Genomic DNA, 72,089 nt, shown 5'->3' with positions numbered 1-72,089 from the left:
GTGAGACACAGGTAAGAAGACATCACTTCCTCCTACATCTCATACAATTGTTAGACCTATCATATGTCTGTCACTTTCACCCAGTGTATGGACCCTGATCTGTCACTTTGCCTTTCCATTTCACAGATGTGGGTCCCACTGTGTGACCTCTGCTATGTTACCTCATGGACTAGAGCTGTGTGACATAGGTATGTTGACAATACAATGGACATTGCTATTTTCCTCAGTTATTGCAAATACACATTTGTGAAAGCACAGACTGACTCCGGATTATTTTGTGATTCAAGGGTGTTTATCTAAGTGCAAAATAGTGGAGAGGGTTGTCAAATGGTCAGGGGTGATGGTGGAGGAATGTCCATGGCAGATTCCAGTTATTTGTCTCATAGGTGCCTTGTCCAAAAGGGCATAGGAAGTGGAGCTAGGGAAGTTTAAGGATGGACAGGGTGACAAAGTTGGACAGACGGATGACATTCAGGGTGGTCTCATTTCTTGGCGGGGGTCTTGGCATCGTTCTCTGTCTTTGTCCTGGATCTCAGGGACCGTGTGCGAGGTGGTTCTCCATCTGCAGGGGGCGGGGTGCTGGTGTCGTGGTCCTGTGGTGGTGCCTCCTGTCCACTAGCGCTGGCGGAGGTGGTGGGCAGTTCATCGTCCAGGCTAGTGTCAGGGGCCCCTTGTTGTGCCACAGTGTCCCTCCTGGTATTCACAAGGTCCTTCAGCACCCCTACAATGTGACCAGGGTGGTGTTGATGGACTTGAATTCCTCCCTGATCCCCAAATACTGTTCCACCTGCAGCCGCTGGGTCTCCTGAAACTTGGCCAGTACCGTTGCCATCGTCTCCTGGGAATGATGGTACGCTCCCATGATGTTGGAGAGGGCCTTGTGGAGAGTGGGTTCCCTGGGCCTGTCCTCCCCCTGTCGCACAGCAGTCCTCGCAGTTCCCCGGTTTTCCAGTTCCTCTGTCCCCTGAATCGTGTGCCCACTGCCACGGCCCCCAGGTCCCTGCTGTTCTTGGGTTGGTGGGTTTGCCTGGGTTCCCTGTAGTGGTGGACACACTGCTGCTTGACGTGTCGTGAGGACAGAGGGATGGGCCCACTGGGTGGGTGCTGTGCTGGTGTTTCCTGAGGGGGGAGGCTCTGTGGTGGCATGTGCCAGTGTGTGGGGAACCGTCCTGAGGTCCCAGATGGGTCGGGCTGGTCATCTTGATCCAGCTGGACAGAGCTGCTGTCATCACTGTGGGCCTCTTCTGTGGGGGGGTGGACATGCCTGGAACCTCCTGTCTGGTGACATTGGGTAGGGATCCTGCAAGGGTGTAAAGGCATGATTATTGCATTTTTGTGTGCCATTGTGTGCAATGGGTGGGTGACCCTGTACCCCAGTGCTGACATTCTTGTGTAGGACCTTGTGTGATAATTGGATTGGGGTCTGTGTGGGTATCTGTAGTGGACATGCTTTGGTGATGGGTGTCCATGCTTTGTTGTTGCATGCAGGAATTGGTGTAGGGATGGGTGGTTTGTGATAGTGGGACATATGTGAGGTGTTGGAGTGATGGGGGTGAGGGGGTGAGGGTAAGGGTGGGGGTATGTGATAGCATGCAGGTAGGGTGGGGGATGTGGTAGTAAAGATTTGACTTACCAGAGTCCACTCCTGCTACTCCAGCGAGGCCCTCAGGATGCAGTATAGCCAATACCTGTTCCTCCCATGTTGTTAGTTGGGGGGAGGAGGTGGGGGTCCGCTGCCAGTCCTTTGAACTGCAATCTGGTGTCTTGAGACCACGGAACGCACCTTCCCCCGTAGGTCGTTCCACCTCTTCCTGATGTCATCCCGTATTCTGGGGTGCTGTCCCACTGCGTTGACCCTGTCCATGTTTCTGTGCCATAGCTCCATCTTCCTAGCTATGGAGGTGTGCTGCACCTGTGATTCGAATAGCTGTGGCTCTACCCGGATGATTTCCTCCACCATGACCCTGAGCTCCTCCTCAGAAAACCTGGGGTGTCTTTGACGTGCCATGGGGTGGTGTGGTTGATGTGTGAGGTGGTGTGTGTTGTGAGGTGTGAGGGGATGTGTTTGTGTGTGTTGTGTGAGGTGCGTGGTTTGTTTTTGCTAGTTTGTTGATGGTGGTGTCTCTCTCTGGCCTTCTTTAGCAATTCTGGTCATAAGGGTTTGTGGGTGATGTGGATGTGTGCTTTGTATTGGATTAGGTGTGTGGGGTGTGCATGTGTATCAGGTGTGTATATTTTGAATTGTCCAATGTGATTGTGTTTTGTAAATGTGTGTGTATTTTGAGCGCGGCGGTATGTACCGCCAATGGAATAACGCGGTTGAAAGACCGTCGCGTGGATTCGTGGGTCGTGATAGTGTGGGTGTATTCCTGTTTGGCGTGACGGTGGAGTTTTTGTTATCGCCAGTTTATCACTGACCTTTGGTGTGGCGGACTTGTGTGGGTGTCTAGATTTTGGCGGATTCCGAGCTGTGGGTCGTAATAGCTGTAGCGGAATTCCGCCACCGCAGCGATGTGTTGGCGGTCTTCTGCGCGGCGGTAAGCAGGATTTACCGTCAATGTTGTAATGAGGGCCTATGTGCTTTCTGCTTGGTATGGTTCATCCAGTCGAAGATTGTCGAAGATTGTGCCGCTTGGGATGTAGTTTCTGTTGCTGTATATGCTAAAGCACATGGAACACTCTCAACTGCTATTTTGCCTGAAGTACTAAAGCAAATGCAAAATGAATACGGGGTGGCCTCAACTCTGAATTTGGGGATGAAATTGATTGGCAATTATGCCACAGGTTCCTCAATGATTTTAAGTAATATTAAAGGGAAGACAGCATTGTTGGAAATACATCAACGTTTCGAGGCAGTTCTTCCTGTTGATCAGCAATGTGAGCTACACACAGGTGGCAGGGGCTCGCTCTGGCTGGATCTGGGTGCCTCTCAGGTCTTGGCCTTTGTTGTGGTCTCAGAGAGGCTTTACTGAAGTTTTTGGGCTCTTCATGAACAAGCCTCTTGGCATTGAAACTTTGTCACTCACACAACCAGCCAATGCGAAGTTCTATCAGCCCAACCCTTTGAGCGGCAGCATGGATTGCTTGTGGGGAGCGTCATTGCAAAGCACCGGCCCAACTGTTCATGATGAGAACAAGATCTTCACACTACGGTGACGCCCATCATTGTGGTTAGGCGCCATGATACACATTGTACAGGCAGTTTAGGTCTTTTGACATTATGTAGAGCCCAGTAACCATATAATTGCTCTTTAACTGACTCTATATTTAATGAATCATAAAGTAAACTGAGGTGTGATCCTGTAAAGCCTAGATGGAGAAGGGATCAGGCAGACCATAACAAGGAACATATGAAGCCTCAATCAGCTATCAATCAATCTTTGTTCAAACAAATACACAAGAAGCACATTAATCCAGTGTGTAACAATAAACTGTATATTATTCACAGCTCATTAAGACCAATTAAGTCCTAATGTCCAGAGAGAGTATTGCAGCACATCATGACCTCCTTGAAAGAAGCATCTGATACAGGCCCTGAAGGAAGGGATTCTGCTGCATAAAAGGAGTGTCAGGGACAGATGTGCCCCTCATCTTTAGTTCTTCTGGTTAGGCACTGAGAAAAGGAGGCAATCCAGGGGGTGCAGTCAGGGACCCTGATTGAATGGAGGCCTCAGATGTTAAGGAAGGGCTGTGTTCAGATGGTCTTGGGGTTGGCTTTTGGGCACCCCATTTGTTCTTACTCAAGGCCAGGAGAAAACCAACAACATCATCCCCCCGGCTGGTGGTGCCCACATCCCCTGCCTCCCCCCAAGTGACTCTTCAGCTTCTTTGAGGAGTCTCTTGGAAGGAGATCTAATAAAACCCTTAAAAGGTGTATTACCTATGGTGGTTTCTTCCTCCTTCTTGCTAGTTATATCTAGAAGAGGTTCCCACATCTGAGCTGAGGATGTCTTTTCTTTGCCGCTGGTCCTGCTCTGTTCTTTCCCACCCAGACCCATCCACTGAAAAGGAAAGTACAAGAGGAGAGACTTTGTTAAAACATTTGTTCAATAATGCATGTCTAAATAAACTTAATGGAGAATGTGGACACTTTACCTAACTTCTAACTATTATGTTGTGAGAATTTGGGCTGTTGGATGAATGTTGCGTGACCCATTTTTGAGCCATAACCATAATCACAATGCAATAAAAGTGGAGTTTAAGGCTTGAGGATTAAAGGGGGGCTATATTGTCAATACGAAATAGCAGTTTAAAACTACTTGCAGGTTGCAATGGCAGGCTTAGGACATGTTTAAGGGGCTAATTTAGTGGGTGGCACAATGAGTGCTGTGGGCCACCAGTGGCATTTAATTTACAGGCTCTGGGTATATGGTATACTACTTTACTAGGAGCTTATAAGTAAATTTAATATGCCAGTCAGGTGTACGCCAATTTTACCATGTTTTAGGGCATGAGCACAAGCACTTTAGCACTGGTTAGCAGTGGTAAGGTGCACAGAGTCCTGGGCAAGCAAAAACTAATTTGTGCAAAAAGTGAAGGGCAAAGGAAAATGTTCAAGGAAGTCTACCCTGAGGCTGACAGCCATTACACCTGTGCTTTCAAACTGAAATGTTGTGAATTTGCCCACCCTAAAAAAATGTGAATTCACAATAAAGTTGTGGTATCAGCCATTTAAAGGAGATGAAAGTTGTGGGAATTTGGGTTACAGGTTGAGGGGGTGAGCCCTACTCAAGCAGCAACCACAATCCTTGCCAGGGTGAAGCAAACCCCAAACTAACCTGTGCTCAGCCCTATAGTAGCTTTAGTAGCTTGCCACAGAGCAGTCAGGACCTAGAGGCAAAGTGTGAAGTAATAAACAATAATAAAATGAAAACACTATACAAAAAGGATCGCACAACATGGTAGAAAAATAGAGTAGATTGTAATAAATAAAAATAAAATAAAATAAAACAAGTAAAACTGGGGATATGCAATTTTAAGGTTTTATGTGAAAATAGCACCAACATACCTCTCCTAGCTATTTGATTGTCCTAGACTGGGAGCAAGTTACAAGTTTAGGCTGACTGCGATATTGCACGAGTTGGACACAGGAACCAGATTAGTCTCAGTGAAAAGTTATCCTTTCAGTCCAGCACAAAGAGTTCCATTGGTTGTGTATGGGGCCATCAGGAGCAGTCAAGCTTCACAGACAGTTGGCGATGTAGTGCAAAGAGCAGGTCTGGAGAGGCAGATGGGTGTCAAATAAAATGAGAAAGTCAGTCTAAACATCAAAGTTAAGACTATCCGGGATTTTGAGGACATCCTTAGTACCCTGAAGATAAGCAGGCATGTCACAGACCACAGGTCTCAAGAAAAAATCTACAGAGAGTGGTTCAAGTAATGACCCAAAACCTGAAAAGATCTGTCTGCCTGGAGGGGGCCGTTAATTTTTGTGGATCTTTGGCAGCACATAAACATACAGGATAACATGGTCAGTTGCTATCAGAAAGTCTACTTCTTAAGCCGTTATCGCATTAGAGTCTTTGGCTTTGTCAACCATCTGTTTTATGGTAGAGAGTAGTTGTTTGAGCAGTTTATAAGATGTCCTCACATCAAGCTGCTTAGAACACTCAGCCCTGTAGGTTGTAGTTTCAAGGATCACAATAGAGCCACCTTTATCAGTGGGTTTAACCGTGATAGAAATATCTTTGCTGGGGTGGTTAATGGCTGACTGTTCCTCTTTGGAAAGATTGTAGAAAGGTTACTTAACAGTTCCATTACAACTCTTAAAATCTTTCAAAACACCCTGCTCGGAAGACAATAACTCTGGTGGCTTATGTAAGAAGGTGGATAAAAAGTTGATTTATTTCTCAAAATGGTGTTTGATTGTGCATCCCCACTGTCAAAGTTAGTGTTGTCTGAAAAGAAATAGTGTCATCTCACTTTGCAGAAAAATTGAGAGGGCTCTTTGTGGATTTCAAATTCATCACCCTTATTGGTAGGAAGCCCTTTATTTAGCGCACAGGCTTCAACAGGTATTAACATCCAACTGCTCCAGTTTATAACTAGATCGTCCCACTACTTTACCTGGTCATGGGTCCCCTTTTGTCATACTTTGCGTTTGACTGGGTGATGGTGGGGGCACCAATACACATGTGTGTGTTGGTGTTGTCCATGCCCCTTGATTTGCTGCTGTATTGCAGAGACTGATAGGAAAGGGAGATACAGATAGTAAGACTCTGTAAATAAAGCAAGGAGTAAGTCATCCTTTTTGCCCTGATCACCCCCAAACATTTTGACTGATACTGGTGGTTACTGACTCTGACGGTGCCCTGGGCACTGCTCACCAGTCCAAGGGCCAATGCTCTATGTAAAATGGTATATGCAAATTAGACATAATTATAATTTGCTCTAACAACCTACCTATACGCCCCTAGTTTATGGTAGGGCATGTAGGTTTAAGGACCCCAGGGTAGAGAGGGCACCCCAGGGTGCACTGCTGTGTTCCCTGGTGTCATTGTAAAAGCAGGCCTGCCTTGCTGGCTGCTTTTAAGTTAAAATTAACCTCAGATTTGACTTTGGAACGTCAAATTACCTTGTTTTTTTGTATATAAGTCACCCCTTAAGTCTGCCCTAGTTACCCCAAGGGTCAGGTGCAGAGGAAATATAAGCAGGGACTTTATAAAAGATGTTTTATAAGCCCTGGTGAGGGAAAAACTGCCACTTTTGTTTTCCCCCTCGTAGTCAATTGCATCCATGAGCTAACATTGGGAAACTTTATTTTAAGCTAATAAAGGCTCTCATTACAACCCCGGTGGTAGGTGATAAAGCGGCAGTAATGCCACCAACAGGCTAGCGGTAAATAACGCCAAATTATGACCATTGCGGAAAGAGCTCAGACAGACACTTTACCACACCGACCGCCAGGACGGAATCAACAGCCACCACAGTGGTAGCCGCCAACAGCCTGGCAGAAGCCAATGTTCCACCCACTGTAATATGACAGGCCATTTCGCAACCTATCCAGGACGGTACCAACAACATCAAAAGCCTGACGGGAACACCGCACAGAAGGGAAACAACTCACCATTGAAGACTCAAGGAAGAACCACGCCTCCATGAAGCTCGAACTGCAGATCTTCTCCATTATTTTCTGCGTCCTGCTTCACCACGAACACCAACGATGGCGGAGACGACCACAGTGAGTACACACACACGCAACACGCAACACCCCCATCCCCAACACCATACACACATGCAGATACAGTAACATAACATATTTACCCCGTACCCCTCAGGAATAATGCAAGGACAAAACCAATAGATGAAAGTGAGTGTAATAATATAAATATAGTAGAAATACAAAAATTCTATCTAAAAGTATATACATATGTACAAACAAGGCACACTGCCCAGTCCTCAATCTGCGTGGGCCACAGGGCCACATTACAAAGACCAAGGCCCCACTTGACTCCTGCAACAACACGGAGAAAACACTACAGGGGCATCAGTTAGAAAATAGGCAGGAACCTCAGGGGTAAGGGGAATGGGGGGCACCTCAGCCAGAAGATGGAACAAATCAACTGGTCCTGGAGGGGGCAGCATGCCCTGTGATTGGTCCTGGGGAGTGCAAGGCCACAGTCTCTCAAGTTGTTGGTGGTGGGGGGATGCTCCTGCCCCCCTGCAGCCTTGGACGGCTGCACCACCGTGGTTGGTAGTGGGGGCTCCGACTCAGTCCCAGCACCAGGCCCCTTGTCCTTTCTGCCTGCTGGTGTAGGCCCCTTGCCCTTCCTGGCAGCAGCTGGGGATTCCTTCATCCCCTTCCTGGCAGCCTCTGGGGGTGGCACGCTGACCTTCCTGGCAGCAGTTGGGGATTCCTCCTTCCCCTGCCTGGCAGCAGCTGGGGGTGGCACCTTCACCTTCCTGGCAGCAGCTGGGATTCCTCCTTCCCCTTCCTGGCAGCAGCTGGGAGTGGCACCTTGGCCTTTCTGGCAGCAGCTTGGGAGGGCTCCTTGTCCTTCCTGCCAGCATTTGGAGAAGGCACCCTTTCCGTGTGGCTGGCTGGTGACCTGGCTCCTTTACCACCATGGGTTGCTGTGGACAATACTGGGCCCGTGGACTGGGTGGCTGAGGTGCTTGCCTGGGTTTTACACACCCTGGCCAGACGTGAAGGACGGGAGGGAGGGGTAGGGAAGAGGTCAATGGTGGAGAGGAAAAGCTGCTTAGGGACATTGGGGTGGGAAGAGGGAGAAGGTTTGGGAGTGGAAGAACAGGGTGTGGTTGTAGGAGGTGTATGTCTGCTGTGTTTGGGTGCGGATGCATATGCTGGATGCTGTTGTGAGGTGTATGGCTTTTGGGTGAGTGCTTGTGTTTGTGTACTTTGGGAGATGGGGGTGACAGACACAGTGGGAGAGGACACAGGGGACGTGTGCATTGATGTTGGGGTGGTGACTGCCAGTGAGGGGTGTGTTCTGATAGGTGCTAGTGATGGAGGTAGTGGATGAGGATGTAGTGCATGCAGGTGTGACTGTAGATGCAACTGGGAGGGAGGTGGAGGACAAGGAGTAGGGAGCCACAGTGGAGGCAGTGGATGTTGGTATGTCTGCATCTGGATGGTATTTGTGTGGGAGCCTGTGGGATGATGTGTGGTGCTTGTGTTTGCCATGTCCACTCTTGTGTGTTGTCCTGTGTGCATGCTCGTCTGCCTGTGTGCTTAGGATATGTTGGGGTTGAGGGGAATGGGATTGGTCAGAGGAAGTTGGAGGGGGGAGAGTGGAAACAGGGACGATGGCTGCCATCAGGGAGGAGGCCAGAGCCTGGATTGATCTCTGTCGGGCCGCCAAGCCAGTGTGAATGCCCTCCAGAAATGCATTTGTCTGTTGCATTTGGGCATCCAGCCCCTGGATGGCATTCACAATGGTTGACTGCCCAACAGAAATAGATCGCAGGAGGTCAATAGCCTCCTCACTCAGGGCAGCAAGGCTCCCTGGGGCAGGGCCTGTGGTGCCTGGGGCGAAGGAGATGCCCACCCTCCTGGGTGAGTGGGCATGGGCAACTCGCTGAGGGGCTGCTGGGAGGGCGATACTCGTACGGGGGTTGGCGACTGTACCTGTAGATGAGTTGGGCACAGAGGTGTCCGTCACCTCCAGGGAGCTTCAATCGGAGGAGGTATCCATGTCCGAACTGTCCCCTCCAGTCTCTGCCATGGTGCTTCCCTCGCCCTCAGTCCCACTGGTGCCCTCAGCGTTGGTGGACTCTGCCTCCTGGGTCCTGTGGGATTCAGCTCCTTCTGTCACAGGTGCCTCTGCTCCTCCGCCAGATGATGCTAATACACATAATGACAGGGTGACAAAACAAAAAGGGGGGGAGAGACAAAGGGTACACTGGGTCAATGGCTGCACCAACACCACCGTTGGTGTACACACCACCCTCACACAGAAGGAACAGCCCTACGTACTATGCAATGCACTATCATTAACAAAGCTAGTCACCAGGGCATGGGGAGGGACACATAACGCCAACTGCAGCATACCTGGGACCCACACAGCCCTGCCCAGTACTGGATGCCTACTAGTGAGGTAGGAGGAATATCAAATCAGAACCCTGCCCAACATGGGACCTACTCTGCAATGTCAGGCCTGGTCTAGGGGCATCCACAAACACACATCCCCCACCCAGATACCACCCCATCAGGCGTAAGTTGTAATGATGGGCACTGTACACACCCCATTGTGGCTGCTGTGATGCCCTCAAGCACCCATCCAGCCCCGGATAGGCCACCGCCTGAATGCGGGCCATGGGGGGGGGTCACGGTTCGACGTGCACCCTTCCTCATTGGGAGGCCATCCCCATCTGGGCCTGTGCTATCTTCCGTGCTCAGCATCTCAGGTCCTCCCACCGTTTCCGACAGGGGGTGCTCCGCCTGCCGTAGACCCCCAGGGTCCGCACGTCCTTGGCAATGACACGCCATATACCGTTTTTTGATGGGCGCTGACCTGCAGAGGAAATATACACAGGGAAAGGTATTAGTTAGACCGTCCTGACTGTTACACTCATGGCCCACCATTGCCCTTCCCATCCCCTTTTGCACAGACATGGCCCAACATACATGCTGCATGCTGCCCAGGGCTCATCCACCAACCCTCCCCCACACGAGGCCTTCACACACAGCACTCCATGCACTCATGACACAGCGTACTTACCTGTTGATCTGGAGGCCCATACAGCAGTCCGTACTGAGGTAGGGCCCTATCCACAAGTCTCTCCAACTCCGGCGAGGTGAAGGCAGGGGCCCTTTCCCCACTCACATGGGCCATGGTAGGTTCCAGACACTGGTCACAGCAGCACATGCAGTGTAGGTCCTCTCCATTTGAAGGTCAGGTAGCAAATGATTGAACAGATAGAGAATGGCAATGACGTCCACGGCGCACATCACCATTGGCCACTGTACCCCATGAGGCCCAATTTTATCCAATGAGGCATTGCACAGCGAATCCCGACTGCCTCCCTCAACGGTGCACAACGTCAGCAGAATTACCTCACTTCCACCTGATCCTCCATACAGGATAGGTGGACGCCATTTCAAGGGAGGGGGGGACAGTGCATGGAACATAACTGTGTCACAGATCACAATTGTACACACAGGACATTTGCCACTAATGCATTTATAACTCACATCATGCATTGAACTGTAGTGGCAACAATGTACATTTTATGACCGGCTCATCACTCTTTTGCCCCATAGATTGAAACTGGTTCAGATGAATAGGAGATGGAGACATCCCCCCATGTACGGACCCCTGGTGGACCTGGCAAAAATGGCAGACAGGCATGTCATCCTCATCTACAGACTTGAAAGGGCCACAATCACAGAGCTGTGTGCCCAATTGGAGCCTGACCTGATATCTGCTATTTGTCACCCCACTGGGATCCCCCCTCTTGTGCAAGTGCTATCTGTGCTCCATTTCTTAGCAACTGGTTCTTTCCAAGTGACAGTGGGCTTGGCAGCAGGGATGTCACAGCCAATTTCTCATTTGCGCTGACATGAGTGTTGGGTGCCCTGATTAAGCACATGTGCAGCTACATTGTTTTCCCCCAAGTGGAGGATTTGCCCACGGTGAAGACTGACTTCTATGCAATAGGACATATACCCACCATAAGCGGGGCGATTGATGGAACACATATTGCGTTTGTACAGGTCTTCAGAAATCTAAAAAGTTTTCACTCCGGAGGGTGGTGGCCTGCACCCCATTGGACAAGAGCAGCCCTTTGCTTCCAACCCCTTGAGCAAGGATAAATAAATATGGCCGAGCTGCCCCACAATTCAGATCCCTGGTGGAGAAAGATACTGGATATAAAAGACTGCCCTGTTGGACCACTGGCCTGCATTTGTAGAACTGCACTCAAAAGGACTGCAGCAGCTTCATGCTTTGGTCTTCGCCAAGAAAAGGACTTTGCCTTGCTTCTGCAACTCCAAGAGTGATTTCCCTGTAAACTACAGGTACAAAGGAGTTGGCCAGATTCCCCTGCATCAAGTCCTGCAAGAACAGCCCAGTTGACCAGTGAGAAGAGGCCATTTGAGGATTCTTACCAGGTGCATTCTGCGAACTGTAGTCTCAACTTCCAAGGAGCAACTCAGAGCTTCTGGAACCATGGATCAAGTTAGTGGACACTTCAAGGGCCCCAAAAGTGCTTACTTCTAGTAGAAGATGCAGAAGTTTGGAGAAGTTTTGAGCAACTTTGAAAAAAAAGTAAATGCTTTACACACCTGTCTCCTAAGGTAAGCCTAACTGCTTGTAGGCCAAGGTACCAAGGGTTGAGCAAGGATGAATTTACTGAGTCATTGACTTGACCTAATGGGGGTTTGTGGCCTCTTGCTTAGTCTCGGTTCTTACCTGCTCTTACCAATAATCTGCTTTCCAACACAAACAAATTGTTTGTTGTGATATTTCAAACAATGCCTAAACCTATATTGCCAAATTCTAGGGACTATTTGGATGACATAAAAATATGAAAACTTGCATGCTGATGAATAAGGCTGGCGCCAACAGGGATGTGTGAAAAAAGGCATACCAATACTTTCTGAGTCATAAATAAAGATAATAGCCTCCCTGGGAAAAGGACCAGATAACGAACTTAGCATTTTGTGCCATGCACCTGATTTGGTACCAGTCCTGACAGAAGTTGATGATGTGGCAGGTTTTGGAGGGGACAACAACATAGGGCCTTAACATTAAAAATAAAAGAAAATACTAAAAATAAAAACATTACTATATTTCAGAATACCAACATGTAGGAGAAGGTGGGAATTGAAATACATGCCAAAACACACATTGATATTTCTGATTTGAATATCATAAACAGGTCACAAAACTACTCTACTGACTATTATGAAAAGACATGGCAAAACACATATTGACATTTCCGGTTTGGATATCAAAAACAGGTAGAACAAATTTCTACTGTGTGTGAATAAACTTGTTAGCATAGGTACATCTCTGTCTGGGTAAGTGGTTTGGATTGTAAGAACTGCCCTGTGTGTTGCCCTGCTGCAATGGCACTGTTGTCCACCCTGGCTGAAGCAATCACTCGAGCTTTTGAGGAGTAGTGAAAAGATCATTACCCCAACATGTTCACATTTTTAGGACTAGTGTTATAGGGCTAAATATGTGATCTGTGACCAACAATGCAGGTAAGAGTGAAGGCTTAAGACAACTATAACTCTCATCCCCGGCATGCACAGTTTTTCTTCAATAATTTGACTTCTAATTGATAGTTTTATTCACGTTATAAAGGTTGTCACGAGTGCTGTAATATCTGGGTTAATTAGCATTCCATAGGTGGGACGTGAGTTATTGTTACCTTAGGACATGTATTATAATTACTGGAAATAACTCTAACTGCTGGATTAAATGGTTTTGTATGAGTGAAACCTGAGCCTAACTATAACGTCCCTGTAACCTGTGTGTTTTTCCAGTGAATTTCTAAGGTTTTTTAAAAATTTTGTTTTCTCAGTGAAATTCTTTGGCTTTTAATGCTTTTTCCTAGCTGTAATGTACCTACAAACTGGGTGCGTGAGGGGGGTGTGAGTAGGTGTGTGAGTGGTTGTGTGGGTGTGTAAGTGGTATGTGTGTGAGTGCTTGGTGGTTGTGTGAGTGCATGTGTGAATGGCTGTCTGTCTCTGTAAGTGGGTATGGGAGTGGCTGTGTGAGCAGGTGTGTGAGTGGCTGTATGCGTGTGTGAGTGGCGGTATGAGTGGCTGTGTGGGGGTGTAAGTGGGTGTGAAAGCTGTATGAGCCTGTACATTGGTGTGTGAGTGGTTTTAAAGGTCAGTAAGTAGCTCATGGGTGTGTAAGCGGAGGTGGTCATGGTATAAGTCAAAACAACACCATTTCACTCTAACCCTGAAAGGGTGTTGTTTTGATTTACATTGGGTGTGCCCTTGTGTCTGGACAAAACTAAACCTCTCTGAAGAGATTTAGGCCCATATTTATACTTTTTGACGCTAAACTGCGCTAACGCAGTTTAGCGTCCAAAAATTTAGCGCCGTCTAACGCCATTCTGAAGCGCCATGCGGGCGCCGTATTTATGGAATGGCGTTAGCCGGCGCAAGCAGACCGGCGCTGCCTGGTTTGCGTGGAAAAAAACCACGTAGACCAGGCAGCGCCGGCGTTGGGAAAAAATGACGTTAGGGCGTCTTAAAATGGGGCAAGTCAGGTTGAGGCAAAAAAATCGCCTCAACCCGATTTGCGCCATTTTTTTACGACGCCCAGACGCCATTTCATGACTCCTGTCTTAGTAAAGACAGGAGTCATGCCCCCTTGCCCAATGGCCATGCCCAGGGGACTTGTGTCCCCTGGGCATGGTCATTGGGCATAGTGGCATGTAGGGGGGCACAAATAAGGCCCCCCTATGCCACCCAAAAAAAAGTAACAAAATATAAAAAATAATACTTACCTGAACTTACCTGAATGTCCCTGGGGTGGGTCCCTCCATCCTTGGGTGTCCTCCTGGGGTGGGCAGGGGTGGCAGGGGGGGTCCCTGGGGGCAGGGGAGGGCACCTGTGGGCTCATTTTGAGCCCACAGGCCCCTTAACGCCTACCCTGACCCAGGCGTTAAATAGTGGCGCAAATGCGGGGTTTTTTGACCCGCCAACTCCCGGGCGTGATTTTTGCCCGGGAGTATAAATACGACGCATTTGCGTCGCCATCATTTTTTTAGACGGGAACGCCTTCCTTGCATCTCATTAACGCAAGGAAGGCGTTCACGCAAAAAAATTACGCTATTTGCCAATACTTTGGCGCTAGACGCGTCTAACGCCAAAGTATAAATATGGCGTTAGTTTTGCGCCGAATTTGCGTCGAAAAAAACGACGCAAATTCGGCGCAAACGGAGTATAAATACGGGCCTTAATGACATTGAAACATGTGTCAAGGGTTGCTTTTGCTCATTCCAGGTTGGCTTGGATGGTATTTTACCAGTTCAAAGCTGTAATACCGTGTAGGAGTTGTAAAAGGCTTTTGTCATTTTACAGCAAGGCAAGGATGGCACTGGTCCAATTTGCTGTACAAATGGCAAAAGACTTTGCCGCTTTGTAGACTTTGCTAGAAAAACAGACATTTGAGGTAAGCAAATCGAGAGTGTCACTGGTGTTGCAGGGTGCTCCTTACTGAAGCTGCTCTCCACCTAAATTTGGGAAATACCCAGAGTTCTCTCTTCTTTTTTTGCATAATCTATGAGTCACTCTAACCCTGAAAGGGTGTTGTTTTGATATATATAGGGATACAGAGGGGGTCATTACGACCCTGGCGGAGAGCGGAGAAGCGGCGGTAAGACCGCCAACAGGCTTGCAGTGTAAATTTTGCAATTATGACCATGGCGGTTACCGCCATGGTCATCCGCCACTTCTCCGTTCCGCCCGCCAGGGCGGAGACGACCGCTGGGCTGGAGACCTGGGTCTCCAGCCCGGTGGTCGTCACAATACCACCGGCGGTATTATGACCCGGCTGACCGCCATGGATTTCATGGGGTTTGGAACTGCCATGAAATCCATGGCGGTAAGCACTATCAGTTCCAGGGAATTCCTTCCCTGGCACTGATAGGGGTCTCCCCCACCCCCCACTTCCACCCCGAGTCCTTCCCCTACACCCCCCACCACCCCTGCCACCCCCCAAAGGTGGCAGGACCTCCCTCCCCACCCCTACCCCCAACATCACATCACTCATACACACCCGACACGCACGCAGGCACCACCAACACACATACATGCACACACCTCAACATACATGCCAACAGCCACACACACAGTCATACATGCACACCCACATTCAGACATACACGCACACATCCATAGAGACATACTGACAGTCATTCACGCACTCATTTCCAAACACAAAACACCCCCGCAAGCATACAAGCACTCACACACCCCCTCTACATACACACACGCACACCCCCATGCACGCCCACAACACCCAACACCCCCCCACCCCTCCCCTAATGGACAATCAACTTACCTAGTCCGTTGATCCTCCGGGAGGGGACGGGATCCATGGGGGCTGCTCCGCCGCCACCACACCGTCAGCAGAACACCGCCACGCCGAATCACAGGACGTGATTCGGTAGGCGGTGTTCTGTTGACGTGGCGGTGGAGCAACCTCCAGTTCCCCGCCGCCCGCCAGTATGGCTGCTGGCGTCTCTCTGTCCGAAAAAGGACGGAGGGCTGCCAGCAGTCATAATATGCCAAGCGGAAAACCGCCACCACTGGCGGTCTTCAGCACGGCGGTCCCTCGGCGGTCTTGGCAAAAGACCGCCGAGCTCAAAATGACCCCCAAAGTGTTTTTTGACTTGCCTATATCTTTTGCACCGTTTGACAAAACTTCTCTTTTTTTTTCCAAGTGTTGTGGTGATTCTTGGTGCACACTGAAAGCTTCGGGGTGACCCGTGAAGGGGGCAGAGGAAAAGGGGTGGGGTCACAAAAGTTGCATTTCCCATGTTAATTCCCCTAGTACATTTAGACACATCTACAGCCTAACCCACTGGATGGAATTACACCAAATTTGGCAGAAAGCTAGCTTTTGGTATGCAGATTGATCTTTTGCCTATTTGGTGTAAATCTGTTCAGTAGTGTAGGAGGCATTCAAGGGCAAATAAATTTGTATATGTCTGGCCACAAAGTTTTATGAATACGAAAAAGAAGCTTTGCAACTAACTGATCGCAACCTTACTAGAAAGTTGCAACCACCATTTTATTTCACGGTGGCATAAATGGTCAAGGTGAAGGTATCCTGACCCCAGGGGTGTGATATAGGTGTTTTTTAGGGGCAAATTATAGGTTTAATATAATTTTGCCTCACAGCGCAAATTATTTGCAAAATATTTGCGATTATGGAAAAAGTTGAAAGAAAAACTACAGACTCACTCACACACTAATGCACTCAGAGGCTCAGGTGCCCACTCACACACCCACTCAGACACTCATGAACCCTCTCAGACCCACTCAAAGACTCAAACATCCACTTTCAGACCCACTGAGACACTCATGCATTCACTGACAGAGACAGGCCCTTTGGCCAACCTGCCCTGCGCACAGCCAAAGGCCATTTGTGGCATTGGGTTGGGTGGTTATAAGGGGTTGGCTGCAAGGCCAGGTCTTGAGACCAACCCCTGCTGTGCACGGCAAAAGGCCAAAAGCCATGCACGGCAGGGGATGGAATAATGTATAGTAATTAAAATTACTTTATGTTAAAAAACAATTGAAATTAACTGAAAAAAACTAAGGTTACATTGACGTTAAAGTTAGGTTCTGAATTTACAAAACCATAGAAATTCAGCAGTTATAGTTAGAGTTCTTTCAAGTAACTATAACTCACATGCTAAGGTAACTATAACTTGTGCTTTCACCAGGCACAGCTAATTACTCCACATATTATGTCATTGATGAGATCTTGTATGATTTGTTATATCACTGCAACGTTTGCAATAACATTATTGATAAGAGAACTGTGCATGGCAAGAGTGTGAGTTATAGTTACGTATATAGTTACGTAGTTACCTCATATATATATGTATATACCTTTTTATCTATCTATCTATCTATCTATCTATCTATCTATCTATCTATCTATCTATCTATCTATCTATCTATCTATCTATCTATCTATCTATCTATCTATCTATCTAGCTAGCTATCTATCGATCTAGCTATCTATCTATCTACATTCGCCAATAGGTAGTTATAGTTAGGACCTGGTTTCCATAGAAAAAACTTTTTTTGACTTGGTTATATCTTTGGCACCGTTTGATGAACCTCCATAAAAAGTGTGCTGAAGGGTCTTGTTGTGCATCGAAAGTTTTGGCGTGATCTGTCAAGCTGGGGCTGAGAAAAAAGGGGGGGGGGGTAAAAAAAACTACTGGGCAGATTTAACGAAAGTGGTGCTACATCAAGTGCAGCACAACTTTCCTTGCACCCCTTAAAGCAGCCATACCGGAACCATGTGTGTGTCATATTTAAAATACAGGAAACCATGGCACAGGGTAGGGGGGAATAGCGTCATTTTTTTGACACTATTGATGTACTCTTAAGGAGTAGCGCCAAAATGTTAGCACTACTCCTGCAGAGTACATAGGTATGCCCCCTTTTAATGTCTGCTCTGAGCAGGTGTAAAAAGTGCCAGAAAAAAAGGCGCAGGGAAATCTCTTAGATTTCCTTGTGCCATTGTTTGGCCCTCCTAACAGGGGCATGCACCCCTTCCATCCATTATACCTGGTGCAGGCGTAATGTGGTGCAAGGTTTTACAAAGTGGCGCAATGCATGCATTGTGCCACTTTGTAGATATGGCACAGGGAATATGCCACTTTAGAACCACATTAGAAAAAAAAAATGATGCTATGGTGATGCTAAGGTGGCGCTAGAGGCTTTTAAATCTGCCCCTGTGTTTCCAATTTAATTCCTATAGATTCATTAGACACGCCTGCAGCCTAAACCACTGGACATAATTACACCAAATTCAGCAGAAAGTTAGCTTTTGGTCTGCAGATCACCCCTTTTCCTATTTGATGTAAAGATGTACAGTAGTTTTCGAGGCATTAAAAGAAATCCAAATTTGCATATTTGGACCGAGCCTAAGCACAGATCTCATGGTGAGATCTGATTGGCTGTCAGCACTTCCACCAGGAAGTGTTGGCAGTCATCTTGGGACCAATATACATAACACCCCACTGAAATGCATTCTAGTGAATAGCAGGTTTTGAGGTTCACACAAAGGAGAATGTATTAAGGGTGATAACAAATTTTAGTTAAAATATAAATCATTTGTTGATGGTGCCACACCAATTTTAGGAATTGTGGTGTGTTCTGAGGTGATTTTACCCTGATGCGATTTCATGAATCATAATTGACAGAAAACTGTTTTATCATGATTTTCTTATATAGGTTATGGAAGATGCTCCGGAAGCTAAAATTAGAACTTATTTTCTGTAAATTCTATCTTTCTCAGCCAAATGAAAAAAATGAAGTCTGACATTCTCAGTAAAACGTATTTCCAACAGGAGCTGCCTGTCAGTTGATTTCCTTGTGTTCTACTGCAGCTTCCCAGAGTGTTCTAAAGAACAACTAGACAGCTGATTGTCTTACTTATGACCAAATTGTGACACACCCAAAACCATCTTTATTGAGTCACAATGGTAAAATGTAAACATTTCATTTAGAGAGGAATAAAATGAGGGGTTCATTTTGTCATGAAAATTATGGTAACTACTATAGAAAGAAAAATTAGGACATCTTTTAATTGAGCTCTCAAATACCTTCCTCTTCTGTTGTATTAAAACATTCTGACATGCAGACTGAAACAAGCACTTCTAACACCAGCAGCATACTGCCAGCTGACTACCTGGTGATCAGTAGTTTACAGTATTCTAACAAGCAATTGGAGTGCTCTGAATTTATTACGAAAATGTGGCACATCTGACAACCATCTTGATGGAATTGAAGTAGAAAAGTGAAAGCAATTTCTACTGAGGATACTGCAGTAAAAATGTAGCTCACATATCACCCAAATGTAGCCAAAGGATAGCCCAATGATGGAAGTGTGCAAAACAGTTAATTTGACTGTTTTTTGCACTTTTATATAGCACCGACTTGACCTTAAGTTATTGGAGTGCTTTACATGAGCATCAGTTAAATTTCAAAAGGACACATTCGTTCTGGCACATAAAGATTGCAAATAATTTAAAAGTTGTTTGTCACTATTTGAGAACTCAGAAAATATGCCCTCATTTTAGTTTTAGTTTAGTGATGGGATTCTTACTTAACATTAAAAAACAATAGGAATTCATTGGAAAAACAAAGGCTAGAGGGATGTTATAGTTAGGTTCAGATTTTACATGCAAAGCCCATAGAAATTAAGCTGTTGGAGTTATTTCAAGTAACTATAACTTGTCCCCTAAGGTAACTTTAACCGCTTTAGTGCGGGTGTCGGCCAGTGGCCGACGCCCACACTACCTCCCTGGTGCGGGTCACGACCAGTGGCCGACACCAGGGAGGGGGGTTAAAAATCCTCAAGGATTTTCTTTTTATTAAAAAATACCCCAGGAGACACAGAAGATCTTCTGTGTCTCCCCCAGGCCCCCCACCCACCTCTTGGTGACGTCAGTGCACTACATCACTGTTTGTTTTCTCCATCGGAAGGAAGGTCTTCTTCCTGCTCCAAATGGGGAAAACAGCCCTAAGCGGCCTTCCTGACATTCGGGAAGGCCTTGTTTGGAAAGGGAGACTCTCCCCTTCCTGAACCGGTTTCCTGGCCCTCGGGGCAGGAAACCCCAATAGACACCAGGGATTTCCCTTGGGGGGTCGGCCCCCTCCCCCCCCGGGGCATATTGTTTTTTTAATAAAAAGGTGAGTTTACCCCTGCGATCGCGCCCCCCAGGGGCTAAATTTAAAAAAAAGAAAAAGAAAAAAAAGAAATTGACATGGGGTCGCCCCCTGTGGGGGCAATCATTTTTTTTAGTAGTTGTATGGTTTCGCTGGGGGCCACTGTGGCCCCCAAGGAAACCATACTGCTACTAAAAAAATATATATATATATATATATATAAATATATATTTATAGATCTATATATATACAGATATCTATGTAGATAGATATATCTATTTATATAGATAGATATACCTATATAGATAGTTATGTATATAGATAGATATGTATATATATATATATATATATATATATATATATATATGTGTGTGTAGATCACTTTTGTCAATGCATGTGTGGTTTCCCTGGGGGCTGCGATCGGCCCCCAGGAAAACTGGACCGGCATATACAAGTGATATATATATATATATATATATATATATATATATAATTCTTCAACAGATGGACAGGTGGCCATCTGACGGCTGCACCGATCCCGTTAGTCAGATCCCAGTTATCGAAACAAACTCATATCCAGCAAGCTCGAATTTAGTTTGTTAATTTATTTCTTTATGCAGGTAACACAGAGTCCTGAAATGCGATGTCAACGCGTTTCGGCAGAACGCCTTCTACTGGTCAAATCTGGCTACAAAGCCGGCATCATTTAAGTGCAAGTTAAAAAGTCTTTCATTTATTTCCATAACAACCTAGTGTGATCTAAAGCAGCGGCCATCTTAAAACATGCAAAGATCTATATTTAAATTCCACAATTGGTAAAAGAATCACCTACATCCATTGAAAAGCTATAAATAATTTAAATTATTGAGACATATATATCTTGTATATGTCACATAAGAAAACCCAAATAAACAATACATATCATTGATTCATTCTGATATCGATCGTAGGTTAACTGTTCAGTAATTGATAATATATGTTAATTCATCATTAGAGCCACAGTTATCAGTTGGTCCAATCGACCTACATTCAATCAAATTGATCAAATATTATTTAGAGTATGTTTTTAGGTTAAGTTTCTATGGAATGTGTTCTTCTCTACAGGTATGTAAATATTTATTTATGGCTTTCTATATATATATAATTCAAAAAATGTGGTCCTACACAGCGGCGTGCCTAACTGCCGGTGCTTCGTCAGGGTAAAGGACCAAACCCTATATGTCACAAAGAAAGAAAAAACGCTGCACTCCCAGAGACTGCAAATAAACGTGTCATTTATTCACAATGATAAGGTAATCTTGATGTTAGTTTAAAGTTCAGTCTAGCACCACGACGCGTTTCGAATGATCTTTCTTTTTCAAGTGGTTATCGCTTTCATAAACTGGCGGCATATGAAATCCACAGAGTTTCTCCTTGTACCAATAAGTGAGGCATTATTCCAACTTTGGTGTCATATATGCGTGTCAATCTGTATATATATTCGCCACCAGTTGCCTTGCAGTTGCAGCTTGCATCTTGAAAGCAATGTAAATACTTCAACTGACGCGTTTCAAATGTAGCTTTTAGGCAGCAATAATATATATATATATATATGTGTGTGTAGATCACTTTTGTCAATGCATGTGTGGTTTCCCTGGGGGCTGCGATCGGCCCACAGGAAAACTGGACCGGCATATAAAAGTGATATATATATATATATATATATATATATATATATATATATATATATATATATATATATACATATATATATATATATATATATATATTTATATATATATATATATATATTCGCCACCAGTTGCCTTGCAGTTGCAGCTTGCGTCTTCAAAGCAATGCAAATACTTCAACTGACGCGTTTCAAATGTAGCTTTTAGGCAGCAATAAAAAAAGGCAAGTAAGTTTTGTGATTATGTTTCTGCTACAAAGGATTTAGTGGCAGTTATGATGCCATAAAGTAGTGCTGAAGGTTTATATGCCTACTATAAAGATCAAATCTGTATTTTATGTAAATAGCTGAGTACATTAGTAAAGTCAGCCATTACCTGCACTATAATACAAATGAAATGTATGTGTGGGGGGCTATGGAGAGATTAAGGACACTTTTGCTGGGTGGTAGAGAGGGAATCTGAGCAGGAGGTCATGGGAGTGGGAGCACTTATAATGATTGTTGGACTGGGTGCTAGATGTGCTAAAGACTGTGACGATTGGTATGTGACAAGGCAAAGCAATAGTGTGTCTTTTTTTGAGTGTCTTGAAAGAACGTGCTGATTGAGAGAAGAAGCAAAGGTAAGGTGATCTCTACTGTTGCACGTATCACACACACACATACCAGCAATCTTGTGACTGTCTACATAGGCTAGTGTTTTAGAGCAACAGTTTAGCCAGTAGCAAAGATGGCATCTCATTGGATGACGGCTGCTCAAGCCCTCACTCAGGTTATAGAGGACAGCTCTGACGTAGGATCAGAGACTGTGACAGCAGATACTGAGAGAGCATCTGAGGCATAGGACAGTGGCGCAGACTCTGGGAGTGATTTTTAAGTCGAAGTCCTATGGAATAACTCCTCTTCCAGTGATTATGAGGGAGGTGAAGAGAACAGTCCTGCAGTCCTTTCGCAAGCACAGTTCAGTCCTGCAGTCCCTTCACAAGCACAGTCTGTGCAACAGAACAAGAGCGGGTTAGCCCAACCCAGAGAGCAGGTGCATGCGGCGGCAAACACAGAGAGAGTGCTCTCTTTGGGAGCTCCCCAATTTAGTTCAGCCCCAAATTTCACCACCAAAATTATATTGTGGAGACATCAAAATTATCTATCACAAAACAAACTGGTTTTGTAAGGCAGGCGCCTGAGTTTTTGGTCCTGGGATCATATAGCCATAGAGGGAACACAGACATTTCTGGAAACTAGACATCTGGGGGAGTCCACAGAGGTGTGACTTGTGAGTATTTCCCAAAGTTTTCTTACCTAGAATGCCCTGCAAACCTGAAATGTTGAACATAAACTCTATTTTTTCTTGCATTTCTGTCACACAAACTACAGGAATATGCTGGGATCCACAAAAGTCCTACCACCCAGTGTTTACCCACCTGTCCTGATAAAAACACTACTCCACTTGAGTGCCTGTATCTAGTGCCTGCATCAGGAATAGATCACCCCAGGTTCAACAGTTGCCCTCAAGTGAGGAACAACATTGACCGTTGTGTGATCTATTCCTGTTGTGGGCACTAGGCCTACCCACACAATTGAGTTACCATTTTTATCGAAAGACTTGGGGGAATGCTGGGCGAAAGGAAATTTGTGGCTCCCCTCAAATTCCAGAACTTTCTATCACAGAAATTTGAGGAAAAAGTGTTTTTTTTTGCTAAATTTTGAGGTTTGCAAAGGATTCTGGGTAACAGAACTTGGTGAGAGGCCAAAATCCACAGTTAGTCACTTTGCAAAAAACAGCTCTGTTTTCTTTGGAAAAATGTGATGTGTCCACGTTGTGTTTTGGGGCATTTCTTTTTGCGGGCACTAGGCCTACCCTCACAAGTGAGGTACCATTTTTATGAGAAGACTTGAGGGAACACTGGGTGGAAGGAAATTTGTGGCTCCTCTCAGATTCCAGAACTTTGTGTCACCGAAATTTGAGGAAAAATATTTTTGGGGCCAAATTTTGAGGTTTGCGAAGGATTCTGGGTAACCGAACCTGGTGAGAGCCCCACAAGTCACCCCATCTTGGATTCCCCTAAGTGTCAGGTGTTCAAAAAATGCACAGGTTTGGTAGGTTTCCTTAGGTGCCGGCTGAGCTAGAGGCCAAAATCCATAGCTAGGCACTTTGCAAAAAACAGCTCTGTTTTCTTTGGGAAAATGTGAAGTGTCCAAGTTGTGTTTTGGGGCATTTTCTGTCGCGGGCATTAGGCATACCCACACAAGTGAGGTACCATTTTTATCAGGAGACTTGGGGGAACAATGGGTGGAAGGAAATTTGTGGCTCCTCTCAGATTCCAGAACTTTCTACCACCGAAATGTGAGGAAAATCTTTTTTGGGGGGCAAATTTCGAGGTTTGCAATGCATTCTGGGTAACAGAATCTGTTCGGAGCCCCACAAGTCACCCCATCTTGGATTCCCCTATGTGTCAGGTGTTAAAAAATGCACATGTTTGGTAGGTTTCCTTTGGTGCCGGCTGAGCTAGAGGCCAAAATCCATAGCTAGGTACTTTGCAACAAACAGCTCTGGTTTCTTTGGGAAAATGTGAAGTGTCCATGTTGTGTTTTGGCGCATTTCTTGTCGTGGGCACTAGTCATACCCACACAAGTGAGGTACCATTTTTTTCAGGAGACTTGGGGGAAGGCTGGGTGGAAGGAAATTCGTGGCTCTCCTCAAATTCCAAAACTTTCTGTCACCAATAACGTGAGGAAAAAGTGTTTTTAGACAAATATTGAGGTCTACAAAGGATTCTGGGTACCAGAACCTGGTGAGAGCCCCCACAAGTCACCCCATCTTGGATTCCCCTAGATGTCTAGTTTTCAAAAAGGCACAGGTTTGGTAGATTTCTTTAGGTGCCAGCTGAGCTAGAGGCCAAAATCCACAGTTAGGCACTTTGCAAAAAACAGCTGTGTTTTCTTTGGGAAAATGTGATGCGTCCATGTTGTGTTTTGGGGCATTTCCTGTCGTGGGCACTAGGCATATCCACACAAGTGAGGTACCATTTTTATCAGGAGACATGGGTAAACGCTGGGTGGAAGGAAATTTGGGTCTCCTCTCAGAATCCAGAATTTTCTGTCACTGAATTTGAGGAAAAAGTGATTTTTTTAGCCAAATTTTGAGGTTTGCAAAGGATTCTGGGTAACAGAATCTGGTCGGAACCCCACAAGTCACCCCATCTTGGTTTCCCCTAGGTGTCTAATTTAAAAAAAATGCACAGGTTTGGTGGGTTTTCTTAAGTGTCGGCTGAACTAGAGGCCAAAATCCACAGCTAGGCACTTTTAAAAAAACAGCTCTGTTTTCTTTGGGAAAAGGTGATGTGTCCATGTTGTGTTTTGGGGCATTTCCTGTCGCGGGCACTAGGCATATTCACACAAGTGAGGTACTATTTTTATCGGGAGACTTGGGGGAACGCTGGGTGGAAGAAAATTTGTGGCTCCTCTCAGATTCCCGAACTTTCTGTCACTGAAATGTGAGGGAAAAAGTGTTTTTGTTGCCAAAGATTGAGGTTTGCAAGGGATTCTGGGTACCAGAATCTGGTGAGAGCCCCACAAGTCACCCCATGATGGATTCCCCTAGGTGTCTAGTTTAAAAAAAAATGCACAGGTTTGATAGGTTTCCTTAAGTGCCGGCTGAGCTAGAGGTCAAAAGCCACAGCTAGGCAATTTTCAAAAAACACATCAGTTTTCAATGGAAAAATGTGATGTGTCCATGTTGCGTTTCCTGTCGCGGGCATTAGGCCTACCCACAGAACTGAGGTACCATTTGTTTCGGTAGACTTCGGGGAACACAGTATAGGGGAACAAGTGTTATTGCCCCTTGTCTTTCTCCACATTTTTTCCTTCCAAATGTAACTCAGTGTGTAAAAAAACATCTATTTGAGAAATGCCCTGTAATTCACATGCTAGTATGGGCACCCCTGTATTCAGAGATGTGAAAATAACTGCTGCTTCTCAACACCTTATCTTGTTCCCATTTTGGAAATACAAAGGTTTTCTTGATACCTGTTTTTCACTCTTTAAATTCCAGCAAATGAATTGCTGTATACCCAGTATAGAATGAAAACCCATTGCATGGTGCAGCTCATTTATTGGGTCTGGGTACCTAGGGATCTTGATGAACCTACAAGCCCTGTGTATTCCTGCAAGCAGAAGAGTCCAGCAGATGTAACGGTATAATGCTTTATAAAATCTGACATCGCAAGAAAAGTTACAGTGTAAAACATACAGAAAAATGGCTGGTTTTTTTTCACCTCAATTTCAATATTTTTTATTTTAGCTGTTATTTTCTGTAGGAAAACCTTATAGGATCTACACAAATGACTCCTTGATTAATTCAGAATTTTGTCTACTTTTCAGAAATGTTTGGCTTTCCGGGATCCGGCATTGATTTCACACCCATTCCTGTCACAAACTGGAAGGAGGCTGAAAGCAAAAAAAATAGTAAAAATGGGGTATGTCCCAGTAAAATACCAAAATTGTGTTGAAAAATGTAGTTTTCTGATTCAAGTCTGCCTGTTCCTGAAAGCTGGGAAGATGGTGATTTAAGCACCGCAAACGCTTGATGCCATTTTCAGGGACAAAAACACAAGCCTTCTTTGGCAGCCTTTTTTCCCCATTGTTTTCTAAAAAACAAAGGGCCTCATTCCGACCCGGACGGGCGGCGGACGCCGCCCGCCGGGCGGAAACCGCCCAAACACCACCCCGCGGTCAGAAGACCGCGGGGGGCATTTCAACTTTCCCGCTGGGCCGGCGGGCGATCTGCAAAAGATCGCCCGCCGGCCCAGCGGGAAAGCGCCTTCCACGAGGATGCCGGCTCCGAATGGAGCCGGCGGAGTGGAAGGTGTGCGACGGGTGCTGTGGCACCCGTCGCGCTTTTCAGTGTCTGCTAAGCAGACACTGAAAAGCAATGTGGGGCCCCCAGGGGCCCCACGACACCCGTTCCCGCCAGCCAGGTTCTGGCGGTGTAAACCGCCAGAACCAGGCTGGCGGGAAGGGGGTCGGAATCCCCATGGCGGCGCAGCTTGCTGCGCCGCCATGGAGGATTCCCATGGGCAGCGGGAAACCGGCGGGAGACCGCTGGTTTCCCGTTTCTGACCGCGGCGTTACCGCCGCGGTCAGAATGCCCATGAATGCACCGCCAGCCTGTTGGCGGTGCATTCGCTGCCCTCGGCCCTGGCGGATTCAATCCGCCAGGGTCAGAATGAGGGCCAAAATGTTTGCTATATTTTGGCTAATTTCGTGGACTCTTCCAGGGAAATTCACAAACTCTGGTTACCTTTAGAATCCCTAGAATGTTGGAAAAACAGGACATAAATTTGGCATAGATAGCTTATGTGGACAAAAAGTTATGAAGGCCTAAGTGCAAACTGCCCCAAATAGCCAAAAAAGTACTCAGCACTGGGGGGGGGGGGGAAGGGGAGGGGGGAAGGAAGGCCCAGCAGCTAAGGGGTTAACTCCTGCAAAAATATATTAGAAGCAATTCAATACAAGTATTTATTTTTAAGCAGCTGTAATTCAGAATGCAGAGAAACAAGCAGTAAGATTCTCACTTTTCTATAATTATATAGGGAATGCTAAAATATTCATGTTCTTTCTGCTAGTCATTGTAAGCTAGTACAATAGAACAGAAGAAAGAAAAGCAGCTTTCATTTCTTTTGCTCTAAACAGCTGCTCCATGACCTGACTTGCTTTTCACATAGGTTTCTGGCAGCAGCCCTGTGATGTCAGAACTTGACTGCAATTACTGTTGAGTCCTGACATCTTTTCTTTACATTCAGTGACTGAGGGCCTCATTATGACCCTGGTGGTCACCAGACCACCAGGGACACAGTTGGACCACCGGCACCACCACATTTTGGCTGCCAGTCAGGCTGGCGGTGCCGGTGGTCCCAATCCATCAGGGCACTGCTGCAAGCAGCCATGCTCTGGGGATTATGACCCCTCTCTACACCGGCATTACCATGGTGGTTTCACCGTCATGTAAATGCTGGTGGAGATGGGGTGCCTGCGGCCACAGGGAGCCCACTTGGCTTGGGCAGTACGGGGGCCCCCTGGCCAGCTCCATCGCCCAAATCACTGTCTGCTTTGTCAAATCAATGTGGTTGTGTGTTTCCCACTGGGCCAACGGGCATAAACTGTGTTTCCGCCTGCTGGCCCAGCAGGAAACACATAATAGGACCAGCCGGAAGGCGGCTGCACTGGGGGACACCTGACCTGTAGGAGTTTGGCCTTTTCTGCTTGCTAAACTCCTAATGAGGGCTTGAGTTTATCACTAGTTGCTGATTATAAAGAAATTAGAGACCTGCATTTATACACGGACATGGACTGTAGAATTCCATGTATTATATATATGTGTATGTTGGGGGTAGGAAGTCTACATGTGTATGTGTGTGTATATTTATCTAGTTAGCAACACTAAAGGATGATGGATGGAGTGCTGAAACATTTCAAACGCTCACCCCCAGGCACAGGTCTTGGCTAAATCCATTGTTATTTTGCTCATCATGCCACCCCAGTTTGGACTCAGCCATACGCACATCAGTCTTGACCCTGCTCCCCTGCACATATATAAGGAAGAGCTGCAGTGCGCTTTTAAAATCATGATAAAATGACACTGTGGGGGTCATTACCACCCTGGTGGACGGCGGAGAAGCGGGGGTGGGACCGGCAACAGGCTGGCTGTCAAATTTTTGCAATTATGACCATGGCAGTTACCGCCATGGTCATCCGCCGCTTCTCCGTTCCACCCGCCAGGGCGGAGACGACTGCTGGGCTGGAGACCTGGGTCTCCAGCCCGGCAGCTGTCACTATACCGCCGGCGGTATTTGGACCCGGCTGACCTCCATGGATCTCATGCGGTTTGGAACCACCATGAAATCCATGGCGGTAAGCACTATCAGTGCCACGGAATTCCTTCCCTGGCACTGATAGGGGTCTCCCCCACCCCCACCCCAACTCCTTCCCCTACACCCCCCACCACCCCTGCCACCCCCAAAAGGTGGCAGGACCCCCCTCTCCACCCCGACCCCCAACATCACATCACTCATTCACACACGACACGCACGCAGGCACACCACCACACATACACGCACACACACTGACATACATGCCAACAGCCACACACACAGTCATACACGCACACCCACATTCAAACATACATGCACACATCCATACAGACATACCTACAGACACACATGCACTCATTCCCAAACACACAACACCCCTGCAAGCATACAGGCGCTCACACACACCCTCTACATACACACATGCACACCCCAATGCACGCACACAGCACACAACACCCCCTGACCCCCCTCCCCTAACAGACGATCGACTTACCTGGTCCGTCAATCCTCCGGGAGGGGACGGAATCCATGGGGGCTGCTCCCCCGACACCACACCGTCAACAGAACACCGCCAATCCGAATCACAGGACGTGATTCGGTGGGTGGTGTTCTGTTGACGTGGCGGTGGAGGTGGAGCAACCTCCACTTCCCCGCCGCCCGCCAGTATGGCTGTTGGCGGCTCTCCGTTGGAAAAAGGATGGAGAGCTGCAACAGTCATAATACGACGAGCGGAAAACCGCCATCACTGGTGGGCTTCAGCACGGCGGTCCCTCTGTGGTCTTTACAAAAGACCGCTGAGGTCAAAATGACCCCCTGTATTTTGAATATCTGGAAATTGCTCAAAGGTACAGAACTACAGAGTACTTTGAAACTAGGAAAATGACACTGCCAAGGCAATGTTAAATGATTGTGTTTAAGGATTGAAAGTATTTATAAAGAAAAGACGGCTAATAAGGAGGCTAATTGATAATTGCAATTAAGCTTACACACATTCTTGAAACATAAATATAAAGGAAGAATGGCAGTGCTCTTTTGCAATGGTGATAAAAAGACACTGTATTTTGAATATGTGGCAATTGCATGAAGATATATAACTGCAGTGTGCTTTGAAACAAAGAAAATGACACTACAAAGGCAAAGTCAAATGATTACACTTGAGGATTGAATGTGTTTTTAAAGAGATTGCAAAAATACCTTGTGACTTTAAGGGCGCAGGAAATAAGGGTGGTCTGTTTTACCACATTTCTAATTTTCAAATTGAATGAATTATGCATCTATGATGAAGGCTTAGGTTGATAGCCGAAACGTGTCAGGAAAAGAAAGAAACCTTGCTATCGCAGTTTGAAGATGGTGAATAAAGTGCCTTTCATTGCTGCAAGTTAAGGTGTACGGTGTACTGCTTTTGTTGGAGAAGTTGGTTTGGATGCTTAACGAGGGTGCTCCATCCCCACAACTGTCCCTGCTGGTGACTAGGCTCCATGTGGAGAAATTGTGCAGAAGATGAGTATATATATATATATATATATATATATATATATATATATATATATATATATAAAGCAACAAAGGTTACAGGGCTCTTATAGCTAGGTTCAGATCCTACACGCACAAAACCGTTGAAATTCAGCTGTTAGAGTTATTTCATATAACTATAACTTGTGCCCTAAGGTAACTAAAACTTGCACCCTTGCCAAGCACAGTTTTCTCATCAACACTTTTGCTGCAAATGATACTATCAATGATGTTATATAAGATGTCATGAGTGATGTAATATCTGGGGTAATTAGCAGCGCATGGTAAGGGCGCGAGTTATAGTTATCTTAGGGCACGAGTTATAGTTACTTAACAGCTGAATTTCTATGGTTTTGTGCATGTAAAATCTGAATCTAACTATAACATCACTGTAATGTTTGGTTTTTTTCAGTGAATTTCTAGGGGTTTATTTAACGTTACATAGGATGCCCATCACAATGCACTGTCGGAGGGGTTGGGGACAGGGCCTGACCTGGCTTTGTGCTGCCCCCACCCAACTGTGCTGCTCTTGCCCCCCACTCCTCCTTGCCCCCTCCTCCCTGCCACTGCCTCTCTAACCTGTTCAGAACGGTCAGATGGCTGCCGCCTGTCCCTGCCGCCTCTATCCTACCTGTCCAAGTTCCATGCCCCATCCCCTTCCTCCTACCCTCCATGGTCAATTTTGCTGCCTGCCACTCCCTTCTACCCTTCATGCTCTGTTGTGCTACAACTGCTACTCCTGCCGGCCCTGTGTGTTCTGTTGTGAAGCCCCTTCCTCTGCCCTCTCTTGTCTAACCCTTCCTTCTGTCCGCCATGTTTTTATGCATGCCCCTGCCCTCTCCCTCTTGCCCAACATGGCTGATGTGCTGCCACTAAACCTCCTGCTTGCCATACATGGTATTTTGTGCTGCACAGCCCCTCCACCTGCCCTGTGTGCTCAGTTTGCTGCCCCTGCCCCCCTGACCCCCTCCCACCTTGCCGTCATTGTCTGTGTGTATGCCCTCATAGTCTCACTATTGCCCTCCATGGTGTGTTGTGCTTCCATTGCCCATCCTGCCTGCCCCCCCTGGTCATTTTGTTGCTCCTGCCCTGCTCCCTTGCCTCCTGCCCTCCGTTTTCCATGTGCAGACCCCTTGCCCCTCCCTCCTGTCTTGACTGGTCTGTTGCCGTGCCCCTGCCTCCTCCCGCCTGCCCTTCATGTTCCGTTATGCTGCAAGTGACCCTCCTGTCTGGCCAGTATGGTCAGCTTGCTGTCCTTGATCCTTTCCCCTCTGCTCTCTATTTTCGAAGTGCATGGCCCTGACCCCTCCCTATTGCTTTCCATGGTTCATTTTGCTGCACTGCTGTCCCACTTGCCCTGTGTGGTATGTTTTGCTGCTGCAACCCCTGACACCAGCCATTTAAGGTCAGTTTGATACCCCTGACCATCTCCCTCCTGCCCTCTGTTACCTGAGTCCATGTCCACGCCCCATCCCTCCTGCTCTCTGTGATCCAATGTGCCATATTTGCCAATATCTTCAATTTGGTAAGAGGGAGATTTTGAAAAAATATCTGGGTGATTGATTTTCCCCAGTGGGTTACATTGAAAAGGATGCGATTTTAGGCAGGAGACAGATAAAATAAAGCCTTTTTGAGCTTAAAAACATTGAGAGTCTCTTGTCTGAATCTCGTCTGTTGGCATATATGGTTGTACTGCCACTGCCTTTTCCTTCTGCCCTCAGTAGTCTGTTAAATTGCCACATCCTCTCTTGCCTGTCCTGCATGGTTGGGTTGTTGCCCCTGCCCCTCTTTCCCCTGCCCTCCATGGTGTGTTAAATAGCTGAGTACATTAGTAAAGTCAGCCATTACCTGCACTATAATACAAATGAAATGTATGTGTGGGGGGCTATGGAGAGATTAAGGACACTTTTGCTGGGTGGTAGAGAGGGAATCTGAGCAGGAGGTCATGGGAGTGGGAGCACTTATAATGATTGTTGGACTGGGTGCTAGATGTGCTAAAGACTGTGACGATTGGTATGTGACAAGGCAAAGCAATAGTGTGTCTTTTTTTGAGTGTCTTGAAAGAACGTGCTGATTGAGAGAAGAAGCAAATGTAAGGTGATCTCTACTGTTGCACGTATCACACACACACACACATACCAGCAATCTTGTGACTGTCTACGTAGGCTAGTGTTTTAGAGCAACAGTTTAGCCAGTAGCAAAGATGGCATCTCATTTGATGACTGCTGCTCAAGCCCTCACTCAGGTTATAGAGTACAGCTCTGACGTAGGATCAGAGACTGTGACAGCAGATACTGAGAGAGCATCTGAGGCATAGGACAGTGGCGCAGACTCTGGGAGTGATTTTTAAGTCGAAGTCCTATGGAATAACTCCTCTTCCAGTGATTATGAGGGAGGTGAAGAGAACAGTCCTGCAGTCCTTTCGCAAGCACAGTTCAGTCCTGCAGTCCCTTCACAAGCACAGTCTGTGCAACAGAACAAGAGCGGGTTAGCCCAACCCAGAGAGCAGGTGCATGCGGCGGCAAACACAGAGAGAGTGCTCTCTTTGGGAGCTCCCCAATTTAGTTCAGCCCCAAATTTCACCGCCAAAATTATATTGTGGAGACATCAAAATTATCTATCACAAAACAAACTGGTTTTGTAAGGCAGGCGCCTGAGTTTTTGGTCCTGGGATCATATAGCCATAGAGGGAACACAGACATTTCTGGAAACTAGACATCTGGGGGAGTCCACAGAGGTGTGACTTGTGAGTATTTCCCAAAGTTTTCTTACCTAGAATACCCTGCAAACCTGAAATGTTGAACATAAACTCTATTTTTTCTTGCATTTCTGTCACACAAACTACAGGAATATGCTGGGATCCACAAAAGTCCTACCACCCAGTGTTTACCCACCTGTTCTGATAAAAACACTACTCCACTTGAGTGCCTGTATCTAGTGCCTGCATTAGGAATAGATCACCCCAGGTTCAACAGTTGCCCTCAAGTGAGGAACAACATTGACCGTTGTGTGATCTATTCCTGTTGTGGGCACTAGGCCTACCCACACAATTGAGTTACCATTTTTATCGAAAGACTTGGGGGAATGCTGGGCGGAAGGAAATTTGTGGCTCCCCTCAAATTCCAGAACTTTCTATCACAGAAATTTGAGGAAAAAGTGTTTTTTTTGCTAAATTTTGAGGTTTGCAAAGGATTCTGGGTAACAGAACTTGGTGAGAGGCCAAAATCCACAGTTAGTCACTTTGCAAAAAACAGCTCTGTTTTCTTTGGAAAAATGTGATGTGTCCACGTTGTGTTTTGGGGCATTTCCTTTTGCGGGCACTAGGCCTACCCTCACAAGTGAGGTACCATTTTTATGAGAAGACTTGAGGGAACACTGGGTGGAAGGAAATTTGTGGCTCCTCTCAGATTCCAGAACTTTGTGTCACCGAAATTTGAGGAAAAATATTTTTGGGGCCAAATTTTGAGGTTTGCGAAGGATTCTGGGTAACCGAACCTGGTGAGAGCCCCACAAGTCACCCCATCTTGGATTCCCCTAAGTGTCAGGTGTTCAAAAAATGCACAGGTTTGGTAGGTTTCCTTAGGTGCCGGCTGGGCTAGAGGCCAAAATCCACAGCTAGGCACTTTGCAAAAAACAGCTCTGTTTTCTTTGGGAAAATGTGAAGTGTCCAAGTTGTGTTTTGGGGCATTTTCTGTCGCGGGCATTAGGCATACCCACACAAGTGAGGTACCATTTTTATCAGGAGACTTGGGTGAACAATGGGTGGAAGGAAATTTGTGGCTCCTCTCAGATTCCAGAACTTTCTACCACCGTAATGTGAGGAAAATCTTTTTTGGGGGGCAAATTTCGAGGTTTGCAAAGCATTCTGGGTAAGAGAATCTGTTCGGAGCCCCACAAGTCACCCCATCTTGGATTCCCCTATGTGTCAGGTGTTAAAAAATGCACATGTTTGGTAGGTTTCCTTTGGTGCCGGCTGAGCTAGAGGCCAAAATCCATAGCTAGGTACTTTGCAACAAACAGCTCTGGTTTCTTTGGGAAAATGTGAAGTGTCCATGTTGTGTTTTGGCGCATTTCTTGTCGTGGGCACTAGGCATACCCACACAAGTGAGGTACCATTTTTTTCAGGAGACTTGGGGGAACGCTGGGTGGAAGGAAATTCGTGGCTCTCCTCAAATTCCAGAACTTTCTGTCTCCAATAAGGTGAGGAAAAAGTTTTTTTAGACAAATATTGAGGTCTACAAAGGATTCTGGGTACCAGAACCTGGTGAGAGCCCCCACAAGTCACCCCATCTTGGATTCCCCTAGATGTCTAGTTTTCAAAAAGGCACAGGTTTGGTAGATTTCTTTAGGTGCCAGCTGAGCTAGAGGCCAAAATCCACAGTTAGGCACTTTGCAAAAAACAGCTTTGTTTTCTTTGGGAAAATGTGATGCGTCCATGTTGTGTTTTGGGGCATTTCCTGTCGTGGGCACTAGGCATATCCACACAAGTGAGGTACCATTTTTATCAGGAGACATGGGTAAACGCTGGGTGGAAGGAAATTTGGGTCTCCTCTCAGAATCCAGAATTTTCTGTCACTGAATTTGAGGAAAAAGTGATTTTTTTAGCCAAATTTTGAGGTTTGCAAAGGATTCTGGGTAACAGAATCTGGTCGGAACCCCACAAGTCACCCCATCTTGGTTTCCCCTAGGTGTCTAATTTAAACAAATGCACAGGTTTGGTGGGTTTCCTTAAGTGTCGGCTGAACTAGAGGCCAAAATCCACAGCTAGGCACTTTTAAAAAAACAGCTCTGTTTTCTTTGGGAAAAGGTGATGTGTCCATGTTGTGTTTTGGGGCATTTCCTGTCGCGGGCACTAGGCATATTCACACAAGTGAGGTACTATTTTTATCGGGAGACTTGGGGGAACGCTGGGTGGAAGAAAATTTGTGGCTCCTCTCAGATTCCCGAACTTTCTGTCACTGAAATGTGAGGGAAAAAGTGTTTTTGTTGCCAAAGATTGAGGTTTGCAAGGGATTCTGGGTACCAGAATCTGGTGAGAGCCCCACAAGTCACCCCATGTTGGATTCCCCTAGGTGTCTAGTTTAAAAAAACAAATGCACAGGTTTGATAGGTTTCCTTAAGTGCCGGCTGAGCTAGAGGTCAAAAGCCACAGCTAGGCAATTTTCAAAAAACACATCAGTTTTCAATGGAAAAATGTGATGTGTCCATGTTGCGTTTCCTGTCGCGGGCATTAGGCCTACCCACAGAACTGAGGTACCATTTGTTTCGGGAGACTTCGGGGAACACAGTATAGGGGAACAAGTGTTATTGCCCCTTGTCTTTCTCCACATTTTTTCCTTCCAAATGTAAGTCAGTGTGTAAAAAAACATCTATTTGAGAAATGCCCTGTAATTCACATGCTAGTATGGGCACCCCTGTATTCAGAGATGTGCAAATAACTGCTGCTTCTCAACACCTTATCTTGTTCCCATTTTGGAAATACAAAGGTTTTCTTGATACTTGTTTTTCACTCTTTAAATTCCAGCAAATGAATTGCTGTATACCCAGTATAGAATGAAAACCCATTGCATGGTGCAGCTCATTTATTGGGTCTGGGTACCTAGGGATCTTGATAAACCTACAAGCCCTATGTATTCCTGCAAGCAGAAGAGTCCAGCAGATGTAACGGTATAATGCTTTATAAAATCTGACATCGCAAGAAAAGTTACAGTGTAAAACATACAGAAAAATGGCTGGTTTTTTTTCACCTCAATTTCAATATTTTTTATTTTAGCTGTTATTTTCTGTAGGAAAACCTTATAGGATCTACACAAATGACTCCTTGATTAATTCAGAATTTTGTCTACTTTTCAGAAATGTTTGGCTTTCCGGGATCCGGCATTGATTTCACACCCATTCCTGTCACAAACTGGAAGGAGGCTGAAAGCAAAAAAAATAGTAAAAATGGGGTATGTCCCAGTAAAATACCAAAATTGTGTTGAAAAATGTAGTTTTCTGATTCAAGTCTGCCTGTTCCTGAAAGCTGGGAAGATGGTGATTTAAGCACCGCAAACCCTTGATGCCATTTTCAGGGACAAAAACACAAGCCTTCTTTGGCAGCCTTTTTTCCCCATTGTTTTCTAAAAAACAAAATGTTTGCTATATTTTGGCTAATGTCGTGGACTCTTCCAGGGAAATTCACAAACTCTGGTTACCTTTAGAATCCCTAGAATGTTGGAAAAACAGGACATAAATTTGGCATAGATAGCTTATGTGGACAAAAAGTTATGAAGGCCTAAGTGCAAACTGCCCCAAATAGCCAAAAAAGTACTCAGCACTGGGGGGGGGGGGGGGGGGCAGGGGGGGAAGGAAGGAAGGCCCAGCAGCTAAGGGGTTAACTCCTGCAAAAATATATTAGAAGCAATTCAATACAAGTATTTATTTTTAAGCAGCTGTAATTTAGAATGCAGAGAAACAAGCAGTAAGATTCTCACTTTTCTATAATTATATAGGGAAAAGCTAAAATATTCATGTTCTTTCTGCTAGTCATTGTAAGCTAGTACAATAGAACAGAAGAAAGAAAAGCAGCTTTCATTTATTTTGCTCTAAACAGCTGCTCCATGACCTGACTTGCTTTTCACATAGGTTGAACTTGACTGCAATTACTGTCGAGTCCTGACATCTTTTCTTTACATTCAGTGACTGAGGGCCTCATTATGACCCTGGTGGTCACCAGACCACCAGGGACACAGTTGGACCACCGGCACCACCACATTTTGGCTGCCAGACAGGCTGGCGGTGCCGGTGGTCCCAATCCATCAGGGCACTGCTGCAAGCAGCCATGCTCTGGGGATTATGACCCCTCTCTACACCGGCATTACCATGGTGGTTTCACCGTCATGTAAATGCTGGTGGAGATGGGGTGCCTGCGGCCACAGGGAGCCCACTTGGCTTGGGCAGTACGGGGGCCCCCTGGCCAGCTCCATCGCCCAAATCACTGTCTGCTTTGTCAAATCAATGTGGTTGTGTGTTTCCCACTGGGCCAACGGGCATAAACTGTGTTTCCGCCTGCTGGCCCAGCAGGAAACACATAATAGGACCAGCCGGAAGGCGGCTGCACTGGGGGACACCTGACCTGTAGGAGTTTGGCCTTTTCTGCTTGCTAAACTCCTAATGAGGGCTTGAGTTTATCACTAGTTGCTGATTATAAAGAAATTAGAGACCTGCATTTATACACGGACATGGACTGTAGAATTCCATGTATTATATATATGTGTATGTTGGGGGTAGGAAGTCTGCATGTGTATGTGTGTGTATATTTATCTAGTTAGCAACACAAAAGGATGATGGATGGAGTGCTGAAACATTTCAAACGCTCACCCCCAGGCACAGGTCTTGGCTAAATCCATTGTTATTTTGCTCATCATGCCACCCCAGTTTGGACTCAGCCATACGCACATCAGTCTTGACCCTGCTCCCCTGCACATATATAAGGAAGAGCTTCAGTGCGCTTTTAAAATCATGATAAAATGACACTTTGGGGGTCATTACGACCCTGGTGGACGGCGGAGAAGCGGGGGTGGGACCGCCAACAGGCTGGCGGTCAAATTTTTGCAATTATGACCATGGCGGTTACCGCCATGGTCATCCGCCGCTTCTCCGTTCCACCCACCAGGGCGGAGACGACTGCTGGGCTGGAGACCTGGGTCTCCAGCCCGGCAGTTGTCACTATACCGCCGGCGGTATTTGGACCCGGCTGACCTCCATGGATCTCATGCGGTTTGGAACCGCCATGAAATCCATGGCGGTAAGCACTATCAGTGCCAGGGAATTCCTTCCCTGGCACTGATAGGGGTCTCCCCCACCCCCCACCCCAACTCCTTCCCCTACACCCCCCACCACCCCTGCCACCCCCCAAAGGTGGCAGGACCCCCCTCTCCACCCCAACCCCCAACATCACATCACTCATTCACACACGACACGCACGCAGGCACCACCAACACACATACACGCACACACACTGACATACATGCCAACAGCCACACACACAGTCATACACGCACACCCACATTCAAACATACATGCACACATCCATACAGACATACCTACAGACATACATGCACTCATTCCCAAACACACAACACCCCTGCAAGCATACAGGCGCTCACACACACCCTCTACATACACACACGCACACCCCAATGCACGCACACAGCTCACAACACCCCCTGACCCCCCTCCCCTAACAGACGATCGACTTACCTGGTCCGTCGATCCTCCGGGAGGGGACGGGATCCATGGGGGCTGCACCCCCGACACCACACCGTCAACAGAACACCGCCAATCCGAACCACAGGACGTGATTCGGTGGGTGGTGTTCTGTTGACGTGGCGGTGGAGGTGGAGCAACCTCCACTTCCCCTCCGCCCGCCAGTATGGCTGTTGGCAGCTCTCCGTTGGAAAAAGGATGGAGAGGTGCAACAGTCATAATACGACGAGCGGAAAACCGCCATCACTGGTGGGCTTCAGCACGGCGGTCCCTCGGTGGTCTTTACAAAAGACCGCCGAGGTCAAAATGACCCCCTGTATTTTGAATATCTGGAAATTGATCAAAGGTACAGAACTACAGAGTACTTTGAAACTAGGAAAACGACACTGCCAAGGCAATGTTAAATGATTGTGTTTAAGGATTGAACGTATTTATAAAGAAAAGACGGCTAATAAGGAGGCTAATTGATAATTGCAATTAAGCGTAAACACATTCTTGAAACATAAATATAAAGGAAGAATGGCAGTGCTCTTTTGCAATGGTGATAAAAAGACACTATGGGGGTCATTCTGACCCTGGCGGCCGGTGACCGCCAGGGTCACCGACCACGGGAGCACCGCCAACAGGCTGGCGGTGCTCCCAAGTGCATTCTGACCGCGGCGGTTCAGCCGCGGTCAGAAAGGGTAAACCGGCGGTCTCGCGCCGGTTTACCGCTGCCCCATTGAATCCTCCATGGCGGCGGAGCGCGCTCCGCCGCCATGGGGATTCAGACACCCCCTACCGCCATCCTGTTCATGGCGGGAAACCCGCCATGAACAGGATGGCGGTAGGGGGTGCCGCGGGGCCCCTGGGGGCACCTGCAGTGCCCATGCCAATGGCATGGCATGGGCACTGCAGGGGCCCCCGTAAGAGGGCCCCACAAAGTATTTCAGTGTCTGCTTTGCAGACACTGAAATACGCGACGGTGCAACTGCACCCGTCGCACCCCTGCAACTACGCCGGCTCAATTCTGAGCCGGCGTCCTCGTTGCAGGGGCATTTCCGCTGGGCCGGCGGGCGCTCTTTTGGAGAGCGCCCGCCGGCCCAGCGGAAATGTTTGAATGGCCGCCGCGGTCTTTTGACCGCGGTGCGGTCATTTGTCGGCGGTACCTTGGCGGACGGCCTCCGCCGTCCGCCAAGGTCTGAATGACCCACTATATTTTGAATATGTGGCAATTGCATGAAGATATATAACTGCAGTGTGCTTTCAAACAAAGAAAATGACACTACAAAGGCAAAGTCAAATGATTACACTTGAGGATTGAATGTGTTTTTAAAGAGATTGCAAAAATACCTTGTGACTTTAAGGGCGCAGGAAATAAGGGTGGTCTGTTTTACCACATTTCTAATTTTCAAATTGAATGAATTATGCATCTATTATGAAGGCTTAGGTTGATAGCCGAAACGTGTCAGGAAAGGAAAGAAACCTTGCTATCGCAGTTTGAAGATGGTGAATAAAGTGCCTTTAATTGCTGCAAGTTAAGGCGTACGGTGTACTGCTTTTGTTGGAGAAGTTGGTTTGGATGCTTAACAAGGGTGCTCCATCCCCACAACTTCGAGGTCGCCCTGCTGGTGACTAGGCTCCATGTGGAGAAATTGTGCAGAAGATGTGTATATATATATATATATATATATATATATATATATATATATATATATATATACATATATATATATATATATATATATAAAGCAACAAAGGTTACAGGGCTCTTATAGCTAGGTTCAGATCCTACACGCACAAAACCGTTGAAATTCAGCTGTTAGAGTTATTTCATATAACTATAACTTGTGCCCTAAGGTAACTAAAACTTGCACCCTTGCCAAGCACAGTTTTCTCATCAACACTTTTGCTGCAAATGATACTATCAATGATGTTATATAAGATGTCATGAGTGATGTAATATCTGGGGTAATTAGCAGCGCATGGTAAGGGCGCGAGTTATAGTTATCTTAGGGCACGAGTTATAGTTACTTAACAGCTGAATTTCTATGGTTTTGTGCATGTAAAATCTGAATCTAACTATAACATCACTGTAATGTTTGTTTTTTTCAGTGAATTTCTAGGGGTTTATTTAATGTTACATAGGATGCCCATCACAATGCACTGTCGGAGGGGTTGGGGACAGGGCCTGACCTGGCTTTGTGCTGCCCCCACCCAACTGTGCTGCTCTTGCCCCCCACTCCTCCTTGCCCCCTCCTCCCTGCCACTGCCTCTCTAACCTGTTCAGAACAGTCAGATGGCTGCCGCCTGTCCCTGCCGCCTCTATCCTACCTGTCCAAGTTCCATGCCCCATCCCCTTCCTCCTACCCTCCATGGTCAATTTTGCTGCCTGCCACTCCCTTCTACCCTTCATGCTCTGTTGTGCTACAACTGCTACTCCTGCCGGCCCTGTGTGTTCTGTTGTGAAGCCCCTTCCTCTGCCCTCTCTTGTCTAACCCTTCCTTCTGTCCTCCATGTTTTTATGCATGCCCCTGCCCTCTCCCTCTTGCCCAACATGGCTGATGTGCTGCCACTAAACCTCCTGCTTGCCATACATGGTATTTTGTGCTGCACAGCCCCTCCACCTGCCCTGTGTGCTCAGTTTGCTGCCCCTGACCCCCTGACCCCCTCCCACCTTGCCATCATTGTCTGTGTGTATGCCCTCATAGTCTCACTATTGCCCTCCATGGTGTGTTGTGCTTCCATTGCCCATCCTGCCTGCCCCCCCCCTGGTCATTTTGTTGCTTCTGCCCTGCTCCCTTGCCTCCTGCCCTCCGTTTTCCATGTGCAGACCCCTTGCCCCTCCCTCCTGTCTTGACTGGTCTGTTGCCGTGCCCCTGCCTCCTCCCGCCTGCCCTTCATGTTCCGTTATGCTGCAAGTGACCCTCCTGTCTGGCCAGTATGGTCAGCTTGCTGTCCTTGATCCTTTCCCCTCTGCTCTCTATTTTCGAAGTGCATGGCCCTGACCCCTCCCTATTGCTTTCCATGGTTCATTTTGCTGCACTGCTGTCCCACTTGCCCTGTGTGGTATGTTTTGCTGCTGCAACCCCTGACACCAGCCATTTAAGGTCAGTTTGATACCCCTGACCATCTCCCTCCTGCCCTCTGTTACCTGAGTCCATGTCCACGCCCCATCCCTCCTGCTCTCTGTGATCCAATGTGCCATATTTGCCAATATCTTCAATTTGGTAAGAGGGAGATTTTGAAAAAATATCTGGGTGATTGATTTTCCCCAGTGGGTTACATTGAAAAGGATGCGATTTTAGGCAGGAGACAGATAAAATAAAGCCTTTTTGAGCTTAAAAACATTGAGAGTCTCTTGTCTGAATCTCGTCTGTTGGCATATATGGTTGTACTGCCACTGCCTTTTCCTTCTGCCCTCAGTAGTCTGTTAAATTGCCACATCCTCTCTTGCCTGTCCTGCATGGTTGGGTTGTTGCCACTGCCCCTCTTTCCCCTGCCCTCCATGGTGTGTTGTGCTGCCACTGCCCCTCTTGCCTATCCAGTGTGGTCAACTTGTTGCCTCTGCAGCCTCCTCTCTGCCCCCAATTATCTGAGTCTGTACCTCTGACCTCTTCTTTCCCACAGTATTCCAATGAAAAACCAGATTGCTATAATTCTATATTTATTACAAAAGCGTGGCACGCTTGACATCATCTTGATGTAATCAAAGTTTTTATACCTAAAGCATTTCCTTTAGAAGTTATAAAAATGAGAGGGTCTTATTCCCATAACAATTATGGTTAGTGCTCTAAAAAAGGAAAATAAGGACATATTTACTGAGTTTTGAAATACTGTCAAAACACTTTCAAATAATTTGCTATATTTATGATTTTGTTTCCAGTTGATCACTTGATTATTAGTTACATTCAGGGGAGGATGTGGCATTAAGGCCAGAGCAGCAGACTTTACAACTGGGGAACCAGTTTCAAGTTTCGGTGCCAGCTTAACATCCTGTGATTCTGGGCAAATCACTTAATCTCTCCTTGCCTAAAACCAAAATGGATGTGTCCTTGTGTAATGTAACTGATGCTCATGTAAAGCACTCAAATATATTTGGGTCAAGTCTAAGCTATATAAAATAGCAGAAAAACATAAAAAGTGTTTTACACACTTCTGTCATTGTGGTATACTTGGGCTACATCTGGATGATATTTGTGCTACATTTGGGCTCTTTTTCCCTGGTGGCCATCTTGGGAGACTTAGGGGGTCTTTTGGAGTTTGGCAGATGGAAACATCCACCCACCAAACTCTCAATGAGGAGACCGTCATGGTGCTGGCAGTCTCACCACCACCCCTTAACAATTTTCCTACTGGGCTAATCGACCTAAACCAAGGTGTCCACCGGTCAGCCCAATGGGAAAGGTGCAACAGCATTGCTCCCAGTTCATAATTGAGCCAGCAGCAATGCTGCTGCACGCAGGATGCTGCACCAACACCTTTGAAATAGCAGACAGTGTGCATGTCAAGTGTGCTGGGTGGTGAGATCCCTGCACTGCCCATACTATTGGCTTGGGCAGTACAGGGGTACCCCTGTGGCCCCCTGCACTTGTTCTCCACCAGCCTTTTCATGTCGGTCAACAAGGTTGTAATCAGCATGGCGGTGCTGACTTCTGTGCCGCCAGGCTAATTACAAGCATGAGTGCCTGAGTGGATGTGTGCATGGGAGTATGAGTCTCTGAGTGCATGTATGAGTGAATAAATTAGTGAATAAATGAATCTGTGAATTTTGTAAGATTTTTTTTTTGCTTATTCGTAACTAATCTTGATTAATCTCAATTAATCGTGAATCAAAAATCATTTTAAACCCAGAATTTGACCCTCAAACACCCCTATATCACACTCTTCTGGTCAGGGTACTTCCACCCTGACCCCTTATGACACTTTTCATTTTGTTTTTCAGCCCCAGGGGCCATGGTTGGGGTCAGCCAATTACAGTGCTTACATTTGCACGTGCATTCGCGAAAATTCGTTAATATTCACAAACTATTCGCGACCTCAGGTATACAAATGTATTTTCCCTTTAATATCTCAAAAACTACTGAGTGGATTTACACCAAAACACCCTAAAGCACAATCTGCATACTGACAGCTAGCTTTCTCCCACATTTGGTGTAAACCTTGTTCAAGGGTCCTATGGGAATCAACGTGGGAAACGCAACTTTTTTGACCCCTCCTTTTTCTCAGCCCCTGCTAAATGTTGTCATGATTGCTGTAATATCTGGAATAATTTGCAGTGCATGGCGAGGGCACGGGTTATAGTTAACTTAGGACACAAGTCATAGTTACTTGAAATAACTCTATATAATTTTTAAGGTCTTGTACGAGTAAATTCAGAACCTAACTTCCCTGTCAACAGTTATTTTTTAAGTGAATTTCCATTTTTTTAAGTTCTATTTCCTAACTATAACGTCCCTGTAACCTTTGTTTTTTTCAGTGTATTTCCGCCGATCTCAGAAAACGTCAAAAAATATTATTTACACATTTTCCACTAATTATTTCTCAGTAAGCCTCATTTATATGCTCTCCCTGGGGTCAAGAAACCTGTAGCCTGACCCTTTTCTGTCTATAGTAACCCCCATTTCAGCCCCAGGAACTACTGCAATCACCATTTTTTCTACTTATAACATGAAATAATGTACTCCAGGGTTATCCTATGGGAGAGATAGGCCTGGCAGTAGTGAAAAATGAAGTTAAGAGTTTCTCATCACTAGGATATGTAAAACCTGAAAGTACATGTCCAACATTTGTAATACATTACATCCTACCCTTGGGGATGTCCAGGGCCTATCTTAGGGGTGACCTATATGTATTAAAAAGGAAGGTTTGGGTTTGGCAAAAGGTTTATTTTGCCAGGTTGATTTGTCAGTTTAAACTGTACACACAGCCTCTGCAATGGCAGGCCTGAGACATGTTCAAAGTGGTACTTAAGTGGGTGCCACAACCAGTAATGCAGGCCCTCTAGTAGCGTTTAATGTACAGATTCAGGTCACATGTAGTGCTACTTTACTAGGTACTTACAAATAAAGTAAACATGCCAATTGGGTATAAGCAAATGTGATAATGTTTTAGGGAAAGAGCAGAAGCACTTTAGCATTGGGTTAGCAGTAGTCAAGTGCCCAGAGTCCCAAGGGCAGTAAAAATTAATTCAGCAACAAAAAAAAAAGGAGTGGGGATGACCCACCAGAAAGGGCCATGTCCAACAGTGACACTGAAATTGAAGTATTGAGACCCAAAACTGAATGCACTCTTAGCAGTATTTTGGGTTCTGGATGTGTTGTATGGTCACACTATCATCCCTGACGACATTGATCAGTATCACTATCACTGACAGTGCCTTAGAGGTTGGACTTTGCATATTGTTGCTAAAACATAATACGATTGACCATGGCACTGGATAGTCAAGCAACCTTAGGCTCTTTGGCTGGGGACCAGCGGCCCAATCATGCCACGTGGAGTCACAATGGGTAAGACAACACGCTATGATACTTATAAAACACGCCCAGCATTCATAAGAAATGAGTGGATTTATTTGATAAATCTAAACAATTTATATTGTCTACATTAATGACACATTACAATTAACAATAAAAGAGAAAATCATAGAAAAGTGGATTTTGTTTAATGCTTGTGCCTATCAAATTGACTCCATAATCTCATATATGGCAGGTACCTGAGAAACAGTTGACCATACAGGTACCATCACAACATACACATGTATGTTACAAAAGGAAGGAACACAACAGGCCACAAGCATCAAGAAATCAAAACGCTGTTCTTGTTCAAGAACACATGTAAAATGCTGAAAATAAACCTCAGGACAAATCCCTTTATAACATTTAGCTGTAAACTCTGTTTATCTTAGGCATATTAATTCAAAATTAAAATAGGCTCACGGCAGCAATTTGTGCACCAGTACAGCGGGAGAGGACAACAATGCACCGTATCTTGTAAATATGGTGCATTTCTGCCCTTTCCTAGTGGCACAGGGCGGTACATCAACTTTGCTGTGCCGCCCTGCACCATGGGCCTTGTAAATGAGGCCCCGGGAGTTTGAAAATTGCAATATTTGCTTTTGCATATTTAAAAAAAAATTAAAATTATGCATAATTATACGAAATACAAATCCATTACTTAGGGCCTGATCTATATAATGGCTACATGTTCACCCACCCAATGTAAACAGGTGGGAACTTAGTCATTTTTAACTGTTCCTTACCATCAGGTGAAACCTAGCAGTAAGGAACAGTAAAAAAAGTATAAACATTATAATGCTCCCTCCACGATGGGAGAAGTCTCCCATGGCGAGGGGAGCATTACTTTCTTTTTTTCAAAAAGAAGATTTTGTTCTGGGATTTTGTTTTTGGAAAGCTAAAATTAATGCTGTTTGCTTGAGGGCTGCGTCCTTCCGAGGCAGCTCTGCAGCAAATAGTAAAATGCATTGAAAGGGACAACCGTGACAATCATTTATAAATCTGGTAGGTGGACTATTCTCAGCCTAGCAGAGGTCAAGTCCTCCACTAGGCCAATAGACAATACTCCTTTCACTATAATATAAATCATTTCATAAGTGCTAAGTTTTAGCTTCAACTGAGACCTCCATTTCTGATGGGAGGACATATTTTGTGTTACAAAAAATAGTATAAAAAGCACAGCTGTTTGTGATCTGGTAGTTTGTGTTGTTCTTGCACTCCCATGCTACAATTATGCTGTGAATAGCAGCATAACTGCGCAATGAGGCATAATGACTTAATCTTGGGAATTTTCCCTAAGGTGACATTCCTGAAATTATGCAAATTATACTGTCATCATTTAGATTTCTCCTGGTCCTGGACCTAGTACAAACCCTACATTCTGGGGAGGTGAAGGATGGCTTCAAAACACTCACTGCAGCAATATCTGATCAAGCTATTTTATTCCAGGAGCTAAGTCTCCTCTGCTCTTAGCTCTGTACCTCAAACATCTCCAGCTGACAGCACCAAAGAAGGCGGGACATTGCTGGTGATGTGGTTACCTCTCATTATTGCACCGCTCTACTCTCACACTCCGGCTGCTTCATTGGCCCTTTGGGGGTATTGGTTATTCAGCCTGGTTGTGAGCAACAATGGCTGAGGGTGCAGGTGTCCGGGCCCTCAACTTCACTCTAGAGGAGTTGGACATCGTGGGGAAGGGGACTCTGACCAGCACCAGCCAGCTCTATGTCCTGGAAGAGAGATACATAGAGATATGTTAGAAAAATTGTGTTGCCTGAGTATTTTATATGGGTAGGTAATGTGAGGCAAGAAGTCAGACCGGAAGGTAGGGAATGTGTTGTTAGACACGCTTTGGTGAATGTAAAGTTAAGTTTAATGACATTGGTACTTAACATAGTGCATTTAAAAAGAGTTTAAAAAGTTTTACTTGCCTTTCAATCTGTTGTGCATTGTGTTGTTGTTCCTGCACCACTGCCAGAATGAGTCCCAGGGTTTTTGTAGCAGGGGCATCATGACAGAGTTGTTTGTGGGCGGGGTTTGGCTATTTATGCTTTCTTCCTCCAACACTGTTATTGATGATGTATTGCCATGTTTTTGTCAATGGAAATTATACTCCAAATATGGTAGACAGGCTACTGATTTTCTAAAAGTCCATCTGTCATGTTTGTAGGAAAAATGTGACAAATCGATGACAGATTTTTGTCCATCAAAAAGCCTAACTCTAAATAAGATAGATGGACCTCCACTGCAGGGGAAGCCAGTTTATGATGGCCACCACCCCACCCCCAATTCTCAAGATCAGATCTACATTTAAGAGGGAGAGGATGAGTATTTTGTTCAAGAGAAGAAGAGGGCAAACAATTGGAGATTGTTCTGGGAAAGGATCTATGCATTTGAATTGATAAGTATAAGGTCCTGATAATTGACTGTCAATAACAGGTGTGTGGTTGTTTAAAGGAGTGCCTGGCATAGGCATGCATGGCATTAGGTAGTGGGTGACAAAGAACATTGATGGATGTAGGGAGTGTATGTTATATTTGTGATGTCCAGGAGTAAAGGAGGAAGATAACCCAGTGAGTTAATGTGGTTGCTGCAGATATCCTTTCTTAACCTTAAGATCACAATTTTTATTACTGGTAAGTCAGTTAGTGATAGTTGTTGTTTCTGAAATAATCTCAAGATGACTTGCTTGACAAATGGTTAAATCTTTGTCAGGCTAAAGCAAACTTGTTTGGACATTAATAAATGAACAGCCTTGATTGAAAAGCCATTGAGTTGGGTAGTAATAATATTAAATTTCAAGACAAACTATTTTATATGCATTGTGTGCTATGACCAGGGCCATTTGTAAAATAATTATCTATACTTTCATAGATGATACATTACTAATGAGTGAATGGAAATGCTATTGTGCATGTCTTTTTAGTAACAGTCACATATCCTCTTCATCTCTTGGCCTCCCTCAGAATTTCCCCTGATGACCAGGTGAATCTAGAAGCAAAGTATCAGTACTGACCTTTGCTGGATAACTGCAATTGGAGGAGAAAAATTAAAGTGTATGCTAGATGAATCTTTTTTCCTTCAATAATTTCTGTTTTCAATTTGAAGCCCAAGGCCTAGCTTTTATTCAATAGATCAATATACCACAGATAACACAGCACACAATCTTTCTACTGTTAGGGTATGTACTCCCTGAGTTACCTGTAAGCCCTCAAGCTGTGGCTACAAGCTCCACAATTTGAAGAGAAGTATGTTGCTTCCACTAAACAATGAAAAGATGATATTATAATTAATATCTGCCCTTGTCTATAGTCAGTATATTAACTGGATCATCACATTATGTACTTGTTCCATTGTTTGAAATTAGGAGTTGGTAAGCTGTCATCCAGTGTGCTGTAATGGTTCATATTTTATTTTCAGTCACTCTGCACCATCACGAAAGAACTCTTAAGTGGTGGCACCTAGATGGGCATTTTTTGTCTCTGCTCTGCTGAGATCCCCTTTGAAGTCAAGTTAATTAGAGTGAATTGTGTGTACCTGCACAAGCTTCTACATTTTACAGACAGAAGAATGTATGCCATGGAAAAGCAGCAGAATTCCCATTCAGACTCAGGGCAGAGCTCAGGCATCTTAGTCATAATATCACAAACATGGAAGACTAATCTAGGAGAGACATGATTCAACAGTATGGCATTTCTGAGGAGATTGAAAAGTAGGAGATGATTGCATTTATGACAATCATTCTTTAACACCATCTCCCACCATACCCTAATCACCAAACTCCACACCATCAGCATCCAAGACAAGGCGCTCAACTGGATCTCCTTCTTCTTCACTAGCCAAAAACATAGTATTCACCTCCCACCTTTTGTCTCTGTCCCCAAGAAAATCATCTGTGGCATTTCCCCAGGTGCTCCTTCCTGAGCCCAACCCTCTTCAATGCCTACGTGACCCCACTACCCAACAAAGCCCGTACCACAGACTCAACATTATCTCATATGCCGAAGGCACCCAGCTCGTCCTCTCCCTCTCCGACGATCAACTCAAACCAACTTCCAAAACACCATGACAGACATCGCAGCCTGGATGAGTCCAACTGTCTCAAGCTAAACTCAGACAAGATCGAGATCCTCATCATGATAAACATGCCTTCCCCCTGGGATGACTCATGGTGGCCCGCTGCCCTCGATCAGCCACCCGCACCCACTAGCCATGCACGCAACCTCTGGATCATCCTTGACACCCATCTAACCATGAAGCGACAGATAAACAAGGTATTGTTTACATGCTTTAACACCCTTCGCATGATCTGCAAGATTTTCCTTTGGATACCCATCTCTATCAGGAAGACAGTCACCCAGGCCCTCATCACCAGCCACCTCGACTACAGCAATGCACTCTGTGTTGGAGCAACTAAATAGCTCCAAAACTGCCTACAGATCATCCAGAACTCAACAACAAGACTCGTCCTCAACCTCCGCAGAAGGACCAGCTTGCACCCTGTACAGCAAAGATGCCTCTTCAAACTCCTGCTGCACGCTTACAGGGCCCTCAACAACATTGGACCTACCTATGTCAACAACAGCCTCACGTTCTACCAGTTGAGCAGAGAACTCAGCTCATCCACCCTCTCCCTGGCTCACACCTCCTGCATCTGTCGTGAATGCCTCAGAGGATGCTCCTTCTCCTACCTTGCCACCCACCGGCGGTCATCACCATTGGCCCCAATCCGCTAATGGCAGCAATGTTAACCAATGACAAGTTGCACGCGGTTGTGACTGCCTACTTCCATGACAACATACGCCAGCAGACTTAGGTCAACTGTCCAGTGCAGTAGGACAGGCAGCTAGCATTTTGTACACATGGCATGCCAAAAAAGTGCCCAAAAAACATACCGCCCAAATGGCGGAGTAAGCCTATGATGTGCCATCATGGGAGTGCAAAGACATATGACATGCATGACACAGTGACGTGATGTGGCAGTATATCTGATGATGTGCATGTTTAGATACTCGGAGGCACATAGACGGTGGCACTACATTGGTATACCCCATTACTATTCAATTGATCAGTGCAGGACAGCTCAGTGTGCCGCATAAGGTACATTACACATGTGTAAGTGTCCCATATGACAAACAGGTTCAGCAATGTGTTGCAAGTATGGTGTCCAAGCCACTTCAGCATGCCCATAATAGTATGTGTCAGTAGTGCTACGCATGTCCTACAGTGTTAGCTGTGTGTGATTTTGACATGTTCTGCTTACATGCATTTCTCAACGTAAATTCCCTCTTTTCTACCTAGATATCCTGCCATGAGGACATTGAGACACCCCTCAGTGTACAGTCCACTAGTTGACCTTGCAACCCTGGAGGACAGGTATATCATCGAGACCTATCGTCTGAATCATCAGACCATCATGGATCTATGTACACAGTTGAAGCCTGATCTCTTACCAGCTATCCGCAATCCCCATTACATCCCTCCCACAATACAAGTCCTGTCAATTCTACACTTTCTTGCCACGGTTTCCTTTCAGAATACAATGGGCTTGACAGCAGGGATGTCACAGCCCATGTTCAGTCTTGTTTTGAGGGATGTACTGTGTGCATTGTTGAAACACCTAGACAGCTACATCAGGTTACCCCCAACTATGGACTATGTGAAGGCACACTTTTGTGATATGGGACACATTCCTCATGTGATAGGGCCCAATGATGGCACCAAATATAGCCCCGGGCCCTCCCAGTGCCAATGAACAGGTTTATAGGAACAGGTTTAACTACCTCTCCATAAATGCGCAGGTGGTGTGTCTGACTGACCAATACATCTCACTGGTCAAAGCCATGTTTCCTGGATCTGTGCATGACTCCTACATTTTGAGGAACAGCAATGTCCCACACATGATGGCATGACTACACACAGAGAGGGCCTGGCTCCTTGGTCTGTATGCACATGAAGGTGTTTCACTGTTATGACTCCTGTCTTCACATTCTTCCCTGTCGCTGTGCCTGTATTTTTCACTGATCTTACATTTTTAACCCAGGTGACTGTGGCTATCCTAACCTTCCCTGGATGTTGACACCAGGTAGGTACCAAGCCACGGATGAAGAATTCAATTTCAATGAGGCCCATGGGAGGTCGAGGTGTGTAATCGAAAGAACATTTGGCCTCCTGAAGGCCAGATTCAGGTGTCTAGACCTATCTGGAGGTGCCCTTTAAAAAGGTATGCCAGATAATAGTAGCCTGATGTATGCTCCACAACCTAGCCCTGAGATGTCAGATCCCATAGCTAGCTGATGAGGGTGAGGCAGCAGCACCAGTGGCTGGTATGGTAATGCTAACATGGCAAATAATGAGGAGGAAGAGGAGGAAGGTGCAGCTAATTCTAGTCCTGAGCTCATCAATCAGTACTTCCAGTGACATACAGGTATGGTTAGTATGGTTTTGCAAGTGTTATAAGTCCATATGAATTGCTGACAATAGTCCTCTTGAATTGAATCATCAGTGGGGGTGTAATGTGGTCCTATCCCATGCGTGTGTTGGGGGAGCTGACTGGTAAGGTGCACAGTAAAAGTGTCTCAACTCTTACAAGTGTACTCACTGAAGTTTCCTGCATTCACATCTCCACTGTATAAACCACTATTGAGTTTTTTTTTGCATTCTCCTGTTCTCACGTCATTCCACCCACTGACTGTGGTATTGAATTATGTGCCTCTGCTGCCTATGGCGTGACGCATTCATAGTCATTAGCCATTGCTAAACGATTTTAAAATTGAGGATTGTACATGACAGATGGCAGCAAAAGTGATTTTTGATGAATATTCTTTGACTGGTAATGTATAGGTAATCTCTCGGGGGCCCTGCTTAGAAGGTATCTGTCATTGTCTTTTAGCAGGTTGGAATACTGACTTTACTCTTGTGTGGCCCTGGATTTTTGACTTTCTGACATCTGTCCTGGAACATATCTGTTGTACTGTGTCTCCTGCTGAGGATGCTTCCCTCTGCTGTCCGTTATGCTGCCTGTTGGATGTAATGTGGCATAACCAGATCACATTTTACAATCATTACATTTGTTGATGTTTTAATGAAGACACAAATACTGTAGCTGTGTTCCATTGGCATTTATTGGGAATATAAAGAAATTGTGACTACAAAATTATGGTGCATACATTGTCCAACAGGTAATGAGTGAGGTCATGGTAGATGATAGATGGAATCATCAGAGTAGGTGGTACAACAGTTGGTTGCACAGGTCCAGTGTCCATGTGCCAAAGGGATGATGGAGTTACGTTATTGAACAGTCAATAGGGTGTCTCAGTGACACACAAGGGATACATATCAGGTGAGGTTCACTTACTGGCAGTGGGTTGGGTGTTGACATCTGCTCCAGCTGGATGTCTGGATGGATGACCACATTTGAGGGGTGTTCTTCTGCTATAGAGGGAGGGGTGTTTGAGGGCTATTGTTCCCCTGGCAGGGCCTCCATTCCATTAACTGTCCCTGATGTGGATGGCTCAGATGTTACGTTGCTAGCAGAAGGGGCATGCTGATAGGTGGTAGAAGCACGCAGGTTGGTGTTGATATCCCTCTGCACCCCTGCAATGGAGGCCATGGTGACACTGTGTGCCTGCCACAGCTGCATGACCTCCTGGTGGTATTCACTCTGTAGCCTTTGGTTTTCTCCCATCATAGTGATGATCTGGTCCATCCTATCCTGAGATTTTTGGTATGCTCCCAGGACTTGGGAGATGGTTTCTTTGTCAGTAGGGTCCCTTGGGGGGCCCATCCTCTGGCCTACAGCTTCCCTCCCATGCCTCCTACCCCCATGTGGGTCAGCCCCTGGCATGATGTGCCCACTTCTAGAGTTTGAAGGACCTTCATTGTATGGATTGTGAGGGGTCGACTCAAGTCCCTACACTGTGGGGCACCCAATAGTTTGAACAGTCCTTGGGACACAGGTTTGGGGATGAAGGGTTGACTGTGATGTAGAAGCCACAGGGTTGGGTGGGATTGATGTGGGCAGGGTGAGGCAGAGAGCCGTGGACTGACCAGGTGTCCCAGATGGGCCAGGTAGATCGTCAGGGTCCTGACATCCAGGCCTGTTGTCCTCACTGGGGCCTTCATCCTGAGGAGGGCTGGCAGTGTCTGGTATCCTCTGCATGGTAGCACTGGCAGGGGTACCTCTGGATGGAGTGAGAGAGGGAGTTGAATGTTGAACGTGTGTTTGGTTTTCTCTTTATCTATTGCCACAGTGGCTTGACATGATTCCCAGCAATGGCAATGACAGATGCTGCACAGCATACCATTGGTGGTAGTTAGTGGTCTGTGACATGTGTACCATACTCCATTTTGGTTGGTGTAATTCAGGTTTAGTAACTTTGGATCTGTGGATGGGTCCTGGTCCTGTCTGATAGTTCACATGACTGTTCTGCACTGTTAGCTAGTGACTATTCAGGCTTGCTAGTTGTGAGGTAATGGCTGGACATTGCAGCATGGTGCCCCTGTGGGAGCATGGTCTTTGTGTATGCAATGTTAATTGTCCTGTCTGTACATGTTGTGCATGTGCATGGAGTCTGCCATCTTACATTCCATACCATGGTCGGTCAATTTCTGGGTTGTGGATCCTGATTAGTGGCCAATTAGATTTGCCACAGTGATGTAGCTATATTTTGCCTTGTTTGGCATTGTGTTGTGCCATTGCATTGCTGTCATTGCCATGTAGCAGTCCTCAGTCCTACAATCTAGGTGGTATAGCTAGTATAATAGTCCTACATGCAAGGGATGTGATGGGATGTGCACATTCCAGGTATTCACACAGATGGGCTAGTGCATTGTGGGAGTCGTAGTGATAGTGTTAGCCAATCTCATCCATGCCTTTGCCAAGGGTTGTGTGGCCATTTGGGCTGGGTGGAGGCGTGGCATGCAGGAGAGGGGCATTAGGTGGATATGTGGGAGGTGTAGTGAGACATAGACTGAACTGGGGAGGATTGGGGTGGTGAGAAGGCATGCAGGACATGATAATAGTGTGACATGGAAGTTGTGAGTCCAGTCCTCCAGATATTCCAGTCAGGCCCTCGGGATGCAGAATGTTCAAGACCTTCTCTTCCCATGATGTGAATGGTGGAGGAGGTGGAGGCCCACCGCTAGTCTTGTGCACGGGATCTGGCATTGTGATGCCATGGAACACACCTTCCCCTGTAGGTGATTCCACCTCAATCTCTTCCTGATGTCCTCCCTTGTGTGTGGATGGTTGCCTATTGAGTTAGACCTGTTGACTATTCTCAGCCACAGCTGCAATTTTCTGGCTGTCGAGGTTTGCTGGACCTGTGCTCCAAACAGTTGTGGCTCTACCCTGACGATTTCATCCACCATGACCCTCAATAATGCAATGCAGTGATGGATGCTTGTGGTGTGTGTGTGTGCTTGTTTTGTGTAGGTAGTGCAGTTGTGTGGTGTGTGCTGAGTGAGATGTGTAGATGTGCCTATGGTGTAATGGTGCTATATAAGTGTATTTCCGTGTATGTGTAAAGCAAATTTATAGCAAAGGTTTGTGGTTTGTGTGGGAGTGTGTCATATAGTGCAGTGAGTAGGTGTGTCTGGTGTGTTATATGTGTGTCAGGTGTGGTTTTTTCAAACTATCCAATGTGGTGTGGTGTTTAAACAGTAGTGGGTTCTGAGCGCGGCGGTTCACAGTGTTAATGGTTTTCCGCAATGAAAGAACCGCTGTGGTGATTTGTGGTTCGTGAATGTGGGTGGAATTCTGTCAGGCTGGCGGTGCTGGTGGTGTAACTTCCTCTTTCCTGCCCTCCTGTCTCCTGGCAGTGTCGGATTTGTGGCTGATTTTTTTGAGGTCTTCATGGTGTGAGTCGTAATACAGCGTTCTGATTACCGCCAACATGGCGGTCTTTTGGTGGCTGCCACCACGGCGGTCTTCCGTTGGCCGCCACCACGGCGGTCTTCCGAAAAGACCACCAAAGTCATAATGAGGCCCTATGATTGTTATGAAGATCCATTCAACGCTGCAAAAGACACTATTCAGTGTTCTGTCCTTCAAACATACTTACCGATGTTGAAAGAAGAAACTATTGCGGCTGAAACAGCCGAGGAGAGTTCACAGAGCAGCCAATGCTCTGCACCAGAAAGTCAAGATCCTCTAGGAGAACCAGTAATACAAAATGAAGCAGCTACAGTACCGTACAAAGTGGAGATTGCTATGCACCTGGCAAGAGAGGAAACTATGGATTTAGAACAGGTAGTGGAACAACTGATCAATGAAAAGAGAGACATTTACAATGAAGTTAAAACTCAAATAGAACACAGATTTCTCTATGACAAACACATATGTGAATGTGCTACTTATAAATCAATATTACTGTACATCAGTGGACAAGCTGATACTGGGAAAAGCTTCCCAATAAAGGTTCTCACTAGTTATCTAAAAAAGACTACTGATTCAAATTTGTCATCTGTAGTAACAGAACCAACAAGATTAGCTGCTCATGGGAATAAAGGAATTACTCTGCATCAACAACTAATTCTACCTGTTGAACATGGCAATAAACTGGAATATCAGAAGTTATCTGGTGACACTTGTCATGAAGTGTCAAGAGTATTGAAAAAGATGGCTCTTCTCATCATTGATGAAGTGAGCATGGTATCAAACTTAATGCTTGCTTTGATACACTTAAAGATGCAACAAGTTTTAAGAACAAACTATGATGTGCTATCTGGAGGAAAACATTAAACTTAACCCTGAAAAAGTACAACCAATTTTCAAAACTCTTCTGCATAATGAAACAAGAAATTCCCTAGGAAGTATTAGCAATGTACACATTTGGTTACAATTTTACTACAAACAATGAATAAAAAATATGTGTCAAGCGTGTGATATGGAATATGAAGAGATACTGAAAGACATCAGAGTGGGAGTTCTTACAAAACAGGGGAGACGTGCTTTGGAAAGTCACCTTCTCAAGCGTCTATTCCCATCTGCCATAACTGCACCAGAACTAATGTTCAGTTTCATCAAAGGAGAGAAATCTATGGTTTGTTTATTACAAAAACTTTAAGAGTGCTCAAACTTTAATGAAAAATGAATCAATTGGAGAATGAAGAAATTTTGGAAATTAAATCTATTGATAAAATGGAACATCAAGGAGTCACAATATTACTGACAGATAAACTACAAGCAAAATAGGATTCTTTGGAAAAATCACTATTGAAAACAGCAGGATTAGAAAAGTGTTTCCGTGTCTGTAAAAACAGTTCAGATATTTTCCTATGCAATTTAAATGTTTAGGAAAGCTTAGTAAATTGTGCAATGGGTGAAGTTATTGATTTCATGAACTTTCCAAATAGATGACAGAGTATATGGCTACAAAATTTGGCCGATGTGTTGTACAGTTTTTTCTTGAAAAAGACTTATACATCCGACGACACCAGTTCCCTATCTCTTTAGCACATGCAGTAACCATCATAAATCTCAAGGTTTAAGTGTACATGTAGCTTTGGTTAATATTGGAAGTTCTGTATTCAAAGAATGAATGTCATATGTAGCATTGTCACCAATTATGACTTTGTCTGGGTTGTTTTGAATTGACTTTGATGAGAGCAAAGTTAGTGCTGACTTAAACTGTGTACAGGAGTATAATTGATTAAGAAGTCTTTACGCTCCTCATTTACTCCAGTACCCTATTTATGAGTAACGGATACTCTGTCCAAAGGGGAAATCACACAACAGTCTGAAGACTTTCAAGAAAAGAAAGGACAAAAAGACAAACAGAAAGTGCTAAGTAGAGAAAAGTGGAAAAAGACGGTGAAATTTTAGGTTACCAGTTGGAAAACAGTTTAGGTGTCAAATGCTCTGCAAATCTTGTTCTCAGTGCCCTGTTCCATTTATCCCATGTAGTAAACCAAATTGAACAAAAATTAAATAAGACAATGGGGGTTATTCTAACTTTGGAGGAGTGTTAATCCGTCCCAAAAGTGACGGTAAAGTGACGGATATACCACCAGCCGTATTACGAGTTCCATAGGATATAATGGACTCGTAATACGGCTGGTGGTAAATCCGTCACTTTTCCGTCACTTTTGGGACGGATTAACACCTCCTCCAAAGTTAGAATAACCCCCCATGTGTTCTACACTATTTCATTTGCTGTAACGTTTAATACATCACAGATCTGTGATACATTCTGCTTCAGGGATCCAAGACCTTTTAGATTATATGTATAGGATAAATAATGTTTACTCTCAACACTCAGCAAGATGCACAGGAATTTATCATGGTCATTGCCATGCTTGGAGTCTTAGAAGAAGAAGTAAATATTGATAATCTATTTGGACTCAGTTACAAATAGAACCGTGATTGTGAAGACTGCTCTTTTACATCTAGCACTCAAATCAATTCTGAACAATTGCTTTATTTAACATTACCAGATTGTAAAACTGTGGCTTTTGAGGAATTGTACAGAAATGCTAACCAAAATATGATGTGCCCAAACTGCAGATCTGAACTTCTCTCTACATTGTTTCTACAAAGAACCAGAAAATACCTCATAGTGACTATAATGTTGCAAGCCAGATGGTTCCAAACCTGACAAAAATTACAAGCTTCAAAGCTGAACAAATATCATTCTCAGGAATAACTTTTACTACTTTTGCTATAATTTTTCATGAAGGAGTTAACTTGATGGACAAACTGCAATTACATCAACCTAAAATACAAACCAAAACTTCCATTCAACTACTGAACAAATATCTTCTCTTTCTTAAACCGAAGCTCTAAGGAAGAATTCTGCTTTAAAAAGTGTCGGACGGAGTTTCCTCTATGTGGTTCATCTCTTTTTTAGAATTAATTTGCCTATTTAAGGTAATGTTTTAAAAAAGGTCTTCAAGAATCAATATTTTTAATGGTCTAGGAAAGAGTCTGAAACTGGATGGTCGTGCTCCAATTACGGCAGTCTTAAGTTGAAACTAAAAAATGCCTTCAACACTCAAAAATTGGTCCCTTTTGTTTCTTCAAGCAAACTTATACATCATAATTGAAGAAAATTAGTGCTGTGTGGATTATTTTGTACATGGATCTTCAGCAGTTTACACATCATTTATTCTACCAGGGATGATGTTTTCTAAACAATCTCTAAAACTGAAGAGGACTTCACATTTATTTCTGATATTGTACCAGATATAATATATAAGTTTCTTTTTTAAATATATAGGTTTAGGTTACTATGGTGTCTCTGAAAAAGCCACTAATCAATGCATTGTAGCCAGGGCAATGCATAGTTACACTTATTTGTAATGATATAATGTGCCCCTTTGGTTTTTTTTTTCACAAACCATCTAAGATGATGCTTTATACATACCACTGTTTGCGATGAAGAAGTGTAAAAGCTGAGATCAGTAAAACAATAAAAATGATATATTTACTAAAGTATAATATATTCTTACAGTATAAGCTATGAATATTGGTATTTTTGTCTGCCTTTGAAAATTAAATAGGTATATACTTTTATCTTCTTTTTCTTTTTCAATAGCAGCTGCAGTTGAATGATGTTAACTGAAAACAGTTATTCAACCACAGACATGAAGGTTAGACATATGCATGGAGAGTGTTTTTAAATATAAACTGTTCTTGCCATACGTTTCCATCAGTTTCCTTTGTCTATATCCTATTTAAATGTTATGTGTAATATTAAGAAAGTTTCACGTACTCACTCACCTATACACGTACTCAGCTCATGCACCACTTATGCACTCAGTCACTCATTCATACAGGCAGTCATAAACAGTCAGTCAACCATGCATCATTTGTACGCTCACTCACCCACACTCCACTCATTCGGTCACTCACAGATACACACTCACTCACCTATATATGCACTCATACACACATTCACTCATCCATAAGTGCACTCATGCACTCATTCACCCATACATGCACTCATACAATCAGTACATCATACATCATACTCATACAATCAGTAAATAACCCACGCACCACTCCTACACTCAGGGGCTCATTACGACTTGCTGCCTGCCAAAGTCCCGCATCAGGATGACTGCCTATGCGGCCGTCCCTCTGCAGGCCCCATTCCACCCACTAACCCATCGGGAAACTCACACCAACATTGACTGATTACGATCCGGTGGCAAGGTTGAGGTGCATCGGGTGCAATAGAACCCGTCACACTTTTCACTGCCCATAATTTGGGCAGTGAAAGGCGAGATGGGGCTGGCCATAGGGGCCCCTGCACTGCCCATGCAAAGTGCAAGGGCAGTGCAGGGGCCCTGACGCCCCCTTTCCGCCTGCCTTTGCATGGCAGTCTGACCACCATGCAAAGGCTGGTGGAAAGGAGACTCGTAATCCAGAGGGCAGCGCTGCCCTGGCGGATTTCGACCACCGAGACCACTGGGCTATCGATTGGTGGCAACCTAGCTGTGCCAGCAGTCGGACTGTGGAGGCTCCGCCACGATCGCGATGTGGCGGTCAGATCACCACTATTTTGGCGGTCTGACCACCACACTCGTCACTCGCCTCAGTCACTCACCCATACACTAGTCATGCATTTACTCACCAACTCATACACTCACTCACGGATACATACACTGTTGCACTCACTCACCTATACATGCACTCATGTACTCAGTCATTCACCCATACCTGTACTCATGCACCCACCCATACTTACACTCAGGCACTCTCATACCCATACATGCACTCATGCACTCACTCACTCACTGACCCATGCAGCCAGTCATGTATTCACACACTCACTCAATAGATCCATTCATGCACCCACTCACTCATCCATACATTCACTCATGCACTAAGTTATGCCCCATACATGAACTCATACACTCACTCACCAATACATGCAATCATTTAGTCACACTCACCCACCCATACATGCACTTATGCACTCAGTCAATCACCTGTACACACACTCATACACTCACTCGCTCGCCCATACATGCACTCATACAATCAGTAAATCACCCATGCACCACTCATACACTCATTCACTCAACCATAAACCAGTTATATACTCATTCACTGACCCGCTCACCACTCATACACTCACTCACGGATGCACCCACTGTTACACTTATTCACTCACCCATACATGCACTCACCTATACATGCACTCACTCACTCATACATGCACAAATTCACTCAGCCGTACATGCATTTATGCACTCCATCAAACACCCATACACACACTCATACACTCACTCACACATACATGCACTTACTCACCCACTCAAAAATATGTGCAGTCACACTTGCTCACTCACCCATACATGCACTCATACAATCAATAAATCACCAATGCACAACGCATACACTCAGTCACTCATCCATACACCAGTTATTCACTCACTCACCCCACATCACCCATACACTCACAGATACACACACTGTTGCACTCACTCACCTATACATGCACTCACTCACCCATGCGTGCCATCATGCACTCACTAATACAGCCAGTAATGTAGTCTCTCACTCAGTCAATCCCCCATAAACACATGCATACACTCAGTCACGTACACATACATTGCCATGCACTTACTCACCCATACATGCAGTAAATCACTAACTCCCTCCCCATTGCATGCACTCGCACAATCTGTGAATCACCCATGCACAACTTGTGCACTCTTTCACTCATCTATACACCAGTTATGCACTCACTCACTCACCCACACACCACTCACACACTCCCTCACAGATACACAGACTGTTGCACTAACTCACTCACCGATACATGCAGTCATACACTCAGTTACTCACCCATACATGCACTCATGCAGTCACTCATGCACCACCCTCACACTCACTTACTCACTCATGGAGACACTCATGCAGTCACTCACTCACCCATACATACACTTATGCATTCAATCACTCACCCATATAGTTACTCATAGACTCTTTAAGTCACCAATGCACCATTCACACACTCACTCACCCATACATGCACACATGAACTTATTCATTTACCTATACAGTCATTCATCCACCCACTCACCCATAAATGCAGACATACATTTAGTCACTTACCTATGCAACTATTCATCCACCCACTCATTCACCCATACATGCACTCTTGCATTCACTTACTCACTCATACATACACTCATATACTCAGTTAATCAGACATACACCACTCATGGAATAACTCACTTATCCATATATGCATTCATGCAGTTAGTCAATCATCCATACATACACTTGTACAATTACACATGCACATATCTATAATCTTTTTTTAAACCAAGAAAGCTGGTTCTAAAGAGCACCATTGTTTTTCTTTTTTTCTGGAACTTTTTAATTTGTTTTTTGATTTTCAGAAACGTTTGTAAACTTTTTTGGTGTCAGTTTTAATAAAATGGCGACATGCCCATAAGAAGGTTCTTAAAGTTTCAGGTACTTGAAGTCACAATGAAAAAAACATTGACAAAATTAGCACTTGTGGTTCTCTGCAGCATTCTTCATCAGAGTGACCGACTGTATGCCTGCAGTTAGTACTTTTTTACAATCAAGGCCAAAGCTCCCCAATCTATGAAATTCTGGAGCAACGTCAGCAGGCTCAGTTTCTACCTCTGGTGGCACAACGTCTCCTACAGATGGTCTTGGTCCACTGGAAGGTAATGTTTCTCCTGCTTTTTACCTGCCTTACAGCTCTTACATACTGCCTGTTGTGATACGCCTTCAGATAGTAAAGCATGCTTGTTGTTGGGCATGACTACTTCTTGCTTGATTACCTTGAAAGTATATTCTCATATATTGTACATATCACCAGTCTGGCCACTGTCTTCTCTTCTGAAGGAATCAAAAACAATTTCTAAGCAATTGACTGCTTCTTCTTGGGAGGTTCTTCATCTGAAGATGATTCTTCATCTGGGTGTTACTCTGAGAGCTGAGAGGTACTAGATGCCATTGTATAAACCAAAAATCCTAAATAATAAACACAACTTACTGAAAATATCAGAATATTCACCAGAGGCAAAACAGCTTCCTCTACCACTGCAGGTTAAAACCAAATGGGAAGACTGGGTGTGGTCTTCCCTAGATTATAACTGAATTGTTTCTAGTTCAATGAAATCCCTTTATTTTGTGATCATGCACAACTACATAATCATGACTCACTATGATGTCGCAATTAAACAAAAAGAAATCCAAAATGACATCTTTACAATTTAAATAATCACAGAATTAATAGTTCTATACCCCAGCAATGTCATACTAATGTGAAAGTATAGGTAGGAAAAATGTGTATAAGTATTTCAAACTTTTTGAAAACACACTGAAATCATGATTAATCACGATGAACGCTACAAACGACAACATCACAATTAAATTAAATGAGAACAAAAAACATCTTTACAAGTGAATTGCTCACAGAATTAATACTCTCTGTTTGATAACAATAAAATACTAATGAGGATGCTTAGGTAGAAAACCTGTTTAGAAGTATTTGCAAGTTGCAGAAAAGACAATGAATTTGCAATTATTTGCGATCAACGCTAAGAACGACGATGTCACAATTAAAGGAAAGACACCAAATAACATCTTACAATTGAATTTTGAAAAAACATTAACGGTTTCTTCAACAATACAATACCAATGTAAAGGATTATGTAGAAAACATGTTTAAATATATTAAGAACTTTTGAATAATTAAGAAAATCACTATGCAACTTTTTTTTAGGGAAAACAAATACCAGATAAATTAAAAGAGGCACACACAAAACCAAACACAAACCTACAAACTACTAAGTAACATTTCTTAGAGTACTATAAAAAATAATGTACCAGGTGACTGTACAATCTGTAACTTTTCCTCACCCACATGAGTATTGCAGGCCCCCATTCAGGTGTGTCTGGTTTATTAGCATTTCACCAACAGTAATGTATTAACACATGGTATATGACCAATGTGCACATTCATCTTGCTGCCTAGTGAAATAACCATCAGTTTACATATAATATAATGTACTGATACACTTGCTCACTTCTGTGTATCCATTGGTTAACTCTGATAGAGTCAGTGAATCATCCTTCCACTACTCGCACACTCACTCACTCATCCATGCAACCACTCACATACACTTGTACACACTCATACACACACTCACTCACCTACTCAGACACTCAGTCATCCTGCCACAAAATAAAATACACTAATACACCTATTAATATACCCACTAAAACACTGATTCAGCCACTAACATACCCACTCATGTACTTATGTACCCACTCTGAATTCCAGATGGAGAATTGCACGCTCACTGAAGTACTCATAGAATCACTCACCTACCTAAAAATCCAGTCGTGCAAGCACTTTAAACTTTTCACGGTTGTACTTACAAAATAACATTCTAAACAAAATCTTATAAAATCAATAAAAAGGGTATTCTGGATGTAACACTTGAAAAATACAATTTAAAAGAAACCAGGGACATTCACTGAAATAACAAAGGTTACAGTAACATGCTAGTAAGAAAATAACATTTAAAACAAAGGTTATATGGAATTTATAACTAGGAAATAGAATAAAAAAACCTTAGATGTTCACAAATAAAAAAACAAAGGTTACAGAGATGTTATAGTTATAGGTTCACATTTCTCATGTGCAAAATCATAGAATTTCAGCAGTTATAATTACCTGAGCAAACTATAACGTGCACCCTGTAATGCACTGCTTATAACCTCACAATTACATCACTCATTACATGGTCAAGGATATCACTGATGAAATCACTGATAATATCTCAAAATACATCATCCACAAAAGACCTCATACACTCATTCATAACCCATACAAACAATTGTGCAGCCACACACAAAACTACCAACATACTCATTCATAGACCCATAAGACTACTGACATACATGTACTCACTCACACAACCACAAACACAGTGACTCACTCACCCATGTATTACTAATTCACCTATTCATAGACTTACACAGCCACTCAGACACCCAGTCACACACCCATATAGCCACTCACACACCAACTCATACACCTGTACAAACACTCACAAAAATCAATAACATTCTCACACATCCACTAACATTCCCACTGACTCAACCATGGAAGCAGTCACACACCCACACACTCTGCTAACTAGTCACAGACACATCCACTCACTCCTCAATATAGACACTTATACACAAATTAACTCACCCATACAACAACTACCACACCCATTCACTCACCTGTACAATCACTGACACACCCAGTCACTTACCAATGCAGGCACTAACACACCAACTCATTTACTGATAAAGCTACTCACACATCCACTTACTCTCCCATACAGTCACTGACACAGCATGTCACTTATGTGTACAATCACTCATACACCCACTTAGTCACCCATACAGTCTCTTACTCACCTACTCACCGATACAGTCACCTACACACCCATAGAAGCACTCACACACCCACTCACTCACCCATGAAGCAACTCACACACCCACTCACTCACCTACACAGACACTCACATACCCAGTGAATAACCGATGCAACCACTCACTCTCCCATAAAGTCACTTACACATCCACACACTTATGCATAAAGTCACTGATACATACACTCACTGACTCACCCACACACTCTCTGATACAGTCACAAACACAAACCATCACTCACCCATAGAAGCACACCTGCACCCACTCACCTGTACAGCGACTCACACACCCACTTACTGAACCAATGCAGCCAGTCACAAACCCACTCATTACAGGTACAGCTATTTATAGATCATCATTCTCTTCCGTACACCAACTGACTTAACCAACTTAACAAACTTAGGGTTTTTTCATACTATTTCCTAACTATAATGTCCGTGTAACCTTTGTTTTTTCAGTGAATTTCTAAGGTTCTTTAAATTTTATTTTCTAACTATAACGTTATTGTAACCTTTGTTTTTTTCAGTGACTATACATACATTCATATGCATATATCTGTATTCACCTAAAAAAAGAAAAGGTTACAGGGATGTTATAGTTAAGCTCTGAATTTACTCATGCAAAACCATAGAAATTCAGCAGTTAGAGTTATTTCATGTAACTATAACATGCACCCAATGGAAACGATAACTCGCAACCCCGCCATGCACAGTTTGTTCTTTATTAATTTAACTGCTAAGGCTGCCTTTAAAGTTTTAAAAACGTTATAGAAGTTGTCATGAGTGCTGTTATATCTAGAGTAATTAGCAGTGCATGGCTGAATTTCTTTGGTTTTGTACGAGTAATTCAGAACCTAACTATAACGTCCCTGTAACCCTTGTTTTTTTAGGTGAATTTCCCCATTTTTTTATTCTATTTCCTAACGATAATGATCCTCTAACCTTTGTTTTTTTTCAGTGAATTTCTATGTTTTTTAACGTAAAGTAATTTTAATTACTATACGTTAATCCAACCACCACTGCACACGGCCTTTAGACATGAGCAGCAGTGGTTGGCCACAGGGCCTACGGAAAATCCCCTATAACACCCAATCCTGCGCCACAGGGATAGGCCACATGGCCTGGCCTGTAGCCAGGCCCTGCGGCCAACCCCCATAACCACCCAGCCCTGCACATGGCCAAAGGCAGGGTTGGCCACAGGCCGTCTCCCTGGGTGTGAGAATAGGTGTCAGAGTGTGTATCTGGGTGTGAGAGTGTCTGTCTAAGTGTGAGATTAGGTGTGAGAGGGTGTCTCTGTGTGTAAGAGTGGGTATGAGACCAGTGAGTGGGTGTGTAAGTATCTGTGCGGGTCTGTTAGTGGGTGTGTGAATGTCTGAGTGGGTCTGTGAATGGGTGCATGAGTGTCTAAGTGGGTCAATGAGTGAGTGCATGAGTCTCTGAGATGGTCTGTGAGTGGATGCGTGAGTGTCTGAGTGGATCTGAGAGTGGGGATGGAGCCCAGCCTTCATTTAATAGGGGAGTGGGGGCGTGTGTCCCCATTCCCCATGCAAATTTTAGCCCCAGGGACCCCATCACCCTGGGCCCAGCCATAAATAAAATGGAGGGGGGCCGTGCAGACCAATCTCAGCCCCGGGAACCCAGCCTTCATTAAAAAGAGGAGGGCAGCCGTGCAGCTTCCCTCTCCTGGCCGATCTCAGCCATGGGGACCCCATTCGCTGGGGCCCAGCCATCTGTCCTGGATGTCGCCAGGGCGCCATTGTACTCGATGGGGACTGAGGGGGGAACCTCAAGGCTGCTGTGGTCCCAGCCGGTTCTGCACCTCCTGCATGAGTCGGAATTGCTTTTGCACACGGGAGCTGCTAAACATGCAGCTCCCTGTCTGGAAAAGTAACTGTTTTATCTGTTTCCTTGCCCATATCTTTGCAGGAAGGGAAAGAGCTGAAACCTATACTTCCAGGGGGCAAGAGCACTTTGACAGCTCTTAGCCACTGGAAGCAGAGTGTTTGCTCTGACTTGATGGGAGCTGTCAAAGCTTGCGCCAAGTTAGAGAAAACGGCTATGTCCCAGGGTGGGCACTCCGGGACATAGCAGAAGCTGGCGTTTGGGGTGATGGTCCCCAGGGCCATTATTGGCTCCATGAGCGGGGCTGCATGGCCCCCCTCCAAAATTTTAACTTAGCCCCAGGCAGGTGGTGGCCCCCGGGGTCGGGGAACCACGAAAGACTCCCTTCATAATTTTTTTAGCCCCAGGGAGCTGGCAGTCCCCAGGCTGCAAGGGGTGGGGGGACATACAGGCCCACATTTCAATTTGTCATTTTTCCTCTGGGCGGTGGTGGTCCTCGGGCTCCAGGGGAGGCCGTTTGGGCCTTCCCGTTACAATTTACAATTTTGCTCTGGGGAGGTGGTGATGCACAGGGATGCGGGGGGGACTGCATGGGCCCCGCCATACATTTCAGATTCAGTCCTGGGGGGTCACGGTCCTTGGGGCTGTGAGGGAGTTCATACTGGACTCCCCCATTTCAACTAACCATTTTGCCCCGAAGGGGTCTATGGGGGAGTCTGTACGGGCCTCGTCCATTCCAAATAACAATTTTGCCTCAGTGAGGTGGTGTTCAACCGGGGCTCAGTGAACCTTATGAGGGAGGCCTGGTGTGCCTCCCTTCTTTTATTGTGACCTATTCAAAACAAGCAAGTCCGTGCGAGAGAGCGGAGTTGGGGCTTGGTTTTCTTTTTTTAATTTTTGACGGATTCATGGATCCACTACGATTTTTTACAATAATTTAAAAGGAAATGTTTTTTTTGCCCTTGTGGGGTCTCTCTGGACCCCAACACCAGAGCTAAGGGGTCATGGTGTCCCTACCCTGCCCCCTTTTCTTCTTTGTTAATGTTTTTTTCTGGGACTCAGCTGAAGTTGAGTCCCAAGATGGCTGCCAACTCTTCCTAGTTGAAGTGTTGGCAGCCAATCAGATCTTAGCACGAGATCAGGTGTGTCTGTGAAGCCTTCGCGCCTCCAGATATCTATATTCCTTTTTCTTTTAATATCTAAAAAAGTACTGAGCGGATTTACTGCAACACTACCTTGGGAGAACTAAGGTTCCAAAAAAACATTTAAAAAAAAAGATAAAAAAATACAAGCATAGGGGCATAATTTACGTGACGCTCCAGTGGTGCTAACCTAAGCTCCATATTTGCAAGGAGGTGTAACACGGGTATTTGTGGCGTTACACCTCCTCGTAAATATGGCCCCCTCCGATACAGCAACACCCATTGCATTTTGACTCTGCCTCAGCTTTACAATATTCCATAAACCTGAGGCAGCACCAAAATCTAATGCCACCCCAGGGGTGGTGTTAGCAAGGCACAACGAGGAGGAACACTTTTCTGCAGCACGCATAGAAAGATCAAAATGCCAGAAATGATTGTTTATGTGCAGGAATGTGTCCCTTCCTGCACATAAACAATTATTTGAAAATGACGCTTTGGCAATTTTGAGTGTGCTCCATTTTGCAGCGCACACAGAAGTCCAACAGCACCATTAGTGATTGTTTATGTGCGGGAAGGGACACCTTCCCACACGTAAACAATCACACCACTCAACACATACATCCTTGCACAATGGTGCAAAGATGCCTGCATTGGTGCTGGAAGCTAAATTTAGCACCAGCAAAGGGGACAACACAGAGGTGCGCGATATATTCACTTAAATACAGCGCATCCCTGTGTTGTGAAAATGACAGAGTGCGGCACTGACAATTTTGGTGCAGAGTTGTGCTGCGTCATTTTCCCATAAATATGGGCCCTAGTGTGCTACAGTGTATTGTCCATTTTTAACATATTTAAAACTTCATTAAAAAGTCCAATCAGTACTGCAATAATACCTTAAAGTTACTGCGCTACTTAAGAATGTTCCTAAAAAATGAGCAGTTCTCCCTAAGCTGCTGAATAATATTTAGAAATGTTGAAATATGTGTTCCTTCCTATTAACACTTTCATAATAGGTCAGGAACAACAATAAAACCCAGAACTTACCTAGATCTAAGATCCTAACCCACAATGAAGTGAAATACAGAATGCAGGCAGCATGTGCTGAAAACAACATGTCTGCATTTTACTTTTGATAATCACAGCCATTAGCCAATCACATACTGCCTTATCATGCACATGCACCATGATATATCACAAATTTACAGCAGTATGCCGCTGCACAATATATACTAACGGAATTTAAAACTGATAACTTTAACAATACTTACATTGATCCTGACTTTAAGTTGGAAAAAGTACTTAATGTAAGAAATTGGGCTGTTGATTGACTGAGGTGTGAACCCTGGTTAAGAAGCAACCACAATTCTTATCAGGATAAGACACAAGGAAACCCCAAATTCACCTGTTCTTAAACCCTGGTAGCCTGGCACAGAGCAGTCAGGCTTAACTCAGAGGCAATGATTAAAGTATTTGTGCAACACTTTAAACAGCAGCACAGTGAATGCACACCACAAAAGGAGCCCACGATGAACAGTGAAGCTTTGATGCAGAGTTTCAGCAGCATTGTCGGGGCTGCTGTCGATGAGAGATTTGAAGAGCTGCTCCAGAAAAGTGTCTTGAAGTGGCGGGTCTGAAGACAATGCGTTGAACCCAAGATGCAGGATGCAGGATGCAGCAGCGATGTGAGTCTTCTGTGAAGGCTCCATTCCATGCATCAGCAGTGATGCATCAGTTCTGCTCAAAGATGTGATGCTAAGACGAGGAGGTGTATTCTGCTTGGGCAGAGTGGATGAGTTGGTTCTGCTGGCAAGCATCTTAGTCACGCTTCCAAGGGTCCAGAACTGGGGTGGCACCACTTGGCAGGGTAGACTCACAGATGGCAGAGTCCAGGTGCAGAAGCAGGAGCAGGGTGGTTGGATGTCTTTTATGTCCCTGAGACTTCAGATCAGGAGGCCAACCAACTAGCCCTTGGAGCCTCTTTGGGTTCTTGGTTCAAGAGATATGCAGGTCCAGTTCTTCCCACCCAGGCAAGAGGGCAACAGGCAGCAGGTCAGCAAAGCAGGAGTCCAGGAGAGTGCAGTCCAGCAGAGTGGCAATCCTTCAGCAGCACACAGTCCTTCTTCCTGGCAGAGTATCCACAGGTCCAGCGATGTACTGAATGGTGGTGTCTGAGGTCCATTTCTCATACTTAGAAGTACTTTTGAAGTCTGGGAGACTTCAAAGACAGGACTTTGAAGTGCACAGAGGTCTTACCCTTTCAGTCCTTGCTTCAGACTCACTACAAGGGGTTATGCAGCCCTTTGTGTGGGGACTGGACACAGTCTATTCAGGTGTGAAACTGTGGTCAGTTCCTCCCTCTCATCCTGCCAGAATGGCCCATCATGGCCCATCATGGCCCATCATGGCACATCAAGTCACACCTGAGCTCCAATTGTGTGGGGCTGCCTAGGGGTAATACACGAAGCCTAGCTGTCACTCACCCCAGACAAGTGACCAGAGGCAGGCACAGGCACCAAATAGCAAAAGTAACAAAATGCCAACTTTCTAAAAGTGCCTTTTTCAGAATTGCAGTTAACAATCCTACCTCACCATCAGTTTTGATTCTAAATTGTTGTTCCAGAGACGCCAAACTCAAAAAGTTTATCTGTTAGAAATTGGGTCTCTAGTTGGTAGAGGTATGCACATTGTCCAAACAGGGACAATCTTAGTCAAGGTGGTCACAACACAACCTAAATTATCCTGTGCTCACCCTCGGGTAGCTTGGCACAGTGCTGACAGGCTTAACTTAGAAGACAATTTGTAAAGTACTTGTGCAATAACTCACACAGTAACACAGTAGAAACACCACAAAGAGACTCCACATCATGTAAGAAGAATAGATTCTGATTTTATAAATAAAATAAGACCAGAATGATAAAAATCTAAAGTGTAAAGTGAGATATGAATTTTTCAAGAATAAATGCAAAATAGTGCTCAGAAGCAAACAATGCTTTTCGGGGTTCCTTTAGGTCATGCCTGACTGGGGCAAAGTCAAAGTTTGGGCTGACCACGATGGACCGCAGGCCGGCTATAGGACCCATGCAGGCCCTAGGGAACAAAGTACTATTCCTGGCCACAACAGTGAGATGCATGGTGAAATGCCTCGACCAAGTCCTTACAGGCATGAAGATATGTTGATCTGTTGCATGCAGTGATGACGATGTGTCTGTTCCGAAGACAAGCGCTGGAGTTGAGATGTGTTGATTCTGAAGTGCAAAGGACCAGGTTTCTCCACGCAGTTAAAAGATGCATCGATCTCTGTAGATTGCTGAGGCAGTGAAGCGTGGTTTTGATGCACCAGGCTCTCAGAGCAAAGCGTTGGTTTTGATAGCGATGAGCTGGTTTTGCTCCTACAACCGGGTCAATGCGCTGGTTCTGCTACACACAGAGATGTGTTGATTTCCATGAAGCAAGCATCTGGGTTCACTCCAGTGAACCAGGCAAAGGAGCAGGGGTACAGACTTTGATATCTTTGATTCTCAAGCAACAGGAGGCAAGCCATCAATCCCTTGAAGATCATTTGAGGTGCAAGCAGAGTCCAACTCTTCCACGGCATGATCAGAGAGCAGCATGCAGCAGGGCAGTAGAGCATAAAAGCAGTCCTTCCAGGTCTGCAGTCCAGCCGAGTAACAGTCCTTGTTGCAGCATAGCAGTTCTTCTGACAGAGTCCAGTTGTAGGTCCAGAAGTGTCTGATTTGGTGGAGTCTGAGACCCAGTCCTTGTACCCAGTTGTGCCTTTGAAGTGGGGGAGTCTTCAAATAAGGGTCTCTGAAGTGCCCAGAGGCCCTTTCATACCAGCCCTGGCTCCAAACTATCAATAGGAGGTTATCAGCTTTTGTGTGGAAGCAGGTACTGCCTATTCAGGTGTAAGCGTCATCTTCTCCCGCCCTTCCTGCCCAGGAAGAGCCATCAGAATGCAGATGAATGCAGATGAGTACTTAGACACACATAATGTTCCTGTGTTTGAGGCTGTCTAGAGAGAATGCATAAAACGTAGCAGTCACCCACCCCACACATGTATTAGAGACAGGCTGCACAGCACACAGAGTTGTAAGAGAAGAGAAATACCTACTTTCTAAAATAGTGAGGTTAAATCTAACTTTACCGTTGAAGAGGATTTATCATTACCATTCCAAAGATTTGAAACATGATGCAGCTACTTCTTTCTGATCAGGAATTTCAGCTTAAAAGTGTATTAAAGAATTCCCAATGCTGGCCTATGAAAGGTGTATGCCTCGCCATAGTAAGTTTTTCACTACCAGGACATGTAAATCTCAAAAGCACATGTCCTACTTTTCAGTTACATAGCACCCTGCCCTATGGCTACCTTTGACCTACCTTATGCATGGATTAAATGTAATAAAAGGGGATTTTAGGGCTTGGCAAGGGGTTTTACATGCCAAGTCGAAGTGGCAGTAAACTGCACACACAGGCCCTGCAATGACAGGCCTGAGACATGGTTAAGGGGCTGTTGGATCTGGCCCTTTCTACAGGGCCATTCCCCAAAGTTTTTGCCTTCTCTTCCTAGTTTTCTGACCCTTTTTGGCTGATGTTATGACTCTGGTTACTTTATCACTGCTAATCAGTGCTAAAGTGTATGTGGTCTCCCTTGAAAACTTGGTATGATTCGCTTATACCTGATTGGCACATTTAATTTACCTGTAAGTCCCTTGTACAGTGGTATCCCTATACCCAGGGCCTGCAAGTTAAATGCTACTAGTGGGCCTGCAGGGCTGCTATCGCCACCCACTGAAGTAGACTTTTCAACCTGTCTCAGGCCTGCTAGCGCAGGACCTGTGTGCGCAGTTTGCTGCCACGGAGACCTAGGATCTAACTCTACTTGCCAGACCAAGAACTCCCCTTTTACTACATGTAAGTCACCCCTAAGGTAGGCCCTAGCTAGCCCTATGGGCAGGGTGCTATGTATGTAGAAGGCAGGACATGTGCCTAGTAGGGTGGCCTGTCCTGGTAGTGACAAATAGCCTATTTGGTTTCTCACTG

Source organism: Pleurodeles waltl, chromosome 8 (assembly GCF_031143425.1).
Source record: "Pleurodeles waltl isolate 20211129_DDA chromosome 8, aPleWal1.hap1.20221129, whole genome shotgun sequence".
Taxonomy (NCBI): domain Eukaryota; kingdom Metazoa; phylum Chordata; class Amphibia; order Caudata; family Salamandridae; genus Pleurodeles; species Pleurodeles waltl.
Note: the sequence above shows the minus strand (reverse complement) of the source record.